The sequence below is a fragment of the Stenella coeruleoalba genome (assembly GCF_951394435.1).
Source record: "Stenella coeruleoalba genome assembly, chromosome: 3".
In the NCBI taxonomy this organism is placed as follows: Eukaryota; Metazoa; Chordata; class Mammalia; order Artiodactyla; family Delphinidae; genus Stenella; species Stenella coeruleoalba.
Window position 1 is genome coordinate 171,052,695 of NC_137148.1, and position 64,181 is coordinate 171,116,875.

Genomic DNA, 64,181 nt, shown 5'->3' on the forward strand with positions numbered 1-64,181 from the left:
TGCCCTGGGACCTGCACGTTGGAAGGAAGAGGGCTTATATCCCAGGCAGGGTCGTTAGAACAAAGTCCCTGGGCTCCGCCCTCACGCTAGACGCATGCGGCCCCTCCCTCAGTCCCTTTCCACCTACCCCGGGGCTGGTTTCAGGCTGCAAGTCCTGGGGCTGTCGCTTCCCTTCTGGGGGCCTCCCGGGTTTCCCCTTGAAGCCCAATTATTATTACAAAAGCCAATTCAACCCATTTGGGCGTTTAAAGGCACTTTTAATACGTGTGTGAAGAGGCAGTAAAGTGCAGGAGGTTGGGGTGGGGGGAGGAAAGCTTTGAAGTCGGAGAAGGACAAACGGGGTGCATTTCACCCACGGCAGTGGAAGTTTCCTGCCTGTAAGGTAATGGTGGTAAAAATGATAATAACAATAAATAATGATCATGATAATGGCATTAGATGTTAGAATGAAGGTAAACAGGACCCCGGACAGAGCCAGCCACCAGAGAAGCGTTCAGTAAACGACAGCTACGAAGCAGGTGCCAGCCCTCTCCAACCAAGGGAATAAGGAAGGGGAAACTGAGGCTCAGAGCTCCCCAGGCGGCTGATCGCACCAGCCAGCCCTCTCTGGACGCCTACTGTGTGCAACGGGCAGTCGGCCGGGCCGGGTCAGGCTGTTCTCACCCCTCGTCCCCTCCTCCCCCTCCCCCGTCCCTCGCCGGACCTCTCCCACGACCGGGGAGGAAGTGGGAGAAATGGACAGGGAAAAAAAGTTGGGCTGAGCCAACGCCTCCCCACTCCCCACCTCCGCCCCTCCCGAGCCACGCAGACCCTTGCGGGAGAGGACCGCAGAACCCAGGCGTCCGGGGCCGGGACCCCGTCCCGCCCAGTGGCCCGCAGATGGGTGGGGGAACTTGGAAAGCCGGGAAAACAACAGCCCAGCCCGCCCCTCGCCAACCCCTTCCCCCGCTACGCCCCTGGCGCAGCGGGCGGAGGCGACTCCTTTATATAATCTCGGGCGGGCAGGTTGGCTGTTTCATTGAGGGACCCGGGAGCCCAGCGGACCCAAGCAGTCAGCTGAAAGCCTGCCCCCGGGTCCCTTCCGCGGCTGGGCAAACTGAGGCCCGGGGAGGGCCGGCGCCAGGCCCGAGGTCTCCACCCCCTCGCGCCCCCCCTACCCCCAGCAGCCCGGGCAGCCGCGACCCACGCCCGCGTCTCTCCTCGCAGTGCGCACAGCCCTCCCCGCCCCCGCTGCCATCCTGCCACGCCCCAGGCGTCGGGGGCAAAGCCCGCGCCCCCCCGCACCCGCCTCTGCGCAGAGGCTGGGGGCCTGTTTATCTGGAGGCCCCCACCCCCTCCACCCCGGGGGGCCCGCTCCCCCCGCGCCCCGGGGAGCTCTGGGGCCAGATAAGCTGGCAGGCTGGCACGGCGCCGCGCAGCGGGGCGGAGAGGTCAGAGGAGGGGGGGGCGCGCCGGGGGCGGGCTGGACCCCCCCACCAACTTGACAAAACCTAATAACAGCCCGGTCTCCCCAGCGCAGCGGGCGAAGCCCCACGGGAGGGCAGAGACGTGGCAAGAGGGGACCTGCCGAGCCTGTTCTGGCCTCTGAGGCCGGGGTGGGGGGGGGGCGGGCTGGGCGTGGGGGGGCCGGCGGCTGCGGCACCTTTAAGACAAGGGAGGACCCCTCTTGCCCTCGGAGAAACCAGGAAGGGAGTCGCGAGCATCATACGGGGCTTTGGCTGTACTGTACAGTTACTGTAGGGGCAGTGACGCCGCCGCCGGAGCGAGGGAGCGACGAGGGGAGAGCCAGCGAGGGGAGAGCGAGACGCGGACCCCAGAGGCGAGCGGCCGAGGAGACCAGTCCCAACTCCGGGCCCCGGCCCCGCGCGCCCCGGCCCGGCCCGGCCCCGGCCCGGCCCCGCGAGGTAAGTCAGCGCCCGGCGTAGCCCCCAGCGCGGGGTGCAGGGCGGGGACGGGCCGGGGGCGCTGCGCCCACCCCTGCCCTCTCGGGAAGGGGCGATCCCGGGAGCCGGGGACGTCCCGCAAGTTTCAGAGGAGGGGGTGGTTGGCAGCTGCCCGGAGGCGGGAGGCGCCCTGGATCCCGAGGACGGGGAGGGGGCGCCGCCCGGGAGTGGGTATTGGGGGCGAAGTGCATGGGCTTGTGCGCCAGCCCCCCCCCTCCGTGCATGGTTTTTCGGGGCTCCCAGGCGCGCGGGGAGAGGGGGAGGGGAAGCGGGGCTGCATTGAGGGTGGGGGGAGCCGGCGTGGGGAGATAGGGGGGCGCGTCGCGTGCTAAGTTTGCAGCTGGGTACTGGGGGCGCTCTCGCCCCCCGGGGGCCTATTCGGTGCTGCGTGCATACGTTGGAGTTGGCCAGGATTGAGCTCCATGGGGGAGGGGGGGGAGGGGGCTGAAAAAACAGGGAGGGGGGCTTTGCAAAGGAGGGGGAAGGGGTGGGGTGTCCGGGTGGGCGGGCGCGGCCGCTCGGGCCTCTGGGTATCGTAGTTCCCCCGCGCTCGCGGCTGGCAGGTGGCAGGCGGATAGGACTACAAGTCCCAGGGTGCCCTGCGCTGGCGGTCCGCCGCGGCCCGCGGGTAGGGGCGGTGCGGAGGAGGGGCGGTGAGCGGCGGGCTGGAGAGCCAATGGGCGCGGGCCGATCGCGCGGCGCGGCTCGAGGGCGGGCCCTGCCGGCCAGAGGGCGGGGCCTGGAGCCGGGCTCCCCTTGCCGGGGGCCGGTGGCGGTCCCCGGCTTCCGGCTGCGCGGCCCGCGGGCCGGCCCCCTCCCCGCCCCGGGGCCCCTCCCCGCCTGGTTGTGTAACCGTCCCCAGCCCCCCTCCCGTCAGCCCCCCGCCCCGGGGGGGGGGGTCACCCACCCGGCGCTCCCCGGGGAGGGCGGCGGCCCGGGCGGCCGCGCGGCGCAGGCGAGCCCGGGGATGCGCGGCCTAGTGCAGGCTGGGCCCGGGCGTGGGGGAGGCGGGCGGGCGGACCCAGATCCGGGGTAATTTGCATCGCCCTCCCCCCAGCCCGGGTGGGGATTGGCCGCCGGCGGCGGGGGGTGGCGCGGGGCCAGGCTCACTGCCGCCTCCCGGCCCCTCGGAGGGAGCCAGCCCAGCCGCAGCCGCCGCCACCGCCGCCGCCGGGGCCGGGCCCCCTCGCCGCTGCCCCGGGAAGGAGGTAGGAGCCCCCCGCGCGGGCGGCGCGGTGGGGGCCCGCGGGCCGGGGCGGGGGCCGCGCACTGCGGCCGGGGCGGGGGAGGGGGCCGCTTCCTGCCCCCGCCCGGGCCTGACTCAGCCCTGGGCGGGGGGACCGGCCTGGCCCCTCGCCCTGCCCGCGCGGCCGTCCGGCCCCGGCCCCGGGGTAGGGAGCAGAGAGCACCCCTCTGCCCCGCCCGCGCCCCCAAAGCGCGTGACCCCGTCTCCTCTGGCCCGGACACCCCTCCTTCCCCTTGACGCCACCACCACGTGCGAACCCTGAGCCCGGGCAGAGGAGGGGGTGAACTGGTGGGATCCGGCCCCCTCCCTCGCTCTGCCTCCCTCCCCGGCCTAGGAACCGGCCCCCTCCCCCAGCCCCGGGCCTGGGAACCAGGCAGGGGCCTGAGCTGGGGCCGGTGCACCCCCCGGGGCCCAGGCCTTTGCGGGTCCTGGGAGGCACTGTCCGCGCTGGCTGGCCGGCGGTGAGGGAGTCCGGTGGACCGCGGCAAGAGACTGCTGTCCAACCAGGCCCGGGCACCCTGTGGGCACCCACTAAATGTTTGGGGAATGTAGCCAGCAGTTGGCGGGGTGGCAGGGGGAGGTAGGCAACTCCTCTCTCCCCCTAGCCAGGCGGCGGAAGTGAGAGAGGTGTTGGTGCCCCTCCACCGGGTGTGCCCACCTGGCTCACCCATGGGTGGCGGGCTTGCTTGGCTTCCCCCACCCCCCCTCCCTGCCAGCTGCCTCCCGGACCAGGGCCGGAGCAGGCCCGGCCGGAGAGGGCGTCCAGGATTCCATGTCAGCCCCCCACCCCCACCCCAACAGGGCCAGGGCGTAACCCTGAGTGTGCCGCTCCCACACTGGGGGGCCCTCCCCAGGACCAGCCGATCACTTCCTACTGGCAGAGCTGGTCTTGGGAGAGGTCCGGGGAGTCCAGGCTAGGCCCTGCTGCTGCCCAGGCCCCGGAGGCTCCAGGTAGGGGGGCATTCTCCCCCGAGGGCCACCCCGGGTGGGGCCTGGCACTTATCGGTTGGGCTCGGGGCTCTGTTTACCGCCAGCCATCGCTGTGGAGACGGGAGCCTAGGGGAGAAGGGGGGGCAGGAGCCAGTGGCTGGAAGAGCGAAGCCCTGGGATCCGCATGCCTAATGAAGGAAAGAGGAGCCAACGGGGACACTGAAATTTTAATTCGTGGGTCACTTTGGGGGGGTATTTATTATTCAGTTCTGATTGGCTGACTGGCTGCGTGGTGGCCAGTCAGCACCCTGGCCCGGGCGGGGAGCCACGCAACTCTCAGCAGAGGCCCTCGGCAGCGGGTGGCTGCGGGGAGCCCATGCACCCTTTTCTCTGTGTGAGAGACTGAGGCCCGGCAGTGCTCAGCCTTCGTCCACTGGGGAAGGTTCTCGAGGCAATAGCTATACCTTGTGCTGGCGTTTTTCCTTCCCTTCTTTTCCTTGGAACCCTCTGACCCATAAGCTGGTTGGGCTGGTGGAGGTCCCCGATGCCGTGCGAGGAAACTGAGACCAGGAGGGGAGGCCAGACGCTAGCGTGGGACCTCAGGGGCTTAGAGCAAGGCTCAGAGTGGTGCCCTATGGGGCAGGGAAGACTGAGGCCCTGGGGGAAGCAGAGAGCAGCCCAAGGTCACCCAGCCAGAGCTGGGTCTGACCCTTGTGGTCCTGCCTCCTAGTTTAGGACGCGTCCAAAGTCCTTTGTGTGTCACAGCCGAGGGGCGCCGGCCCACCTATCTTCCAGAGGGCTTGGAGGTTCACAGCAGGCACCTGTCTGCCAAATGGAGCCTTTGCCCCAAGAGGACAGTGAGGCTCAGAGAGGGGCAGCAAGGTGTCCAAGGTCACACAGCAGGGGCCTTAGCCTCCCTGCCTCCCAGTCTTCTGAGGCAGGCCCTTCCCACCCCATCTGAGCTGCAGCCCCGCCCCTTGGCACCTTGGCCCCTGGAGACTGGCAGGGCTCTGTGTTTTTACAACCCATTATTTCCGAGGAGACCCAGGTCACCTCCCAGAGCCAAGAGTCAGGGCCAACCCCTCTGAAGCAGAGCTGGCCCGAGGAGGGGGTCCACAGGGGTTTCAAATGCTGGCCCACTTGCTCTGTGACCTTGGACAAGCCCCATGGCCTTTTGGAGCCTGAGCATCCTTCTCTGTAAAATGAGGTGGTTGTGGGTTCCCCCCAGGTACTGCCTGCAGATCCACCTGTGTTCCCTTTCCTTGCTTCCCTCATGGAGGAAGCACCTGGGTCAGCTCAGGACACAGCAGGGATTCTGCTGGAGGGTGTGTGTGTGTGTGTGTGTGTGTGTGTCTGAGACACCCCCCCACCTGTCATCTTGTGCTCCAGGCACCTGATAGACCATAAACCACCCTGCAACAGCCCTGGGCAGTGGAGACCAGAGGAACAGGCTTGGGTGGGGGCCACCGTGGTCCAATCTCAGCCCAGCCCTCCGCTCCACCTGAGGTCCGCCTAGGGAGGTCACCTCCCTTCTGCCAACCTCGGTTTTGCCATCGATACAATGGGGAGATTACCTTTAGGCCAAAAGTGAGGATTTACTCAGTGATTCCCCAGGAATGTTTGTTGAGTGACTGCTGTGTGGTGTCAGGGCCTGGGGGAGCCCCTCCTGCATCTCTTTTCTGATGCCCTGAGTTCACAGGTGTCAGCTGGACTCCAGCCCTGCCCCAGGCTCCCTGTGTGACCTCAGGCAAACCTCTCCCTTTTCTGGGCTGTCACAGGGCAGCTCTGAGGGGGCGTGAGAATAAGCTGTCCTCCCCCCACCGAGGCCCCCAGGGTGGGGGGATTTAGTCCCCTGCTGGTACCTGGGGGCAGTGTGTGTGGTGGGAGAGGAGGGTAGAGCCCTGGCAGGACTAGTTAGTTTGGCCAGATGGAGCCAGACAGGTGACCCGTGTTCAAATCCAGCTCTGCTGTGTGACCCTGGGCAAGTTGCCTCAGTTTCCTGGCCTGTGAAGTGGGGCAGTGGTTACAGACCCTTCCTCCCAGAGCTATGAGCATTGCTGCTGAGGTGACCCAGACCAGGCTCCCGTCAAGCCCCGTTGAGGAACAGCCCCTGCCCTTGCGGCCTGAGTCCCGAGTCTTTGGAGCACCAAAGCGCGGAAGGCGCCCTGTGGAGAATCTGGCCAAAGGACCAGCCCCTCCATCTGTCCCCCCAGCAGGCTGTGGACGGCCACTTGGTGGAAGTGTCCTCACCCACGCCTTTCGGGTTTGACTGGAAAACAAGGCTCGGTCCCACCTCCCATCAGGATGTGTTTGATAGGAGGGAACTGGCTGAATTTGTAGGCATAGGACACTGGGGCCCCAGTGGGCCAAGCACCCCTTTGGGGTTTCCAGGCCGAGCAGTCCACCTGCTCAGGCTGTGGGTGAGGTTGGGGGTGGCACAGGCACCTCCAGGTGACAAGCTGGCCTCAGGGGAGGGAGGGAGCAGTCTGGATGGAAGTCACCCAGGCCTCTCCTGGGCATCTTGGATAAGCAGGTGCAGCCTGAGTTGAGGGCAGTGTAGGCACGGATGGGATTCTGTGAAGCCTGGCTTTGGTTACTCCCGGTGACAGGAAGCTTATTCCTTCCACTTCCACTGAAAATGGCTCTTTCTTCACAGGGCTTCCTCTTGGAAGCTGGTCTTGGTGTCGGGGCTGTACTTCCTGGCCCACGACAGCACTCAGAGCGTGGGAACAGGGTGGGCCTCAGCCCCACCCATGAGTTGGGGCTCAGATGGGATCCCCATGACCTCCTAGTCCCCACCCCCACCAGCCTCCACACACACACTTCCCACTGGGCCTGCAACCTTCCTGCCTCTGGCCCTTTAAGGCCCCGGGCAGGAAGCCCCTCCCCATTTAGGGCAATAAATGGACACATAAAATGGCCGAGGGCCTGTCTGCTGGTGTCTGGCCTGGAGGGAGGCCTGCGAGGACAGGCGGGCAGGGGGCAGGCTGACAGCTGGCAGCCAGCAGTCACCCTGAGCCGTTGGTGCCCCCCACCTCCTGATCAGGACGTTGCATTCCTGTCCCATTAAACCCCGGCCTCGGTACTGGGCCAGGCGGGGATTGGCACCAGGTCGGGGCGGGGTAACCCGTCAGGACCAACCTTGCAACACAGGCTGCCAGGCTGGGAGGGGGCGGGGGCGGCTGGGCACTGGCCTGGCAGCCGCACCTGGGCGCCAGACTTACTGTGTGACCTTGGGGCGGCCGCCCACCCTCTCTGGGCCTGGTTTCCCCCCCACACACATGATGGCTCAGCTTCCTCCTGGGGCTCACCACACACTTCCTTGGTACACAGTAGTTGGGGAGGGGGCTGGATTCCTGGAATGACGTTCAGAGGTGAAGTTCAAAGCCCCCAATCCACAAGGGAGGGGGTAAACAGCCTCATTGGGCCTTTGGGGACTGTCCCTGGCACACAGTAGGTCCTAGGCCAAAGTTTGCTAAGAGGATGAGAGTGGAACCCTTTGCCACTGTCACAACCCCCAAGGAAAATGAGGCACAGAGAGGTGCTTTTCTTGGCCCAGGTTCACCCAGCTTGGAAATGGAGGAGCCAGGATATGGACGCGGGCTGCTGTGGCAGGTAGTAGGTGTTAGAGGTCCCTTATATAGTTTCCTTTCATTCTCTCCCTGAGTTGTAGGGAGGGAGGCCTTAACCCCCTGTTAAGCTGCCCGCATCCCTGGACACTCCTCCAGGAAGGCGTCAGGTGGCAATTACCTACCTATCCACTGCTGGCCACCCCCTGAGGAGTGTGGGGGGGAGGAGGAGGCCCGGCCCCAACCCTCACCTTGCACCTGACCTTGGGGACTCTCTAGCCTCCTTCCCCTGCCCCTCTCCCAGGTGCCCACCGCTGAGCCTTTGTCCCTGCTGTTTCCCATGCTTAGGACACCTTTCCCACAATCCTAGGGTCCTTCCTGGGTGACACCTGCTGTTCCTGGGACCAAGTCAGGACGCTCCTGACCTCTCCCTGCATCCCCAGTGGTTGAGAGGTGTCAGCTCAGGCCGGCTCAAGTCAGAGCATCTGAGTCCCAGCCTGGCTGCCGGTCTGTTGTGTGACCTTGCCCTGGCCTTATCACCTCCCTGAGCCTCTCCTCATCTCTAAAGCCCAGGGTCCAGTTAGTTCTTGAAGGTTCCAGGGCACAGAGGAGGCCCCCTGGGAGGGCAAAAAGCAGGCCCGGGTCCTTGCTGCCTGCTGCAGCAAGTGACCCTAGGTTAGATTGGAGGTGGGACTGGCACGGTCCCCTGGTACTGGGTGTGCCTGCCAGCCAGGTGGGCGGGGCTGGGTGTGGGCTCTCCAGCACATAGCTCTTTGGTCTTTGGTTCCTCCTGTCGTTTGCTGCGCCCCTACCGCACACTGCCCAGGGGAGGCCGGGGGCGGGGGGTGGAGGGTGGCTTGGGAGCAGCCCAGAGGGAGGAGGGCGCCCCACCTCCAGCCCAGGAAGAGCCTGCTGAGACCTGCCCCTCGGCCAGCCGCCGAGTCAGCATCGAACGGCCCCGGAAATCCCATGGGGGCGAGTGTTGGGGTGGAGCTGTGATGAAACACGGGGCCCTGGGTGGGTGCGGGCCTGGGCTCAGGGGACCCTGGTCGTTGAGGGGGTGAGGCTTCCTGGAGGAGAGAATTTTCGTTGGCTCATTATTACCGAGGAAACTGCCACGTGTCGGGGCACCTACTAGGTGTCAGGTGCCAGCAGGGCCTCTTAGAGCCAGGAAGGGAGCCACAGGGGTCACCTGGTGAGCCGGTGCTGTGGCGCACAGTGGGTGCTCAGTAATAGGTGCTTTTTGCTGCCTGGACCCCACGTGACTTCCTTCTCCCACCTGGCAGGGTCTTCCTCTGCTTTCTTAGAGGGAGGGCCCTGAGAGGCCCCGGGTAGGGGGAGGGCAGTGGCCCCGGGCGTGGCAGGCAGGTGGCGTATGTTCCTGGAGAGAGGGCTGGGTCAGCTTAGTTTCCAGGGCCAGGGAAGGGGCTGTGGCTGGCTGGGAGGTGTCGGGGAGGGAGGGTTGGGGGACCCCCAGCCTCTCGCCTCTGTCAGCTCCTGGATCAGCCTTGCTGGGTGCCCTTGGCCTGGATTCTAGCTGTCTCTGGGCCTTGGTGTTCTCATCTGTAAATGGGGGTCATGCTACTTCCCTGGGGCTTTCCTTGGCTGGTATTGCCCCAGGCCCTGCCCTTTGGGGGAGGGTCTCAGATGATTATGTGCGGGAAATAGAGGCCCCAGCTGGGAAAGGACAGGGGGGCGGACCCTCAGACCCAGCCCAGACCCAAGGGCTGCCCCACACAACAGGCTCTTAGCATGTGGCCCGGCTCCTCCAGCTGGTGGAGATCCAGGCCCAGGGCTGGGTACATTGCCCCAGCCCAGGTTCAAGGCCGGAGCTTGCTCCTTCCCAGCCGGGTGGCTTCCAGCAAGTGGGAGCCTGGGCAGCCTCACGCTTGAAGTAAGGATGTGCCAGCGCCTGGCCCGGTGGGCTTGGTGCCGTTGGGAAGGCGGGGGTGGAGGGGCCGTGGCGAGGGGTGAGTCACCTGGACCAATTCAGGTCTCGACCTAGAGGCCCCAGGAGGACCCCTGAGGGGACACTGGCAAGCAGGGCCAGGGTGGCCATCTTGGCGCGTTGGTGGCCCGGATCAGAGGAGGGGCGAGGAGGGGCCGAGGCCGGTCTGATCCGGAGTCCCATCTGCCCACTCGCTCCCGGGGGCCCGGGGCCAGACGGCAGATGGTGGCAGGGGGTGGAAGCCGCCACAGGGGGCTCTGCCGAGGCTTCCCGTGGCCGAGCCTGGGGGGGGGTCGCGCCCCCATCCCCTTCCTCCTGCTCCCAGCAGCCACATCTGAGCCTGCCCCGCCACCCACCGCGGGCTGGCGGAACAGAGGCGGGAGCTAAGCAGCTGGTGCGGTCGGCGGGAAAGAGGGCGGGCGGCGGAGAGAGGCGTCCCGGGAAGTGCACTGGCCGCCTGCACGCCACACAAAGGCTTCTGTGTCGGCCCCAAGGCCTGGACCCCATTCGCAGGGCGGCCCTGGGTCGGGACAGGCCTACCCTGGCCTTAGGACTGACCAGACCAAGCCCAGCTCCCTTGCCGGGCCAGCCGCCTGTATCCCACTAGAGGCACAGTGGGAGGGATCTGTGTTAGAGCTGAGCTGGGTCACCCAGCTGGGGGTCCTGGGGTCTTTAGAGGCTGAGGAAGGCCCTGTTCAGGCCCTCTCCCCAGAGACATGCAGAGGCTCTGGCCTGAAAGCAGGCTGGCTGGGCCTGGAGGAATGTGGGTTTTGTTGGGTGGCTTGGGGCAGCCGGGGGCTCCCCGGAGAGGGTGGAGGGGTGGGGACAGAGCCAGAGGGTTGCACAAGCGCCCAAGTGGGTGGATGAGTCACAGCCCAGGGGAAGGCGGAAAATAGGAGGCAGGGGAGAGGGGCGGGACAGAGTCCCCCCCATGGCCCTGCTTTTCCAAAGGCTTCTGCCCATTTGACAGATGGGGAGACTGAGGCCCGGAGAGTGGCAGGGCCTCGTCCCGGGCTGAACAGTGCAAACAGGGTGGCCAGAAGGAGAGGGGCTGGCCAGGCAGGAGGTGGGCAGGAGGCCCCCTGGCCCCCCACTCCTCCTTGACAGGGTCAGCTTGAGTGGGCAGGGAGGAGCATCAGGCAGTGGCCTGGTTTCCCCCAGTTACTCACTGCGAGGGTTGAGCCACGTCCTAGGGGTTCCACAGGGCAGGAAGGGGTCTGTCCTGCAGAGTCACCGCCCCACCCCACCAGGGCACGCCCACGGCCCTGATGGCCCTGGCCAGGTCCCTGGGTCTTGGCCTTACCCCTTCCTGACTCAGAGCCCCCCAAGAGAACTGGGCCCGACCAGGAGGCAGGAGAGAAGGTTAGGGAGGCCGAGGGGCTAGGCAGGGATGGACGGCCATGCTGGTTGGATATTGGCTCTTGGGTCAGTTGCCCTGGGTTTGAGTTGAGGTGCAGCCATGGGCCCCTGGGACTCCCTGAGCCTGAGCCTCATTTTCTCACCTCTGCGGTGGAGACGGTGCTGCCTCTGGGACTGCTGGGCGCTCAGCCAGGGCAGCGCACGGTGGGTGCCTTATGTCACCGCTGTGGCCTCCTAGAGAGGGCATGGGCAGAATCCCGTGCTCAGATTCATTAGGAAACAACTTGTGTTGGGCATTTATTGAGCACCTTCTGTGTGCTCCCACGCCACTTCAAATTGTCCTTTGGACAGGCACTCCCCTCTCTCGTAAAGCCGGGAGGGGGGCCGGTGTTCATCTCTGAAGCACCCAGTTGGGTTTCGCCAACGTCCTCTCACTTTGATGATGCAGAACCAGCCATGGACCATCCTGATGCAGAGCTGGGGAAACCGAGGCTGGTGGGGGAGGTGGGGGCACTACTTTCTGAGGGCCTCGCAGCCCAGCCAGTGGGCCCGGCCCTCCCTGTCCCTCACGACCGCCCCTTCCTCCCCGGCGCTGCAGGTCTCGGCGCGGAAGATGGCCGGCGGCGTGGACGGCCCCATCGGGATCCCGTTCCCCGACCACAGCAGCGACATTCTGAGCGGACTCAACGAGCAGCGGACGCAGGGCCTGCTGTGCGACGTGGTGATCCTGGTGGAGGGCCGTGAGTTCCCCACGCACCGCTCGGTGCTGGCTGCCTGCAGCCAATACTTCAAGAAGCTGTTCACGTCGGGTGCCGTGGTGGACCAGCAGAACGTGTACGAGATCGACTTCGTCAGCGCCGAGGCGCTCACGGCCCTCATGGATTTCGCCTACACGGCCACGCTCACCGTCAGCACAGCCAACGTGGGCGACATCCTCAGCGCCGCCCGCCTGCTCGAGATCCCCGCCGTGAGCCACGTCTGCGCCGACCTCCTCGACCGGCAGATCCTGGCGGCCGATGCGGGTGCCGATGCCGGCCAGCTGGACCTCGTAGATCAAATTGATCAGCGAAACCTCCTTCGCGCCAAGGAGTACCTCGAGTTCTTCCAGAGCAACCCCATGAACAGCCTGCCTGCCGCCGCCGCCGCCGCCTCATTCCCATGGTCTGCCTTTGGCGCATCCGACGATGACCTGGACGCCACCAAGGAGGCCGTGGCCGCTGCCGTGGCCGCCGTGGCTGCCGGCGACTGCAATGGCTTGGACTTCTACGGGCCCGGCCCCCCAGCCGAGCGACCCCCGGCCGGGGACGGGGATGAGGGAGATAGCAACCCAGGTCTGTGGCCGGAGCGTGATGACGACGCCCCTGCTGGGGGCCTCTTCCCACCCCCCGTGGCCCAGCCGTCCACCGCCACACAGAACGGCCACTACGGCCGGGGCGGGGAGGAGGAGGCAGCCTCGCTGTCAGAGGCGGCCCCGGAGCCGGGCGACTCTCCGGGCTTCCTGTCGGGCACGGCCGAGGGCGAGGACGGGGACGGGGCCGACACGGACGGGCTGGCGGCCAGCACGCTGCTGCAGCAGATGATGTCGTCGGTGGGCCGGGCGGGAGCGGCGACGGCGGGGGACAGCGACGAGGAGTCACGGGCGGATGACAAGGGCGTCGTGGACTACTACCTGAAGTACTTCAGCGGCGCCCACGACGGCGACGTCTACCCGGCCTGGTCGCAGAAGGTGGAGAAGAAGATCCGGGCTAAGGCCTTCCAGAAGTGCCCCATCTGCGAGAAGGTCATCCAGGGCGCCGGCAAGCTGCCGCGGCACATCCGGACCCACACGGGCGAGAAGCCCTACGAGTGTAACATCTGCAAGGTCCGATTCACCAGGTGAGCCGGCGCCACCGCGGCGGGGGGCGTGGGGGAGGGGGGTGCTTCCTGGGGGCCCTTTGCCCCAAAAGCAGCCACACGGGGACCCCCTGCCCCGCCTGCGCGAGCACACTCACACCCTGCCTCCGCGTGCGAAAACAACACCGCGCCCTGCCCTGCAAGGGTGCCTTGTCCATCGGGGCACCCCCGACCCCCATGCGCCTGTCGAGAGAGCCTGGGTGGGTGGTGCCGCGCAGGCCCTAAACAAGGTGACCACTAGAACATAAAGCGTGCCAGGCGGTGCCGACCTGCGTGAGGCTGGAAGGAAGGGCCCAAGGAGTTGCTTTTCTTCCTTTTCCCTGGGTGGTTCTTCTCATCCCGACTGGAGCATTTGGGCCTTGGGAGAGGGTGACAGCCCCACTGGGAGCAGGGAGTTCTGGTCGTTAGGTAACTTTGAAGTCTTCCGTGAGCCCGGGGGACTTGCTTCATTCAGCCAACATTTATGGAGTGCCTGCTGGGTGCCAGGCCCTGTTCTAAAAGTGGAGGGACAAGCCAAAATCCCCGTGGGGGCGACGGAGCATGTGCGAGATAAAACCGCAGAACTGATAACACTAGTTGGTGGAAAGTGCCAGGGAGGAAAAGAGCAGAGAACAGGGTCGGGGTGTGGTTGTAGGTGCTGCCTTAAACAGGGAGGCTTCCCCGAGGACTGAGAGCTGAAGGAGGAGAAGGAGGGAGCCGTGGGGAGCGGGAAAGGGAGAGGCAGAGGGAAGAGCCAGTGCAAAGGCCCTGAGGCCAGTTCAGCTTAGGGACTCGCCACAACCAGTGGAGGGAAAAGGGCACGGGAGCCGTTGGGCTTGGTCCCTGGACAGGAGGAGTTTGAGGCCAGGCTGGGGGGATTTTGCGATCTGGTCTTAAGAGTCCAGAGGTGGCAGGCTGGGTCTTGTGGGCCAGCCCAGTGGGAGCGGGGGGCTGGTGTGTGGGGGCCTAGCCAGGCTGGGTGACTCAGCATCACCCCCTACCCTCACCAGCCCCGGGGTTCCCCAAGCCACACCCACCCAGGCCGAAGAAAGAGGCCATTGTCCCAGCTTCCCGGCCCTGCCCTGTGGGGACAGGATCTGGGAGCTGACCCCCGGACCAGCACCTGGGCCCCCTCCCCAGCAAGCCAGGAGAGGAGGGTGTGGCTGGGACTCCAGGGCCCAGGAGTGCCAGGCAGGGGTAAAGGGCACTGGCCGGGAGGCAGGCAGCCTGGTGGGTGGCCTGGCTCCCCCCCTTTGGTGAGATTGGGGTGCCGCTGGTCTTAGGGGCCTCCCTCTTGCTCCAGATGTGGAGATGGTGGACTGGGCTGGCTGTGGGTCCTGCCCTCAGGGGTCTTAGAGCCTGGGAGGAGCAGCCTGGTAGAGGCCCAGCAAGCCAGAGCCTGGAGAGGTGACACCTTCCCCCACGCCCCCACCCTCAGCCAGGCTCAGTTTCACCTTCTGGCCTGGAGCTCTCTTGGCCACCCCGCCCTCAACCCAGGGCTGATCCTGTTTGCCGTTCTAGGAAACTGAGGCATAGAGAGGGCCACCAGGCCAGGCCTCTTCCTCCCAGGTGCCCACCTGGCTCCTCTCTGCCCCCCAGGGCCCCAGCCCCCGCCCCTCCCTCCAGGCTGGGGAGCCCAGGGGCCCCTCTGAGTCACACTAGAGAGTTGAGTAAGCAGGGCCTGTGGCGGCCGGGGCTATAATTACCCAGGCCGGGGCTTGAAGTGATGAAACTGGGGCTTCCTCCACCCCCACCCCACATTGGGACAGCCCCCAACCCTCTGTGCAACTCAGGGCAAGTCACTTCCCCTCTCTGAGCCTCCAAGCCTCAGCTAGGGACATCTCTGTACAGTGCTAGAACAATCCGAGTCCCTCCTGTTCCCTCCGTGACCTGGCCCCAGGGTCTGAGTGGGACAACTGGGAGACCATGTTAGCCGGCTCCTAGGAGGCGGGGTAGGCGGTGGCGGGAAGCGCCTGGCCATTGCCATCCTCTTTCTGGTAACAGCTCAAGTTAATCCAGGGAGCGATGAGTTTATTGTGGCCCAGGTTCTGCTGGCTCACGTGGGGGTATAACGGGGCCAGAGAATAGGCAGGGGGTCTGGTTGCAAAGGTCCAGGTCTTGATCCTCAGAACAGTAAGAAGCCATAGAAGTTAGGCCAAGCAGGGACACCAGCTCTGTGGGAAGTGCCAGAGGGAGGGACTTGGGACTGAAAGAGCCTGGGGGGAGGAGGGTGCAGGCCTTTGTCTCGGGGTTGGGAAAGATTTCCTGGAGGAGGAGGGGCATTTCCAGTGGGGCTTTGAAGGATGAGTAGGAGTTTATTAGTCCTGGCACTGAAGAAGCTCTCAGTCTGGTGGGCATCAGAAGGGAGAGACCCTGAGTGACTCAGTGGAGCATAAGAGTCTGCAGCAAGGAGCAGGTCAGATTCTACCCAGAGCTCTGGAGACCCAGGTCCCTGCCCCTGCCTTGTGGATTCCAGGCAGGAATCCACCCACATCACTATGGACCAGCATAGTACAATAGAAATATCATGTGAGCCACCTCCGTGACTCTACATTTTCTGGCAGCCACATTTTTAAAAAGTGAAAGAAACAGGTGAAAGTAATTTTAATCATATTTTTACATAGTCCATTAGTTCTATTTCAATATGTGATCAATAAGCAAAATTATAAATGAGATATTGTACAGTACATTGAGCAAATGAAGTCTTCAGAATCTGGGGTGCCTTTTGCACTTCTTACGCATCTCACCTTGGACCAGCCACATTTCAAGGGCTCAAGGGGACAGAGCAACACCTGGGCCATAGCCTCCCCAGAGCTGATATGGTGACCAGCTTTGTGGGCCAAAGGCCCCAGGCTGAGCCAGGTCCACACAGTTCCCTGTGGGTGAGATGGGCATGGAGGGGCCCTGGAATCACACCCAGTCCCTGTTTTCAGGGCTCACAGTCCAGTCAGGGAGACAGATGAGAAACAAAGGCGGTGGCATGAGGGACCGGGGTTGAGGGAGTCTGGGAGGGCCTCTCTGAGGAGATCACGTTTGGGCTGAAATTCAACTGTGAAGATCTGGGAGGGAAAAAAGTGCTCCAGGTAGCCAGAACAGCATGTTTAAAGGCCCTGAGGCAGGCTCCTTGTTATCAGCGTGTTGGGGTGACAGCCAGGAAGCCAGTGTGGCCAGAGCAGAGGGAGGCAGAGGTGAGGGGAGATCTGGCAGGAACTGGGGGTAGGGGGTGGGGTCCCTGGGGTGGGGACTTGGTTACTACTGTGACCAGCTGCTCTGGATTTTCAGTGACTGAGGGGTTTCCCAGGACACAGAACTTTCAGTGCTAAAGCCAGGACAGCTTAACCCTCTCTGTTACCAAATACTCCGGCATTCCTCCTTGTTCCTTGTAGCATTTTCAGCACCTGGAACGGGGTCTGCTATGCAGCAGGTGCTCAGTAAATGCCTGTAGTGTGAAGCCATGCACCTGCCACTGGGCAGAGCCCCAGGTGGGAGGGAGGCCTGTTATCTTCCTCCTCCTATGCATAAGAAAAGGGTTTCAGTGGGACTTCCCTGGTGGTCCAGTGGTTAAGACTCTGCGCTTCCACTGCAGGGGGCATGGATTTGATTCCCTGGTGGGGGAACTAAGATCCCGCAGTGCGGCCAAAAGAAAAACTGGGTTTCAGAGAGGTTCAGCCATTTCCCCGTGGCCACACAGCGAGCGGGGTCCAAGACCCTTTTCACACCTTAGTGGGTTCCTTGGTGCTGTTCTCAGAATGGGGACCCGCACCCCCTTTCCCCGCAAAACGGGGGCGCCCCTGCCGCAGCCCACCTTTCCGCAAGGGTCCCGGTTTCCCCGCGCCGAGGCTGGCGGGGACGGGGGGCTTCCATCCTGGGCATGGGCCCGGCCGGGCGCCAGCTGACCCTCGGCCCGTCCACAGGCAGGACAAGCTCAAGGTGCACATGAGGAAGCACACGGGCGAGAAGCCGTACCTGTGCCAGCAGTGCGGGGCGGCGTTCGCGCACAACTACGACCTGAAGAACCACATGCGCGTCCACACTGGCCTGCGCCCCTACCAGTGCGACAGCTGCTGCAAGACGTTCGTGCGCTCCGACCACCTGCACAGACACCTCAAGAAGGACGGCTGCAACGGCGTGCCCTCACGCCGCGGCCGCAAGCCCCGGGTGCGGGGTGGCGGGCTTGGGGGGCCCGACCCCGCCCCCGCCCCGGGGGCCCCTGTGCCGCCCGGCGCCCCTGCCCCGCCCGGGTCGCCGGATGCGCGGCGCAATGGCCAGGAGAAGCACTTTAAGGACGAGGACGAGGATGAGGACGAGGCCAGCCCTGACGGCCTGGGCAGGTTGAATGTAGCGGGCGCCGCTGGGGGAGGCGACGGGGGCGCCGGGGCCACCGCCGATGGCAGCTTCGCGGCCGGACTCGCTTGAAAACCAAAAAAAGAGAAAACAGAAACCCGAGAAAGAGAGAGAGAGAGAGCAAATCACCCACCACCCCCAAAAAACACAAAAAAAGAAATCTATCTATATACAGATATCTATATCTATATATATATATATATACAGATATATATATATGAAGCGTCACAGAATCTAGGGTAGTGCTTTTCTCAGATTTTTCTCCTTCATGATGTTCTCTCCCTCCACGGGGACCCTCGCCCCCCCCACCCCCAGCCCCGCTTGCCCCCCACCCCGTTGATGGCTTTCGGGGCTCAGCTTGGGGTTTTTGTGGGATACGAGGGTTCTGAGCTCCCCGGGCGCCCCGCGGTTCGGGGTCTGGGGTCCCATCGGAGGCCCGATCAGGGCCCCAGGTCCCAGCAGGGGTGAGGGTGGTCACGGGGGCGTGGGCCGGGGATGGCGGGGGAGGGGGGGGCTTTTCTTTTCCTTGCCCTGCCCCGCCCCCGCTGATTTCTAGAGTCTTTTGAGATAAGACCTTAAAAATGATTTGTGTCCGCTGTGAGCGGACGTTAAAACGGCCCCATCCGCACCCCCACCCTCCTTCCTCAGGGCACTTCCGAAGTGGGGGTCTCCCCCTCCGTCTCCCCACCTGCCTCCCTGCCTCCCGTCCCTGCCTGTGGTCCCCCGGATCTCCTGGCCACCGCGACACAAATCTATTTATTTCCAGGCGTGGAGAAAGGGGAGAAGACGGGGAAGGGGGGGGAGGGCACCAGGGTGACTCCCCAAGGGCCCCCGCCGCCTTCCTTCACGGCACTTACAACCCGGCGGGACCTGCGGGCCGCCACTCGGTGCCCCTGCCACCCCCGTCTTGGTCCTCCGACCCAGGCCCACCCCAGACCCCATGAGACGTTTGGAGATTCGAAACTTTTTGTCTTCACCCTCTCCCCTTCCCCTAGCCCTGTCCCGATTTTTAAAAGCACTTTTTAGATTTTTTTTTCTCTTTTCCTCCTTAAAAACAAAATTTATATATAGATATATATATATATAAAATATACTTTTCCTCAGAGGAGCAGGCGACTGTGGGGTGAGAGAGCCAAGAGCAGAGGGAACGCAGGGTCTCACGGTGGCAGGGATGTGGGGAGCGAGAGTGTCCAGAAGTTCCAATGTCACAAAAGCAATAAAAACAAGATTTTACAAAAATGAAAGGAAAAAAAAAAAAAAAACAACAAGACAACCAACCACAAATAGAAGTCTTGGCACTTTGTAACAGAACGGGTACTACACTTTATCTTAATTCTTAATTTAAAAACATGTTTACAAGTTGCAACCAACTTCTATGAAAAGTCAAAAAGACAAAAAAAAAAATAAGAGCGAGAGAGCGAGCGAGAGAGAGAGAGCGAGAGAGAGCAAACAGAAATTCCTAAAAGTCGATTTATTTTTGTACAAAATAATAAAAAAAGAAACCCACCACAGACGTAGAATCCACTTCTGTTCCCCGAGGTGAGAAGGGGGTCAGGAAGTCACGGGTGAGGGCGAAGCCTTCTGAGGTATTTGTGCTTTACCATGGGGGCTCGCCTTGCAGGCAGGACTGCGGGGTTTTTGTGTTTCTGCCGTGTCCCCCCCACCCCGCCCAGCACCTCCCCGCCCCATTCTGTCCCTTTTTGGGTTCTGATTTGGAGACGTCTCCTCACCTGCTAGCCATACAGTGGCCACCCGTGTCCGCGGGGACCCTCCTTACCGACTCCCCAGCTCAGGGATGGGCCCGAGAGAGGGCTGGCCTTCCAACCAGCCGGAGCAATCCCGTCTCCCTGCCCTTGTCCCCCGACCCTTGCTGTCCCCCCACCCTCCAACATGGCCGCCCTTCCTTGTGGCCACCGAGGAGCTGCCATCTTGGATACACCATCCCCACCGAGGTGGGTGACAGGGGGCCTCACCTCCAGGGCCTTACTCCACCCCCCACTGCACCCCTCTTTTTACTCAAAGGCACTGACTGTAACCTGGGGGCTGGCACCCGCCTCCCCCCAGCCTCTGGCTCCCCAAAGGCCCGGCATTGACCGAGCCACAGGCCACGGACTGGGGCCAGGGCTGGGGAGGCCGTGTCGCCAGAGGCCGGGGCACCCTCCTCCCCCCCACCCATCCCCCGTCGCATATGCAACCCTAGCGTGGGGCCCTGTAAATAGACGCTCTGCTGAGCGGAGACCCTTCCTCGTCAAAAGCCGGAGGTGCGGGGGGTGTCCCCGCTCCCCGCCTCTAGCTGCTGGCCCGTCACCCCGTGCCCCTTGGTTCTGTGACAGACCCCATCTCTTTCTTGTTTTTAAAGGGAAGCTTTTAAAGAAGGCAACTTTCATCATTGTTTCTACAGGACAGTTTTTTTGTTTCCTCCTGCTCCCCCCACCCCTGAGCCTGTCAGCCCCCCAGATGTCTCAGGACCCCCCCTCCTGAGGGGGGTGGCAGGGGAGCCCAGGGCCGGGTGGCCCCGCCCACACCCCAGCATCGTGGGGCGAGCTCTCTCAGAGAACAACCCGTGCAAGCTGAACAGGGAGCTCGAGTGCCCAGGCTAGGGGGACCTGCACCCCTACCCCATCCCAGAGAGGTTCCCTGAAGGGACAGCCCTCTCCCCCACTACCCACACACCCCCTCGCAATAAAACCAACTGAAAAATCACAGCTGTCGTCCTGGCCGGGTGGGGGGAGACCAGGCTTGGGGGATTAAGGCCTCTGGGACTACAGCGGGGGCAAGGGCTGAACCCCCGCCGAGCACACTTTAACACAAACCTCCTCGGGAATTGCACTAAACCCCTACCCCTAGCTCTGCGCTCAGCTTCTGCCAGCCTTGCCCACCCACTCCGCCTTAACCCCTCTCCTGCTGCCCACCAGCCCATCCCCGGGGGCCGCAGCATCTGCATGGGCCCAGAGCCGGGACCCCCGCCCTCCCAGCCCAGGCCCTGCCCCCCAACTCCGCGCAATCACATACTGTATATAGACGTGGATCAATTTTATTTTTATTCTTTAAATTAAGGTCGTGATAAAGTGTTGCCAAAGATACTGCTGAATTCTCGCGTTTCAGGAAACAAACAAAAAAAAAATTTTGAGGGGGAACGTGCTGACTGGTCAGAAAGGACAGAGCAAAAAGTTTTTTTGTTTGGTTGTTTGGGTTTTTTTTTTGTGGTTTCTTTTTTTGGGGTGTTTTTTTTTTTTAACTGCCTGGTACAAAAAAAAAAAAGAAAAAAAGAAAAACAGCGAAATTGTTATTTCCATCATCTTGGTGAAGCTGCGTGAATGTGTGTGTGCGCTTGTGTATGAGTGAGGTCCAGGCGGGGGGAACTCCAGGAGGGGGCTCCGGCAGGGGTGGGGGGGAGGGCGTCCTGGGACGACGGCGGTGGGCCAGCAGGATGGTGGGGGCCGGAGCCCTCACCTGGAGCGGTCGCCAGCCTGCAGGACCCGGGAGAGAGAGATTAGCACCCTTGCTGCTGCCCCCTGGCTAGCCCCCTCACCTTGATCCCCACCCCGCCTTTTGAGATTAGGAGAAAAAAAAAAAGGCAAAAAAATACAAACCTTAAAAACCAGTGAATGTAAAGTGCCGGACCAGGCCCAGCCTGACAAGAGTTTGAGTCTGGACCTGTGCCCAGCTGGGCTCCCCTGGGCCATACCAAAGTCTGCCCCCCGTGGGCGGCTCGCCCAGGAGACCCCTCATGGCTATCCTGTCTTGTCACCCTGTTTGTACGTGGCTGTCCCTTTGCTTCCTTCCAAGGGGGAGGGGGTCTTAGGTAGGGGGGAGGGGTCCCCCAGCCCCTTCAAGAGTGTTCTGGGGAGTCTTTGCACTACTGAGACCCATTGTCCGTGGAGGGAACGGCCTCGTGGCATGTGATGGGACAGAAGAGGCAGGGGCTCCTCCAGGACCAAGGCAGTCCAGGCAGCCAGGATTGTAGGCGGCAAGAAACGAGAGTGAAAGGAAAAGCAGGAGAAAAAAAGTAAAAAATCAATAAAAAAAAAAAAGCAAAAATCCTATTTTTTGAGAAAGAAAGATATTTATATTTGCAGTTTTATTTTAAAAAAGTTATTTAAGCTGAGGAAGCAGCCTTCCTGGAGTGGGGATGTTGGCTGGCGCAGGACGGGTCAGGGCCTGGGGCTCGGGCACCCCAGGAGCCATAACCTCAGAGTAAGACTAGCTCGCACTAAATATATAGATTTACACGGGGGGTGGGGGGGCAGGGCAGGAGATGGAGGGGGCTGGGGAGACCTCCATCGCCTGGCTGGGGCTGCCTGAAGGCTGTGGCCAGGGGTCCCAATGCCCAGGGTCCCCCCTGCCCCACCCGGGCCCAGACATGAGGTGCCTTGGACTTTGGGGGGCCAGGCCTGGTGGAGGGGGGCAGGGGTGGCGCCCACCGGGGGCACAGAGCACAGAGCAGACATTCCATAGACTGTATTTGAGAGTCTTTATAAAGTGTGGGAGATTTAAAAAAAAAATTGATAAAAATGCACTTTTGGGGGGTGGGGAGGGAGAAGCTTTAAAAGTAATAAAAGAAACAAAAAAACAAAAACAAAAAGACAAAAGATGATGAAAAACCAGACAAAAAAAAAATCATTTTTCTTGTACATAAAAAAACCACTAAACGCAGCCTGTTACGACCGCTGCTGCCTCATTTGCCTGATTTTGATGTTCTTTGTGTTTTGTTGGGGCGGGGTGGGGGAGGCTGGGAGCGGGGATGGAGGGTTTGGGGGGCCCCTTCCCTGTGGGCTGGGCCCCTTGTCAACACCACTCCGGGCCCCCCTACTTGGGTTCCAGGGAGAGGACTTCAAACTCAGTCTGACCCTTCCTACCAGGCCTGGGAGGCAGGGGCGTGGATGCAGTGACCCTGCCTCTGGGCTTCCAGGGTGGTGTGGGTGTCGCCAGTAGTACCAGGCCTGGGGCCCCTACAGAGGAGGTGACCCACACCCCGGGGCATGGGCGGGTGGCACCAGGAAGGGGCCTGAGGGCCGGTGAGGGCGAGGATGGGGGTGGGCAGGGAGAGCCGGCTGGGCAGCCTCCTCGGTCACCTCCGACTGCAGGGTTTCTGGAGGCCCTGGGTTGGGGTGGCCTCAGCCCGGGAACATCAAGTCTGCCAGAGGGCCCCAAGGTGCCAGCCCACGCTGGGCCCCACTGACATGACCCAGGATCCAAGCTGGCTGCTTCCACCCACGCTTCCCGGGGGAAGTCAGGCCGGGGTCCCCTCACTGGGGACAGGGGTCTTAGGCTGCAGCCCCTCCTCTGGTTTGGGGTCATCATACACAGCCACTTTGAGGGCCCTGGAAGAGCCCTCCTCCCGTCTGTCTCCGTCAGACTGGGGCCAGCGGGTTGGGGTGGGGGTGGGGTGATGGAGGGGCCCCGAGGGGACACAATGGCCATGCCGCGGCCTGGGAGAGGAGGGCCAGCCAGCCTTTGCCAGGAGCTTGGGGAGGATGCAGAGTGGCGGCTCCGGGGGTCCTCCATCAGCAGCAAGGTCACTTGCCTGTCTGTGCTTAACATGGACCCAGGTCTCCAACTCGGGCCAGGGTGGGTAGGGGACCAGGGCTTCCACAGACAGACCCCGAGGGGACCTGAGCCAGCCAAGAGGGAGACTGGAGGCCTCGGATGATGGTGAAGGATGGTTCTGCAGCCACTCGGCCCAGGAGGGCATCTTCGGTTAGGCTCCCGTGCCTCCCCCGCTAAGAGAATTCTTGCATATTCGGAGAATTGTGCAACCATCACCTCCATCTAGTTCTAGAACACCCTCATCACCCCACAAAGAAACCCCTTCCCCACTAGCAGTCACTCCATATCCCCCTCTCCTAGCCCCTGGTGACCTCTAACCCCTGTCTCTGTGGATTGGCCTGTTCCGGACATGTCATATAAACGGAATCACATACTATGTGGTCTTCTGTCTGGTTTCTCTCACTGACCATCATGTCCTCGAGGTTCATCCACACTGTAGCGAGCGTCAGTGCTCCGCTCCTTTTTAAGGCTGAATCGTATTCCACTGGGTGGATGGAACACGTGGTGTGTCCATTCACCTGTCAGTGGACATCTGGATTTTTCCCAGATGAAAGGGTTATTGTTTCACAACAACCCTTTCGCTGTTGTGAATCATGCTGCTGTGAACAGGTGTGTACGAGTGTTTACGTGAGCCTGTTTTCGTTGACCTTGGGGTAGACACCTAAGAGCGGAGTTGCTGGGTCAGATGACAACTCCAGCCCAGGACTCTCCCACCACAGCTGCCCCATCTTACATTCCCGCCGGCGAGCTCGAGGTCCTCACTTAATCCCTGTCCTCGCCATCTAGCCGTCCTAGTGGGGGTGAGGGGTGAGGTGGCAGTTGTGACGTGCCTTTCCCTGTTGACTGATGATGTCGAGCATCTTTCTAAGGAGCTTATTGGCCATTTGTGTATCTTCTTGGCCACCCAGGGGGGCAGGGGCCATCCTGGGATTCAGTGGCTCAGTCTGAATTCCTTGCCCGGTCCAGGAGACACACACTGGACCTCGCAGTTCAAGGTGGAATCTTTCTCATTTGACCAAATGCTGTGACTTCTGAATCCGGAAGGCCATGCAGCACAAGGCCAGGAGAAGCGTGGATAGGGCACAGGTTTTGTCCTTTGCTCCCAGCCATGGCCCCGACGCACAGAGAAGTGGACGCTGCGGTAGCTTCACCTTGACTTTTTTATTTGCGTTTTTAAAAAACAATTAAATTAGAATACAAATATTAGAAAACAGCGGCCCTCGGCTGCCAGTGCAGACGGAGGGAGGGCTGAACTGCACAACCGAGTTTATACAGTAAAACTGAATTTGCCCTCGACCAGATTCATGTCCCTTTCTTCTTTAGACCTGAAATGATATTGCTTCCTGACTAGGAGAGTTCTGTTTATACAAAGAAAAAATATTCCGGGTCTTGGGGGTGAGGGGTGCGGCGGGGAAGAAAAGAAAAAGCAGAAAGAATGGCGGGCACAGGAGATCTGGAGAACCAGGTGTGGCCTCCGGGGGACAAGGGTGCTGGGCGGGGGGCCGGGCACCCAGCTGCGGGTCCCTGGAGGCGTCTGGGGCCACTCTGGGCCCCCGTGGTCGCTGGATTGCCCCCCCCCCCCCCACCGGCCAGGAGCCACCTGGGTCTGGGCAGGGAGCTGAGGCCCAGTCCTGTTGGAAGACAAGAGTGAGGCTCCCGGGGGAGCGGGTGCCGGGCAGGCCTCGTACCCGTCGGAAAACCCAAGAGCAAGGAGAGGGGGAAGGAACCGCCCAGAATGGAGAGGCCAAGGCAGGTCCTTGCCGACCCCTCGGAAGTGGCCGCGCCCCCCTGCCCCGCTGAGGAGGGGGCTGGCGACGGCGGCGTCGGCGTCCGTGGACACCTGCGCTGTTCCGTAGGGAAGTTAACCTGAATTGGAGTTACCGAGGTAGCTGGCTAGAAAACAGACCCCCCCCACGCCACACGGTGCCGCGCTCTGGGGCCCCCGCCTTCCGCCGGGGGTCCTGGCCACACGCCGGGTCTTCAAAATACCAAGTTATTGCACTTTCAAAAAATACAACACATCTGTGGCTAAACCCTCCCTGGCCCCCCCCGCCCCGCCCCCCACTGCCCGGCCCCGCCCCCAGCCCCCCCCCCACTCCATGGCTTCTTGGCTAAAAAAAAAAAAACGCTCCCTGCTCCCGGCTCTCAGGAGAGGACACGCTTGCAGAGGGAGAGAAAGCAAAGGAACAGACGAACGTCAGAGTCGGGGTCTGCTGCCGGGGGAGAGGCTGTCCTCCCCGCATCCCCACCGCCCGGTCCCTCGCACCAGCTGGAATGGTCGTCCGGGGGGCGCGGCGACCTGGGCCCACCCGCCCTTCCCAGGGTTGGCTCTGACTTCGGGCTCCAACTCCGGCCAGGGAAGTGGCTGTGTGGGTGGCTTGTCTTGTTTTTAAGTTTGATTTTTGTTTGTTTTTCTTTTTTTTTTTGACTTTTTTTTTGTCGTTTTACTTTTTTTTTTTTTTTTAATCCTCCGATAGGAGAGTCCAGAGGTACAGGTGCCAGGAGCCAGGGAAAGGGGTGGAAAAACAAAATGAACAACAATAAAAAGAAAAAAAAAAACAAAAATCACTCCTCCCGCTGTGCCCGAGGCCCGCCTGCGCCCCTCTGCGTGGTGAGCACCAGGAAAGTCGAGTGTCCGGCTGGTCGCGGCGGTGGCCAGCGGTCAGCAGGCCGACACCAGGCCCTTCTGGAAGGGGCAGCGACGCTTGGGCCGGGGGCCATCCTCGTCCTCGTCCTCGTCCTCCTCGTCCTCGTCCTCGTCCTCCTCCGAGGACGACGAGCTGTCCAGCGTGAGGTCCACCACATCAGCTCCTGGCTTCCCGTTCTCCACACCTCCCGCCGCGCCGCCCCCGCCGCCCGCGCCCCCGAGCGCGCTGCCACCCCCGCCGTTGACGTTGGGGGTGGTTGGGAGCCCATTAGCATCCGAGGTGCCTGCGGAAGAGAGACAGGGACAGATGCTCAGGATGGTAGGTGACCCGCAGAGAAAGGAAATCAAGGCCGGCGAGGGGCGGGGACAGCCTTGTGCAGCAGCACACCTCGGAGGACGGAGCGAGGTGGCCTCAGGCCACCGGCTCCCCCGTGCTCTGGATGAGGCCCGGCACACAGCAGGTGCTCACTAACCACCTCAGACGCCCCGCTCCAGGGGGATCAACTCCACCGGGACGGTCGCGTTTCAGATAAAAAGGCCACGCAGTGGGATAGAGTCAAACTCAGCAATCGGCAAACTCTGGGAACAGAAACTCGGGCAAAGCCCGGCTGAGGCCTCACCAAGCACAAGGATGGGGCACTGGGGGCTGCAGCTGCGCTCCTTCTCGGCACGGATTGGGCACCACGAGCCGTCCACCAGGTACTCGATCTCGTCGGCATCCTCGCACTCGCTCAGGATCTTGGAGAGGAGCCTGGGGGCAGGAGGAGGGCCTGCTGACTCCTGGGCCCCACCCTGCTCCCCTGGCTGGGGGTGGGATGCTCACTGAGCCACTTCCTGCTCTCCAAAAGTGGCTTCAGGACAGCACTGGCCGCACCTGCTGACCTGAGGTTCGGGGCGGGGGCCCATGCCAGACCGGGAGCAGGGACACACCAGAGCCCCCAGCGTTCGTTCAGCATCAACACTGCACCTGCCTCCAGGTGACTCTGACCACCTGTCATGATCACACAGGAGGGAGGCCTTCTCCAGGACACCCTCTGTGGCAGACGGGGCCCCTCCCAGCCCCATCACCATAGTATGAATACAGCTCTGCCATAGTACGGCAGAGGGTCACCACAGTATGACTACAGCTCTGCCTGAAACGTACTTTGCACCTGGAAAACTCCTACTCACCCTCCAAAGCCCTACTCTACTGCTCCTCTTCTCCAAACAGAGCACAAGCAACAGGAATGTCTGTCTCTGGCTCGGTCCTCCCATCCCACACGTCCAGCTGGGAGTTCCCTGAAGGCAGGGTCTGGGATGGAGTCCTTTTGACCCCGAAGCCACCCAGCTAAGGGCCAGAAACCAAGTGGCAGGGCCTTGTGGAATAAATGCACGACCCAAGGACCCTTCCCCCAGGAAGCCTCCCTGGCTATACCCAGGCCGCATGGGCTGATGGAATGGCAGTCCGTGTGGGGCACAGTCACACTACCCAGCCCCAGCCCCATCTGTCCCTAGAGCTGTCAGTAACCACCACCCGGGCCTGAGTGACCTGCTCTAGGCCTGTGGCGGGGAAGGCGGGCCCTGGGCTGCACAGCTGCCAGGCTGGGAACAGAGCTGCCATTCAGGCCCAGCCCTTGTGCCCGGCCCCAGGGGCCTCCTCACTCCACCCCAAGGCTGGACAGCGTTGGGGTGGCTGCTCGGCTCCTCCAGGGAGGGGACCCAGGCTCAGAGCTGGTCAGGCTGGGTTTGAAGTCCTTGCCTGGCTACCTGTGAGCTGGGGGCCTGGGCTGGTGGCCACCCCTTCTGAATCTGTCTCCTCGTCTGTAAGGAGAGGAAGATCAAGGTCCACCTCCCTGGACGGCTGGGAGGGAGGGCTTCTGAGACCTCGAGTGCAGTGACCAGAGGGAGACGAGTGCCCGATCGTGGGGACAGTTCACACGCGGCCACTGCAGGTCAGGGCTACCCCCTTCCCCGTGGCACACACCCCAGCCGCGCCTCAGCCATTGTGTGCGGGCGGGGGCCATGCAGCCAGCGGTCTAGGGCTGCCCCATGGTCCGCTCCTGCCTGGGCCACCAGGTTCCCTACCCCAGCCCCGGCTCTGGGGACAGAAGTGGGTGTGGCTGGCGCCTGGCAGGAGCCAGTCAGTCAGGTGCTGGGCTCAGTTTCTGGAAACTTAAGACCAGAGCAAAGTTTCCCTTTTAGGGAGAATGGCCTTTTTCCCCTTGTCCCCCCTGCGGCATGGGGAGGGCCTGCTGCTTAGGCTCAGGGGACAGCCTGGCCGCACGCTGGTGTCACCTAGGAAAGGGCCCAACAGAAGGTGGTCAGAGTTTTGGGAAGACGTGCGTCCCCTTCACCTTCCTATGTGGAGGATGTGATCAAGCCTTTGCTGAACGCCATTTGAGAAGCAGCTCCCCGAATTGTGCAATAGGGTGGAAGCTAGGGGTTCTCGGGTCCCTGTTTTACATGGGGGAGGAACAGACTCACAAAACGCAAGGTGACGTGGGGAGCAACAGTGGACCTCGTGGATCTGGAGCCCCACTTCTGAAGTCTAAGCTACGCCATTGCCACCCAAACAGCAAAGGCCCTGACAAGTCCCACAGGGCTGACACCCACCTCTCTCTGTAGCCCAGGGCTTGCAGAGCTGCCACAGGGTGCTGCTGGGTAGCCCGGATGCCCCAGGAAGCCTCAGAAGCTGCATGGCCCCTCTCCTCCTTCCAGAGGCCCAGACAGGCAAGGGGCCAAGCCCAGCACAGCCTGGCAGGCGGTGGGGCCCCCGTGCGCCCCAGCTACTCACCCATCGATGATGAGCTGGTCGTAGGGGGCTGGCTTGTCACACACCGGGCACATCCAGGTGGGCTTCTTCTCATTCATCTGGAGGTAGAAGACGGCGTCGAAGCACTGCAGGTGTGCGCAGGTCTCCGCGCGGCAGGGCACCGACAGCCGCATCTTCACCAGCTGTGGGGGTGGGAGGTGATGGGTGTGAGCAGCTGCGCAGCAAGCACTGTCCACCCAGCCGCACCCACAAACCCGCGCGCCCCGACTCACCGGGCAGATGAGGGAGACCCGCACGCCAGTGGTGGCAATCTCACTGTCGGGGTCCAGGCGCAGCTTCTCTTTGACTGTGGGGAAGGGGCGGCTGGTGTCAGCGGGGCCGAGGGGCAGGTTTTCCCAGCAGCCAGAGATGCTCGGGAGGGCAGCAGTGAACACCCTCAGCACCCCTTGCCTCAGCTAGACACGGTGAGCACCCCATATTCACCTCCCAGGACCATGAGGCACATGCTTTAGCTCCAGGGCCCAGGACTACGAGGAGAATCTATGTTAAAAAAAAGCCCTGGGCAGGGACTTCCCCTGGTGGCGCACTGGTTAAGAATCCGCCTGCCAGTGCAGGGGACACGGGTTCGAGCCCTGGTCCGGGAAGATCCCACGTACCGCGGAGCAATTAAGCCCACGCACCACAACTACTGAGCCTGCGCTCTAGAGCCCGCGAGCCATAACTACTGAGCCGTGTGCCACAACTACTGAAGCCCGTGTGCCTAGAGTCCATGCTCTGCAACAAGAGAAGCCACCGCAATGAGAAGCCCGTGCACCGCAACGAAGAGTAGCCCCCGCTCGCCGCAACTAGAGAAAGCCTGCGCGCAGCAACGAAGACCCAATGCAGACAAAAAAAGAAAAAAAGCCCTCGGCAGCAGACATTTATTTTTGACAATAACCTGGGTGCACAACGAGGGGGGCCAGCCCCCCAACAAGACTGCCCTTTTCTGGAAAGATCCAGGCAACAAAGAGCTGCCGTCGGCCACCTGCTGTGACTGTTCGCTCTGATGAAAACCGGCCAGGACCTCCCGCACCACTCCAAGGGCTGGGACGCCCCAAGGCCAGGAGAGCCCCACCAGGGACCCTCAGAGGGCGGGTGAGCCCACGAGCACAGCTCCCTTGCACTGTCCGAGTCTGCTTCTCTAACAGATCAGAAGACAGCGGGCACCCACCATAAAGCCACGGCACGCTGAGCCCACGAGGTGGAGGAAAAAAGCCTGGAAGGAAACTGGCCCACTGCAGCCCTGGGGATGGGCCTGCAGGGGGCGCAGGGAGGCTGGCCAACCAACCTGAGAGGGGCAGCGGTTCAGCTCCATCCCCAGATGGCTCAGGACTATGCCCGGGCCCTGCAGAGTGGAGGGCACTCGTCTTGGACGATGGGACTGCCCTTCCCTCCTTGATACAACGCCTGCGTCCCCTCCTCCAGAGAGCCTTCCTCCGCCTCCCACACGGGGTCGAGGGTGACCTGCCAGCTTGTCCTCCCACCCCCTCAATGCCCCTACTGTCCTCAGTCACCCTGTGGCTCCCATCTCTGGCTAACAGGTGCAGATAAATGGTAGACCCAGAGACCCTGGCCCCTCAAAAAGACCCTGGGCAGCTGAGGACGGGTGCAGTGCATATCATGCTTCAAAGCAGGGCCTCAGTCCTCCTCTACCTAATAGAGGGAGGGCACGTGCAGCAGGAAGGGTTCAAGTGAGACAGAGAACAGGACTTCCCAGCTGCCAGCAGACAGCAACCCAGCAGGCACGATGCCCAGCCTGAGCTGGCTGTGGGAAGGAAGCTGGGGGCTTGCTTCAGAGGGGAGGCCCTGCCCACCCCAGCAGGGGCCCGGGCTTCCCATGAGCTGCGACATATGCTGCCGCGGCCCCTGCACTGCCCCAGGCCTTGGCTCCAGGCCGGTCACGGAGGAGTTAAGCCAGGCCTCCCCATGCCCGTCCCCACCCTGGGGCCCACGGGTGCCTGGATGAGCCCTGCCCAGTCCTGCGCCAATGCCTGAACCTGCCAAGCGGGCAGGTGGTGGGGGGGGATCGAAGAAAGGGCCATTTGAGGAAACAGGCAGGCGGCAGGGCAGGGTGCCTAGGCTGAGGTCCTGGGGTCACAGAGCCCTAACTCTGCCACACTGGCCTCAGTGTCCCCACTGGTCAGACTGGGACGTGGCCAGGCCCCACTGCTTGGATCCATCCGCAGTGAGGATGGAGTCAGAAGGCACCCCACAAGGGCCTCCAGGCGACCAGAGAGGGAACTCCTGAGCCCCCGCTGTGTGGTAGGCAGCCCCCGGGGCAGGACACAGGAAGGTTCTATCTGCCCGTCTGAGTGGCTCTTCTGGGGTTTTTTAATGCTCTGCGTATCCCCACCCCCTTTTTTCTGGTTCTTAAAAGTACAAAAAAGAAAAAAAACCAATGATCTCAGCATTCCGGTGCAGACCCTCATCATCACGTGTGCCTCCACTGGGAATCCATCCTCCGCTCCCGCTGAGAGCTGGCCCCCGCCCCCTCCCGGTCCCGCACAGCCGCCAGAAGCACCCGCCTGGAAAGCTGATCACCTGGGGTCTTCTCCCCCCCCCCCCCCCCGCAAGCCCTCCAAGCCTCCTCGCCCACCAACCCCGGCTCTCCTCGCCCCATTCACGGAGCTCACTGGGGGGCTTTCGGCACACCCAGCCCATCCCTGCCTCAGGGCCTTTGCACTGATGGTTCGCTGCCTGGCTCCCCCTCCTCCTTCTGTATCCTCCAGAGACCTCCCAGAGCTCCCCAACCGCCAGGGTGATGGCCAGACCCGGGGAGGTCCAGGTCCCCCACAGGCAACAAGCTCCTGAGGACCAGGCCTGTGCCTTGTGCCCAGCAAATTGGGTCAGCAGTGATGGAGCCATGGCCACCCCCAGGGACCGTGGGGAGCCCCACCCAGCAGTGCAAGAAAGCCCCGGGGCTCACCCAGTGCCTTGCACAGCTCCGGGTGCTTGACCCCGATGGTCTTCAACCTCTGCAGCAGCTCCGAGGAGGTCAGTTGCCGCACCAAGTACAAGGCCACGGAGTAACTCTGGCGGTGGGGGAGGGGAGCGGAGTCAGGGCTGCGCCAATGGAGGTGGGGTGGGCAGGGGAGGGAGGGCAGAGGGAGGGAGTTCCAGGGCCTGCTCACCTTGCCGTAGTTCCCCCAGGTGACGGTGATGCGGTTGGTGGCCGAGGACAGGTACATGAGGTGGGTGAGGTTAATGGGGCGGCACGGCCTCTTGGGCTCCACTCCTGGCTTGTTCGAGGGGTAGTAGCCCTGGAAGCAGACACCATGGCTGCGCCCATCACAAGGTGTTCCATGTGTCCCACCCGCCCCACTCTGCACTCTCTGCCTCGCCCCCACAGCAGATCTGGGGGGCCCACTCACCGGGACCGAGCAATAGCTGTGGTTGACCTTCACGGCGATGTTGGGTGGGTACTGGTCTTCCTGAGGGCTGCTGGTGTCTGAGTAGCAGATTCTGCAAGGACACCGGGGACCATAGGGCCACGGGCACCTCGGGCAGGGGAGGGCACGCTGGGAGGGGCGGGGAGGACAGATGGGGGGCGAGGGTGGACCCGTATCTAGAGTGGGGCTGCGTGCTGGTGTACCCACGGACAAGGCCAGATAGCAGAGGTAGGTGTGTGTGTGTGTGTGTGTGTGTGTGTGTGTGTGTGTGTGTGTGTGTGTGTGTGTGTGTGTGTGTGTGTGTGTGTGTGTGTGTCTCTCTCTCTCTCTCTCTCTCTCTCTCTCCCCCCCCCCCCCCCTCTCTCTCTCTCTCTTACAGGAAGGGAAGGTGGGCAAGGGTCGTGTCCCCACCCACCCCCGGGCCTGGGCCACACCTGGGCTTACCTTAGGACGACCTGCACGGCCTTGACCCCAGGCTGCAGTTCTCTGTGCGGGGGGGAGGAGGGGAGGGTCAATAGCAGGACAGCGCCCAGCAGCCACCTCTGACCCTTCACTGGGGGGACCAGCCAGACGGACTAACCCACTACTTCCTTCCCATGGCGACCGAAGGCCAAGGGTACTGCCTAGAGCGTTCTCTCCTGACATTTACTCACGGGTGATTTGGGCAAATGACCGCCTCTATCTGGAAAATGGGGGGCTGGTACAGATAGTAAGAGGGTTGGTGGGTGTGGGCCTTGTGCCCGAGGAATGGCAACCCTAATGGTGACTTCTATCTCAGCTGGAGATTGAAGGCCTCAGAGAGCAGAGTCAGAGCCCTGGAACCAGCCTGCATCCCTCATCTGCTCACCGGGGGCAGCTCTGCCCCCAGGGGACACTGGGGATGTCTGGGGACATCTGTGGTGGCCACGACTGGGGTGCTCCTGGCGTCAAGGGGGTGCGGGCAGGGATGCTGCTCCACACCCCACAGAGAACGTGCCCTGACCCTGATGTCCGGAGCAGTGAGGAGGGGACCCTGTTAAAGGGGGACGATTGGCCCACCTTGGGGCTGTGGGTCAAAGGTGGTGAGAATGCGCGGGCCATGAGCACGGGGTGGGGGCCACCCTTCCCCGCCACGCTGAGCCCAGGGTCTGCTGCGGGCCTGGCGAAGGCTGCCCTGGGCTGCCACAGAGGCGGGCAGGGGGTGGGCACAGCGCACCTGGAGTTCCGGATCAGCTCCACCTGTCTGGGCGTCAAGGCAAAGATGCACGGGCTCTCCTGAAGCTTCTCGTTATTCTGTGGAACTGGAGACAAATTTGGGGTCAGGGTCACGTCTGTTCCCTGGCGAGGGCACCGACCACAGTCATTCCTACAGGCCTGGCCCTCTTCAGACTGGGAAGTAGGAAATGGGAAGCTGAGCCCCACCCAGGTGGGATGTATTTGGGGGATCCTGCCCCTTCCTGGGTAAGGAGAACCAAAGCCCATGGTTCAGGGAGCAGTCATGCCCCCCCATGTCCCCCACTGAGGGCCACTCGGGGAGCAGCAGCCTCTTCAGCCCTCTGGGGCTCAGGCATCTACTCAAGAGGACCGAGAACTGCTCGGCGGGGGCAGAAGAGCTTTGCTGGGCCAGCAGGATGCAGCACACCAGGCCGCGTGCCCTCGGGCCAGCCACCTTCTCCAGGTCTGTGAGACGCCAGTAACAACTCTGTCCCCAACTCCCAGGGCTGTTCCGGGCATCTGGTGAGCCATGTACCCAACCATGCAGCACTCGGCCCAGGCCCCGCACGTAATGAGTTCTCAGCACGGCACTGCCAGAGGGAATGGGGACAAGTTGAACAAGGTCCTGCCTCTGGCACTCACGGGTTGTCCAAGGAGATATGGAAGTGAACTGGCAGTGAACCTCCAAGTGCACAAAATAAGAGTCACAGAGCAGCCTGGCCTGGCTCACAGCGGGAGGTGTGAGGAGGGCAGCAGGGACAGCACACACAGAGCCCTGCTCGCCATCATGGAGCACTGGGTGCAGAAGTCGGGAGAGAGTCTGCCGGGGATGGAGACCTTGGCAGTGAAGGGGATGGAGTCTGCCGGGGATGGAGACCTTGGCTCTTCACTCTCAGTCATAACTGTACTGAGAAGCCCAGGCGAGATCAGAAAGCACTCTGAACTGAACGAGAAAATACAATACTCCAAAACTTGTGAGAGGCAGCTAAAGCAGTTGTGAGAGGGAAAGCTATAGCTTTAAATGCTTCTATTAAAAAAGAATGAAAAGTGTTTGAAATGAATGATGTATGCTTCCTCCACAAGAAGCTAGAAAAAGAAGCCCAAACTAAAAGCCAAAGCCATTAGAAGGGAGAAAATTAAAGATAAAGATGGAAGTCAATGAACCAAAAAGCCAACAACAGAGAAAACCAACAAAGCCAAAGTTCTCTGATACATACCTAGCTAGACTGAATGATAAGATCGTGAGAACACAAACTATCATGAATGAAAGGTGGACATCAGTACAGATTCTATAGCCTTCAATAGGGGGCTGTAACTTCATGCCAATGAATTTGACAATTTAGATGAAATGAACAAACTCTTCCAAAGATGCCAACTATGAAAACTGGCACCAAAACATATAGGAAGTTTGAAAAGCTTTTTATCGGTTAAAAAAACTGAACTCATAATTAAAAACCTTTCCACAAAGGAAACTGCAGGTCCAGCTTGGTGGATTCAATCAGATGTTTAAGGAAGAAACCATATAAACTTTATATAAACTCTTCCAGGGAGTCCCCTGGTGGCCTAGTGGTTAGGATTCTGGGCTTTCACTGCCGGGGCCCAGGTTCAATCCCCAGTCAGGGAACTGAGATCTTGCAAGATGTGCGGCATGGCCAAAAACAAATAAATAAATAAACTCTTCCAGAAACTAGAGGAGGAAGGACACGTCTCAACTCATTTCCCCCCCTCCCCCGGTACGCGGGCCTCTCACTGTTGTGGCCTCTCCCGTTGCGGAGCACAGGCTCCGGACGCGCAGGCTCAGCGGCCATGGCTCACGGGCCAGCCGCTCCACGGCATGTGGGATCTTCCCGGACTGGGGCACGAACCCGTGTCCCCTGCATTGGCAGGTGGACTCTCAACCGCTGCGACACCAGGGAAGCCCCTCAACTCATTTTAATGAGGCCAGCATAACCCTGGTTCCAAAACCTGACAAAAATGCATCAAGAAAGGAAAAACACAGCTGAATATCCCTCATGAACGTGGATGTAAAAAATCCTTAACAAAATTTTAGCAAACAGCCAGGGCCCCTGGGATCTGGCCCTGGAGTGCAAGATTGGTTGAAAACCTCCACACGTCCACTTAAAGTGGCTAAAATGACAAGACCAACAATTCTAAGTGTTGACAAGGACCTGGAGCAACCAGGACTCTCTGCTGGGGGTAGGGGTGGTTGTAACATGGTACAGACACTTTGGAAAACTGTTGGGCAATGACTAGTAAAGTTAAACATACACTTACCCTGTAACCAGCAATCTGCTGTTAGCTATTTCCCAATTAAATGGGAGTATGTCTACAAAAAGACCTGTGCAAGAACGCCTGGCTAATTTATTCCTGGCAGCTCTAAACTGGAAACAACCCAAGTGCCCCACAACGGAAGAACAAATGGACAAGCTGTGGTACATTCATACAGTAAAGCTTGTAGTCCATGCATCGACACGGACGAATCTGAAGCCCCAAAGCTGAGCCAAAGAAGGCAGACACAGAGAAGTACATGCTGCGTGTGCATTATACCACCTTCCTGAACAGGCAAAACTAATCTATGGTGATAGAACTCAGAAGAGAGGCGGCCTCTGGGGGTCGGGGGAAGGCAAGGACTGCCTGGGAGGGGGGCCCCTCGGGAACTTAACGGTGATGGAAATGTTCTGTATTTGGTGGCATTGGGGTTACTCGGTCACATGCATTCTCTAAAACTCAAGTTACGCACTAAATATCTGTGGATTTCGTTGTATGTAAACTATACCTCAATGTTTAAAATTTTAAAACTACACTGAGAAGTGATGATCATTCTGTAACGAATAAAAATATCAAGTCACTGTGTTGTACCCGGAATTAATATTGGATTGTAAGCAATCATACTTCAATTTAAAAATAAATTTGATGAAGCCAAAAAAAAAACCAAAACCAAAAAAAAAACCCCACCAAAACTAAACAAGGGACTTCCCTGGCAGTCCACTGGTTAAGCCTCCGTGCTCCCAATGCAGGGGGTCCGGGTTCGATCCCTGGTCAGGGAACTAGACCCCGGATGCCGCAACTAAGAGTCCACATGACGCAACAAAGATCCTGTGTGCTGCAACTAAGACCCGGCGCAGCCAAAAAAGGAAGATCGGCTCCAGGCCCTATGTGGAGGAATACTATGCTCCCGCGAACACAGGGAGTCACGAATTAAGCAGCTCTTTGTGCTCCGACAGAGACTAATCCCCAAGATGGTTTTAAGTGGAAAGAGCAGGTGCAGAGCAGTGTGTACCTCAGGCTGCTATTTGTGTAACCAAAACCAAGGAGGGGGTCTGTGCAAGAGCCGCCTCTGGGGAAGGTGGGTGCCAGAAGTGGCCACTACCGCAGCCCTGGAGCCGGGGGAGGTAAGGCGTCTGCTCTTCTTATACTGCAAACCCTTTAGGACAGTGGTGGGCAAACTGTCCCTACAAAGGGCTGGAGTGTAAATATTTTCAGCTCGGCAAGCCACACTGTTTCTGCTTCTACGTCCCCACTCTGCCTTGTACCATGAAAGCTGCCGGTGAGGGCGAGCCCGCACCCGCCTGGCGCGGCCTGGGTGGGGGGCGGACAATAGGGAGCCCTGGGGCTGGGCCCAGGCCTGGTCGGCCCACCCCTGCTTCAGAACCTTCTGAATTCCAAAGCGCAGCCTCGGGTAGGCTACTTAAAAAGGAAACACAATTTGAATTTAAAAGCAGCTCGGGCTCAGAAGCCAGAGCTCCCGGGCCGGGGTTCGTACCCCAGCTCTGCTCAGCCACGCCCCCATCCCCACCCAAGCCTGTGCGCCCTCCACGCAAGGGACCAGTTTCTCGGGGTTCACAGTGCCGGGGCCGGAGCTGGCGCTCAGGAAGAGGTGGCTGCTGAAACCGCCACACTGCTGCCGCCAGTTCCTGCTCGTTGTGGAGGGAGGGCTGGTCCCTCCGGAGACCCGGTTGGGGCCCCTGAGAAGGGCTGGCTAACTGGAGGGCTGGGGTGAACGTAGGCTACCTGCAGATGCGCCCAGACCCGCCCGAAGAGCCCCGGGCAATTATTTATGGGGGGAGGGGGTCTCACAACATCTGAGCTGGGCCGCCAAGCCTGGGGGGGGCGTGTCAAAAATACTCCCCCCGCCAAAAAAAATACTCCCCCACACCACAGAGTCCCCTGGGAGGCAGGGGAGGGGACGGTGCACCGGCCAGCCAAGGAGCTCTTCCTGCAGAAACCGCGAGAGGGGTTGCCGAAGAACTGGCTGCGCAGTCCCTTTCCCGGAAGGACTCCTATTTCTAGGTGAGCCTGCTGCAGAGGCAGGGGATGCATTCCGAATCCCGATTTTCTGCTGTGCCATCAGCCTGGGGTGGCCGACTGTTCCCCCAGGAAGCCAAGTGGCCAGTGGGAGGCCAGCTGCCAGCTCAGCTGGGACACAGCGGGCAGGGGTCCCCCAAACCCGGACCTGGGCCATCCACCACCAGTGGCAGCCCCACCCTTCCAGCTTTCAGGGCTGAAATTCAGGCGGAGTCCGTGACCCTCACCCTCACCCCCACTATCAGCTCCCTTGGCCAATCCCGTTGTTGAGGATTTCCGAACGCGCCCAGGGAGGTCCCTTCCCCCGCAGTGCTCATCTGATCAGTATGAAGACCCCTTGCCGGTCTCCTGGCTCCCCCCAGCTCTGGGCTTCGGGGGAAGCTCTGTCCCCAGCCCTGGTAGCCTTGATTCCACCGCAGCCACCCTGGGCGCCTCCTTGTGCTCCCCACCTGCCAAGAACATACCTCGGGGCCTTTGCACTCGCCATCCCCTCTTCCAGAACATTCCTCCCCCAACCATCTACACAGCCCTGGTGTGTTTTAAGCCTGTGCAAATGCCACTGGAATGAAGCCTTCCCCGAGTACTTGTATCTAAAAACTGCACCCTCCACCCCAACCCATCAGCGACACTGGCACTCCCAACCTCCTTCCAGGCTCCATTTTTCTCCCAAACCCTCACCTCCTAAGAATTAACACAATTTTCCCGTGTCTTTGGTTCGTCGTGGACACAGAACCAAAACTACCTCTCCTGTCACCCATGCTGCACAGCAGGGTGGCCATGGGGGTCCCCTGCCAGGCGGCTTGGGGGCTGGGATGAGGTACATGCCCTCCCAGCCCCAAGCACACCCAAAGGCCTCAGCCTCAATGCCTCTCCGGGACTAAAGGGAGAACCCCTGCCCCAAGGTCCTCAGGGAGCTGGAATCCCAGGAGGAGCCAGTGGACCAGGGACTCAGCCCCCAGGCTCAATCAGAGACCCCGAAAGAGGGCCTGGCACACGCAGGCGGCTGCCAGGCAGCCTTGCAAACTGTCACCAGGGACGAGTATTTAATGACCTCAGCAGGTGCTCACCACATACTGGGGTCGGGGGGCGGGGTGTTCTGACAAACCAGCAGTCAAGACACACCACACATCCGAGGTTGCACACGCAGACAGAAGGCAGCAGCGACAAGAACAAGCGCGTGACTTCATCGCTGTTAACCAGTGTGTTCTATGATGAACACATATTTTTACAAAAGTTTAAATAGAAACAAAAGAACATTTTAAGAATTCGATCGGGGGACTTCTGGTGGCGCGGTGGTTAAGATTCTGTGTTCCCAATGCAGGGGGCCTGGGTTCGATCCCTGGTCAGGGAACTATATCCCACATACACGCTGCAACTAAGAGTATGCATGCCGCAACTCAGGAGCCCCTGCCTGCCGCAACTGAGACCCGGCGCAACCAAATCAATAAATAAATAATAATTTTTTTTTAATTTAAAAAAATAAGAGAATTTGATCAGCAGGGACTTCCTCTCATTGGCCTGAAGCCCTTCGGCAGGCAGCCCCTGCCCCTGGGCCCCCGAGGCCCCCTCCTCCAGGCTGAGGCCTGGCCCCAGTGGTGATGGCGGGGGGCGTCCTGGAGGAGGCAGGAAAACAGGTGCCCCAGGCTGGGCGCAGGGGCCTCACAACAGGAGGGGGCGGACGGGTACAAGCCCCAACTAAGGGCTCTGGGTTCGAATCCCAGCTCCTCCACTCACGGGGCGAGGAACCCAGACTTCCTGCTCTTGAGGTTACGGGAGGAACAAGCACTGAAGGAATGACTCAATGTCTTTCTCACTGCAGCCTTCAGGCTGCTCCTCATCTCCAAGCCTTTGCTCACCTACCTCCACCTCACTCTGTCCTCTGGATGCAGTGGGGAACAAGCCAGTCCCAGGCGATCAACAATGCCAGGGTTGGGAGCAAGGCCCCAGAGGAGGAGAGAGTGGTAAGGAGGTGAAGGAGATGAGCTGTAGATCAGGCGATGATGGGGCAGGGAGGGCCATGTGGGTGTCCTGGGAAGAGTGTGACAGACAGAAGGAACAGCACATGCAAAGGCCCTGGGGCAGGACCAAGCCCGGAGTGCTGGAGAAGGCTGGAGCAGAGTAAGCGAGGGTTAGGGTTAGGGTTAGGCCAGGCGAGAGAGAGGAGGTGAGGGGAGGGAGGAGGAACGTGACCAGCTGCTATTCTAAAAGCTTCCTCTGGGGACTTCCCTGGTGGTCCAGTGGCTAAGACTCCACGCTTGCAATGCAGGGGGCCCGAGTTTGATCCCTGTTCAGGGAACTAGATCCCACATGCCACAACTAAGAGCCCGCGTGCCGTAACTAAGACCCAGCGCAGCCAAATAAAAAATTAAATACTGAAAAAAAAAGTAATCATCTTAAAAAAATAATAAAAAATTTAAAAATTAAGAAAAATAAAAGCTTCCTCTGGCTGCTGGGGGTAAAGTGTGTGGGGAAGACACCAGGAAGGAGGTTGGGCAGATTAAAGCCAGGGGCGGGCACAAAGTCGGGGGATCACAGCAGGCGGAGGTGAGCCACCTCTGGCAGGACTTGGGGTGGGCTGGAGGCCTCGCCTGGGACAACCTACACGCCCACCTGAGGGCCCCCTCACAGGTAATGCTGGGTGCTCCCCAAGGCACCCACCTGCTGCAGAGCTGATGGAGCCCCTCCCACCACCATGGGCAGGGGAGGCCCAGCCAGCCCAGTGGGTCAGGCCACCTGCCCCTGGATGCCACAGACAGCCCATGGGCCTGGTGGGTACCACGCTGGGCTGTGGGGCGGCAGGCAGGCCTGCCGCAGGGGTATTATCCACCTCAGAAAGGACGCGAAAGAACAAGACCTGGGAAGCCCTCAGGACAGCCCAGTCGGCCACCACCGTTCCCCGTGCCCCACCGATCTTGGTTTTTCTGGCCTCTGCCACCCACGTCCAGGCTACTCTCCCTTCCCCAGCCTGCGGCACACCACACTCTGGTCACAATGGCCTCCATTCATGAGCTCTCTCACCACCGGGCCTCTGCCTGGAACACACTCACCCACCCACCCCCTTTGTCCGGCTTGATTGCTACTTATCCCTTGGGTCTCAATAGGATTGTGACCTCCTCCAGGAAGGTTTCCTGACTGCCACCTCCCCACAAATGCACAATAAGGGGGCTCCTGGTACTGACAGCGCCCTGCCCCCCCCCCCCGCCCCCGGGGAACCCTGCACTCCCTGACCGGAGCATTCCTCGCCCGTCACCGTTTAATCACCTCTAGGGCACCTTCCTGGCAAAACTCGCCAGGTCAGGGACCCCACTACCTTGCTTGGGCAATACCAGCCAAAGGGCTCGGAGCCTGAATGAGGGACGTATTGATACACTGGCCCTGCCCAGTGGGGACAGGGCTAGACCAGTGGCTCTCCACCAGAGTCAGCGCCGACCACGTCCTGGAGCATAAGGAGAACTGGGGGGCAGCTTGCTCACCCTGCTGGGCCACGGGAGTGGTCCCAGCCCACAAGGCGCTGGCCACAGGACACCGGGAGCCTCGGGGAGCAGCGGTGGGACAGGTCGCGTTTCCTTCCTTCTGCCCGTGGTGAGTCTCATGATGGTACCTCGTCTCTCCCACGCTCCCTGGCCCTGAGGTCTGGGCCTCCCAGAGCGGACACTCAGCCTCTGCCTGCTGACACCCCAAGTGGCCAGGCTTAGGGGACCCTCCGGCCATAAGAGGGTTGAGCCCCAAGCAGCAGTGTTGGACCCGAGACTGCATCCCCGGTCCCGCTGAGTTCTGCTGTGGGTGAGCAGCAAGCGCCTCTGCCCCCGGGGGTGCCTGGCCCAGATGGCTGGGCTCCCTGTTCTGAGAAGAGGCCTGAGGTCCAGAACCTTCGTGTGGTTCAGTACCAGGGCTTCCCCACAGGGAAGCAAGGTGCCAATGGCGCAGAGAGGGGGTCAGAGGAGGGAAGATGGCTGAGCACGCGGCCTCGGAGTCCCTTCCCTCAGGATGCCGTGTGACCTTGGGCTAGTCTCCTGACCTTTCTGGGTGCCAACCCCCAGCCCCCGCTGGAGTGGATCATCTTTCTCCTAAGGTCCTTCCAGCTCCCTGTCTGTGGCTCTATTATTCCCCTCCCCTCCCCCAACCAGAACATTCCCCTCCACGTGATTTATGTCTCCTGTCTGCCTGGCGCGGTCTCCATCCCGGAGCCTGCCTGCGGCTCTTCCGGGGAAATAGGACCAGACTGTTTGGGCCTCGTTTTGGTCGGCAGGGCATGACCAGGGGTGAGGGGGAGGGGAAGCTGGCTAGAGCCTCCTGAGGTGGCTCCTGGCAATGCCAGTGCTGCAGAACTCCCTGTGGGGAGGCGCCCAGGGTGAGGGGTGGGCGGACAGAACTGCCGGTGCTGGAACAGCAGGGACCAGATGGCTTCAGGGCCACCATCAGCGCTCGATGAGGCCTCCCCCAGGAACCTGGGCAGCCCCCAGGGAGTCCCTGAGGAGATGGGAGTCTCGGGAAAAGGGTACATCCTGGGAGAGGGGCAGGGGAGTGGGTGGGAGCAAAGGCAGGGTGGGGTTGGCCTCTTTGTTCTGAGCCAAGAGCAGAGTGATTCCTGGTGTAGACAGGGGAGCAGACTCTCCCGGAGATCAGGTGACTGGGGTCCCTGGGGGCTCAGGGCAAAGTGATGCATTGTGGGGCGGGAATGGTTGCATGTTTGCGGGCAGGAAGGAAGGCCATGGTCCGGGCAGGGGAGGGAGGCTGCCGGCCCTGAGTTCAAAGTCACCTCCAGTCCCAGGCCCCCGCCCAGCGCCAAGCCCACCTTGCAGTCTCCCAAGCCCACCTTGCAGCCTCCCTGTAAAAACACAGCCTCCCTGATATAAAGATCGTGCTTGAGTCCTTAGGAAGGAGTCTGAATCTTCAGCTCGACCTCCAGAACCAGCCAGCCAGCCAGGCCTGAGACTCCAAAGCCTGCAGGGGGAGTGGGAGGTCTGGGGAGGTTGGGAGGGGGCAGGGGGATGGGTCCTGGCATCTAGAGAGAGATTGCGGGAGCAGAGACAGGGAAGGTCATCCTGGAGAAACTCAGGAAGGGGCCCTGGGTCCCCAGTGCTGCCACGTCACCCCCACGATAGGTGCTGGTGAGCCAACCTGCCCCCCACCTGGGGGCTGGCGAGAAACCCCTCCTGGTGTCAGAGAGAAGGCGGGGGAGGGCGGAGCCCCCGGGCCAGAGTGTGGGGCCTCAGACCCCAGGGCCAGGAGCACCTGAAGCACTTTCCTCCACCTCTTACAGCCTCACCTGGAGCCACAGGACCTCGGAGAGAGCCGTCATCCCTCCCCCACCCCCCACCCAGGGCAGGACGGAGGGGGCCGGTAGGCGCGCCCGGGGCTGGAGCTAAAGCCTGTGTGCAGACAAGGGCCCCCTGGACGATCAAGGCAGGCTGCTGGGTCAGCACGGTTGGGAGGGACTGAGCCGCGGGGCCAAGGGCACGGTGGGTGGGGGCATGGAGGGACCGTGACCTCGGCCACAGCACACAGGGACCGACTCACGACCAGGGCCTACTGTGACGGGCAGCAGGACCCACAGCGTGGGTAGGCTAGGGGCACCCCGAGGTTCTGAACAAGGGGTGCTAGAAGTGAACCTCCACAAGGGTGGGGGGCTCTGTCTGCTCCCTGCTGCACCCCCTGATGGGTGCCCACCCAGCAGGTGCTCAGGTATATGCTGTGTGACTGGGTGGGTGATGAGTCGCAGGAGGGGTCTCCAGGAACATTCAGGCACCTGGTAAAACCTCAGGGGTGACAGGAGCCCCATCGCATTCCACTTGCTCTCTGGAGCCCTGGAGGCCCAGGAAGCTGTGGCTGGTTGGTGTCCTGGCCCCAGAGCTCAGGGCAGCATCTGAGGCTGAGTCCAGGCTGACACCCACTCCCAGCCCTGTCATCAGGGTGGGAGGGGGCTGCTACAGGCCTGATACACAGCAGGCCTGTCCCTCAGTCAACGTAAGGGACAGAGAAACGAGGACAAGGTTCCCCGGCATCATCTCCTCTATTCGCGCTGCACCCCGCCTCTCAGAGGCACACCTGGCCATGTGCTGACGGGCCGGCCCATGTTGACAGGCCTAAACCCGCTGACCGAGGTCACTCCCGCAGGCTACCTACTAGGAAACAGCCTTCCGCAGGGGGCGGGAGGGAAGGTCGAACCTCCAGCCCCTTCGCCACCAGGGGTAAGACCACAGAAGCCAGCCTTGCAGGTGGCCCCCAGTGCCCCCGCCTCCTGGTGGTCCAGCATGGTGGAGCCCTCGCCCACGTTGCACCAGAGTTGGTTCCTCTGACCAGTGGAATGTGGCAGAAGCGAAGATATGCCACTTCCAAGCTGAGGCTGCGAGAGAGCCCTCAGCTTCCAGTGGGGTCATGCACTCACACAGGTGCACATGCTTTCTCTCTCCCTCTTTCCACCGCAGCCCCCCTGCCCCGATCATGGTTCCGAGGGAAGCAAGCCACCACATCATGCTGGGAGGACACTCAGTCAGCCCCCAGAGGCCCAGGCGGCAAGAACTGGGGTTTCCAGCCAGCAGCTGGCAACCACGTGAGTAAGCGCCCCGCCCCCAGCCCCAGTCAAGCCTACTGATTAGGCAGCCCCCCAGCCGACAGGTGGACTGTGACCCCCCTGAGCGACCCCAAGCCAGAACCACCCAGCCAGGCCGCTCCCGAGTTCTGACCTTCAGAAACTGAGGTGTCGGCTGTTTCGAGCCACTGGGATTTGGGGTAACTTGTTACATGGCAACAGGTTACTAATTCAAGGACCCCAAGGTGGCCCCTGTGCTTCCTGGGAGGGACAAGCCCCCCTCAGCCCCTCAGCCCTTGCTGCTCCCCAGAAAATGCTCTGGGTTGGCTGCTTGGCTGGCCTTGGGCGCTGGGAGAACTCAGAAGGTGGGGCCGCCCACAGGGGCGGCGGGGACTCACCCAGCTCGGTGGGCTTCAGCAATTCATCCAACATGTTAAAGAAGGGCAACTTCACCAGGCGCACTTCTGGCTTGAGGGTCTTGGCAGGCAACCGTCCGAGTCCGTTTAAGTACTTCCCGTAGAGCACGGGGTAGTCAATGTTGGGGCCCGTGAGGGGAGTCCTGGGCACCGAGCTGGCCCGGTCGTAGGTGGAGTGCATGGTCAGGGGGTCCAAGGGCCGGTGGGGCTGCGGCACGGGCTCCGAGCTCTTCTTGGCGTAGCGTGTCTCGTAGAGTTCCTTGATCTTCTTGAACAGCTCGGGACTACAGTCAAACTGGACCAGCTGGAGAGCCCGGGTGACAAGTTCGTGTTTAAGTCCGCTCTTACTCCGGCCGACAAAACCCAGGAGCATCTGAAGATCAGAGACTCGGAAACTCATCACCATGTTCTGGGGAAGAGCAACCACAAACACACAGGTTCAGAGGGATACGCTGCCAGGGTGAGGGACTGCCTGGGCCAGCTGGGGGGACAGTGAAGTGAGACCCTGCTAGCAGCTGGCCGGCCTGGGGCCCCCAGGAGGAGGCGGCGGCAGCTTCTGCCCCAGTCCCACCGGCGGGCTTGGTCCCACCTCCATGCCTGTGCTCAGGCTGCCGCCTTGCCCTCCCCTGAGGGGCCCCCTCCCCGCTCAGCCCTGCTCCCGTCCTCCCCCTCCAACCTTCCTCAGCATCACCAACGCAGCAAAAGCTCGTCTGACTGACCCCCCCACCCCCAGCTGCTTCTATTTTAGGTCCTCTTTTCCCATCTTCAAGCCTGAAAGCATCCCCAGGGCAGGAACTGGGAATCTTGCTTCTCCATAAACAGCCTCAGTCGCGCTCCAGCTGAGAACACTGATGGCCTCTCTGACCTAGGCCTCTTCGTCAGGGAGGATGGCAGGTCCACCTCATCGGGATGTGGGAAGGACCAGATGAAGCGATGCACGTAAAGCAGAGTGAGCGCTCGACCAAGGTCGGCCACAAACACATTTTCCCTTTGGTCTGGAGCATGGTAGCCACCGCTTGCTTAGTACTGACTCACCTGCCGGGGACTGAGCTGGGCGTGTGATTATGCACTTAACTCTGATCCTTCAAACACCCCTACCAGGTTGGGGTGAGCTCCAGTTACAGACAAGATCCAAACCATACTCTGAAGCCGGGGTGGCTCCTCTCTACCAGGCTGCCCCAGCACCGACTGATTTCAGCTGAGCGCTGCCGAGGCCGTCAAAGCGTCTGCTGGTCCCCCCCACAGGCGTCCTCCCCTTGGTGCTGTGGACACTGGGGCCATCCCGGGCATGGTGGGGTGTGGAGCAGCATCCCTAGCCCCGCGCACTCGATGCCAGAGCTCCCCCAAACCCCAGTCGTGACGACCACAAACGTCCCACAGACATCACCAAATGTCCCCTGGGGGGCAGGATCAGCCCCAACAGAGGAGCGCGGGGATCCAGCAGCCACAGAGGCTATGAACTGACCCGTGGCAAAGTGATGACTGGCCACTATTACCTGGCAGGGCCCCTCCAACGAAATCAGACCAAATACAAGAGAGCAGTGGAGCCCAGTGTTTTCTGTGGGACTGGCCGGCAGTGGCCTGCCCTCCGTGACCCTCTGGGCTCCCCGATAAGCTACATAAGCAAAGTATCCCGGAGGGATGGGCCAGCGGGGTATGGGGGCCACCCGTGCCAAACCCTGAAGCTGACCTGTGATGAGTGAAATGTGGTGGGAAAAAGACACTTCCGGGGTGGGGGATGGAGAAAGAGAAAGTACAAGCGATGACAGTGGACATGGAAAGCTGGCGAGCCTGGGGCAGGACAGCACCCAAAGAAACCAATAAATCACTTAAACTCAACTAGAAAAAGTCTGATGGTCAGAGGTGGGCGGGACCCCCTGCCAGGCTGGTTACGTGCCACAAGGCGCTGCTGTTTCCGGGCTGTCAAAGAGTGAGCTGTGGAATCTGATCGTGGCTCCAGGAGTCAGGAGCCCTAGGTTCAAGCCCAGACCCTGCCCTAGGTTCCCAGATGACCCCGGGTCTGCTGTCAGGCTTCTCCGCACTTTGGACAAGATGGGAACTCTAACGTTCTTTCCAGCTGTACGGCGCCAGGCTCCTGCTGATGGCAGAGGGGTCTGACGGGCCCAACATGACACAGACAAAGGTGCGGGGAGGCCCCATCCTGCCTGCAAAGCTTAGAGGGGGAGGCTTTTCCTGCTGCAGGGTCTTTCTCCTACTCCTGCACTGCAGACGGAGAGCGCCCACCAATGCCAAGCACAAGGGCCTTCATGGTCACTAATCTCACAAGGACTGGTGCCCATTACACAGGTGAGAAAACTGAGGCTCTGAGAGGTAAGCAGCTGGCCCAAGGCCTCCCCGTGCATCCGCAGCAGGGCTAGCAGTATTTGGACTCGGGGCCATCGGGCTCCTGAGGCTGCTTACTTCCACTCACACCCAGCTGCCTGGGAGCCCCTCACTCCCCAGTACACCCGCTGCTTGGGGGCCTAGCAGTCTGCTGGCCCTCCAAGAGTCTGAACACTTTTGAAAACAAAGAGGCTTCGCCTCCCTCGGCCTGACTTCCTACCTTGAACAGAGAAGAAAGACTTGCAGACAAGATGTTTCTTCTGGAAGAGCCCCAAGGCGCTCCAGGGGAGAGGCAATGTCATATGGAAGCTGACCGCCCACCATGGAGCCAAAGGCAGGTGGGCCTGGCCTTTCAGAGTCTGACCACAGCACATCTTCCTGCCCCTGGGAGCCCCTGCCCCTACCTACCCCTTCCACCAGGTTGGGGCCATCCGGAGCCGCCTCATGCACGCGCATCCCGGGGCACACCCCTCGAGCTGCCATATGTTCATGACTCGGATTTCTCAGCAGCTGCCACCACCGAGGAGCCTGCCCTTGACACTGGAAGGGAGGGGGGGCCGCGCAAGCAGGGTGCAAACGTTCAGGAAGAAGCCCCAAGTGCTGCGCAGACCACTTCCTGCCGCGGCTTCATCCTGACCTGCCTGCCCCTCAGATCTGTGTTTATAAACAGCGCCAGGCCCCAACGGCTTCCAGAGCGTCAACTCTGGGCTTCTTCGGAGCCGTGTGGAGAAACAGCAGCTGCGCTGAAACAGGGGCGCCTCTCCAGGAACTAAGAGCTCCGTGCAGAATGCTACACACCCTCTCAGGGAGTTCCCAGACCACTCCCCACCCCCACCCCCAAGCCCCTCCCAGGGGCCTCAGGTTGAGTGTCTCAGATTTCTAAGCTTATCAACAAGCCCCTCGCTCTCCCCTCGGATCAGCCCATTCTGGACCCCAAAAGACAAAGTCTCCGGCTCTCGCTACAAAAGGCTGGGAAAGCACCTAAAAGAGGGGGACATTTCAATGACAGGTAGGCACTCCACAGTGACAGCAAGGGACTGAAGGAGAAAGAAGGCTCCCTAGGATGGGAGCAGGCTGGGCTCATGAGGCTTGTGTTTTAGAGCACTTGAAAAAGGGTCAACTTGATCTAATTGGGGAGGGGGGCCCCAGCCACTGGAAGGTGAAGTAGAGTTCATCAGATCATATTTCAAGGCCCTGGATGATATAAGAGTTCAGATCCTACTCTCTGGCTGGAGTGGGGGTGGGCGCCCAGAGCCACAGCCCCACAGCGGCCTGAGGAGGTTAAATTTCAGGGCTCCAGGGGACTTCAGGCCGCAGGTTGTTGCCTTGGGCTGGCAGAGTTCAGACCTCTGCATCTCTAGGGCAAGTCTCAATTTCTCAAAACTCCGGAGAGGGGCAGCCATGTGTGTGATGCAGGTATATGGAGAGGGCACTCAGGGGTGAATGGGGCTAATACCCTATAATCACAGAACCCTGAGGGCCGCATTTCAGATCCCAGTGGGAAGGGAAGGGAGATGTAAGGAGAGGGAGGAGCAAGAGAAAGAAAACATTTACAGGTCAGGACCCTGGGGAGGGGAGAACAGCAGGGGGAGGGGGCGGTGTCTTGGTCCTGCAAGGTCTGGTCCCCCACCTCCCTGGGATCAACGGCCTTGAGTAAACTTCTCCGGGAAGAACCCTAGCCTAGTCAGGGGCAAGGGTTCTGGAGCCTCACCTCGGGGAGGCATCTGGGAGAAGATACAACCCCGGGAGAGGGATGCTCCCAGCTTAGTCCCAAGAGGATTAAAAGGGGCCCCAAGCTTGAAGAGGTGGCATCTATGGGATGTGGAATGTGGACCCCAAACAGGAATACGGGGGAGAAAGACTAGAAACTAACCACCAGCGTCCCCCAGCGCCGGGAGCCCCCAGCTGTCCCGTCACGTGATCGCCCTCCTAAATACCCTACCCTGCAACCAGCCAGGGACTCTCCAAGGACCGACGTAAGAGACCGACAAAAAGAGAAGGGTGCCTCAGATGCCAGAGCTGGGGTGCATAAACAGATCTAAAGCAGGGGTTCTGGGGGCTGTGTGGGAAGGGAGTGTGATCTGAGCAGTAGACTCACGATGGGGTAGAGTATAAGGGAAGCAGACAAGGTTTGGAAATGGGAGTCTGATCCTGCGAGTGTGGGGTCCAGAGACCCCAGGAACAGTCCAAAGCAGCACAGATGCTGTCCTGAGGGTAGAGGGAGGAGGAAGGCAGAGCCCAAGACCCAAGGCTGAGAGGAGAGTTATTAGGAAGGCGCCGACACAGGGGCCAGGGCTCAGTCCCATCGGGGAGGGCAAGCTGTTATCGCCGCGCGCACTCCGGGGTGAAGAGGGTGTCGGGAGGGGGGCGGGGCTCTGGGACCAGAGCGGGAGCTGAATATTGGCTCCAAACCCTAGCCTGGGGTAGAGACCCCAAGAGACACACTGTGTTTGGGGGCAGTTCAGGACCCCAGCTCATCACCCCGGATGGTGGAAACGGTGGCAGAAAAGTCAGGGGACCTTTCTGGGCAGGAGTCGCCAACCCCAGCCTGGTCAGCTAGGCGAGGAGGCTGAGACCCAGATGTACCAGCCCACTGTACCATGGGGGGCTGGGAGGCGCAGACACTCCCCCAGGCCAAAGAGCGCCGAACTCGAGGAGTGGACGAGCAGTCCAGTCAGTCATGCTGTCCGGGGGGACTGTACCTCAAGCTGGGAGGCGCGGCCCTGTGCCCGTTCTTAGGAAGGTCCAGACCCCAACCGCTTGAGTTGGAGGTAGGAGAACCCAACCTCCTACCTGGGGGCTGAACCCCTGGCGCGAAAACTGGGGTGAGGTTTGGGGGGCCCCGCCCCCGGCCTCCCCGCGCCCCGCCCGCAACCGGAGCCCCGGGGCCAGGGGCTGGCGAGGGAGCCGGGCGCCGAGCCGCGGGCGGGCCGCACTATGGGGCCCCGAGCGGAAGGCGCAGACCTCGGCCGGCCGCCCGGCCCCCGCCCCCCCGCCCGCCCTGGCCGGCGCTGCCGCCGCTCACTCACTTTGGCCTCCACCAGCTCCGCCGCCATCTTGGCCACCAGCGTCCCCCGCGCCGGGAGCCCCCAGCCGTCTCGTCACGTGATCACCCTCCACTCGCGGGCGGGGCCGCCACCGCGGCCAATTAGCACCCGCGCGCCCTCCTCCCCGGGGCGCGCGCGACCGCGCACTGCGCAGGCGCGCGCGGCCACCGCCCGGGCCTCGGGCCAATCAGGGCGGCCCGACACCGCCCCCCCTTCGCTCGCGGCGACCACGCCCACCCCTGGCCGCGTCTGGCTTCTTAAAGGGGCACGAGCCCGGCATAGGTGGGGGTGGGTGCTGAGTCCTGTCTGGGGAGGGAGTAGACAGCGGAGGCGACAACAATGCAGCCAGGTGCCGCGGCCCCCGGCGCGAGGCGGCCTCCAGGTGCGTGACTGGGCGCCCGGCGACGTGGGGGGAGGAGACGGTTGGCCCGCGCAGCGGCCGCCAGTGCGTGCAGTGAGCCGCCTTGGAGCGCAGCGCGGGACAGCCTCGGCTGGCCGGGCGACCCGCGCACTGTACATCCGGGTCCCAGCGCGGCCGAAGGAGCGCGGGCGCTACACCTCCTTGGTTGGCCCCTGGAGGAGAAATGCCGGACCCCCTGCCCAATTCCCGGGATGCCGGCGAACCGCCCCTCCCCACCCCGCCCCCCTAGTTCCGCCTCCCCACCCACGGTAAACCTTTGGAATCTGCACTAACCGGAAACTCCCCTGCTCAAGAGCTCTCCGTGGCTCCCCAGTGCCCACGGGCCGCTGTACTCAAACTTTCGTGTGTCAAAACCTGGAAGCAAGAGGACAGAAACGTGTATTTCAGGGCCCATCCCTTGAGATGATCAATCTCAGGGCAAGAATTAGGCAAAATTAAGACAGCGCCCCAAATGACTCAGTTATCAAGGTAAGTATGTTTGTGCGGTATTTTTAAAAATAAAATTAATGCAAAAAAAATCCATGATGAAGAAAATACTAAAATTTAAGTAAAGAGGGAATCCAACTCCGCAATTGTACAGGTGACCTCCCTCACCTCACACAAACTCTGACTCTTCAGGGTTTTGTTTTACTTTTCCTACACTTTTTTTATTTTGAAAAGGGTGCAGAACTAGCACCCTTCACACTTATGTACCCTTCACCCAGCTTCCCCCAATGATGATATCTCACATTCCTACAGTGTGTTGTCAAAACCAGGAAATTGATGTTGGTACCATACAATCAACTCAGGTACAGATATTTGGATTTCACCGGTTTTGGGGGGTTTTTTTTTGAATTTTTATTTTATTTATTTACTTTTGGCTGTGTTGGGCCTTCGTTGCTGCACGCGAGCTTTCTCTAGTTGCTGCGAGCAGGGGCTGCTCTTCGTTGCGGTGCGCGGGCTTCTCATTGAGGTGGCTCTTCTTGTTGCGGAGCACAGGCTCTAGGTGTGCGGGCTTCAGTAGTTGTGGCTTGCGGGCTCTAGAGCGTAGGCTCAGTAGTTGTGGTGCACGGGCTTAGTTGCTCCGCGGCATGTGGGATCGTACCGGACCAGGGCTCGAACCTGTGTCCCCTGCATTGGCAGGCAGATTCTTAACCACTGCGCCACCAGGGAAGCCCGATTTCACCGGTTTTTACATGCATGTTTTCGTTGCTGGTGGTGGTGGTCATGTATAGTTTTATGAACTTTGATCACTTATAGATTCTTGCAACCATCACGGTTGGAACAGCTGAAAGTGTGATAATGGTGCTACGGCTATGTTATGGAAAGAGCATTTGTCAGATGAATGGATAAAGAAGATGTGGTTTATACATACAATGGAGTATTACTCAGCTATAAAAAAAGAATGAAATAATGCCATTTGCAGCAACATGGATGGATCTAGAGGTTATCACACTAAGTGAAGTAAGTCACAAAGAGAAAGGGAAATACCTATGATATCACTTATATGTGGAATCTAAAATATGATACAAATGAACTTATTTGCAAAACAAATAGATTCACAGACATAGAAAACAAATTTATGGTTACCAAAGGGGAAAGGCACTGGTTGGGAGGGTGGGGAGGATAAATTAGGAGTTTGGGATGAACGGATACACACTACCATATGTAAAATAGATACAGAACAAGGTCCTGCTGTATAACACAGGGAACTATATTCAATATCCTGTAATAAACCGTAATGGAAAAGAATCTGAAAAAGAATATATGTATGTATATATGTGTAACTGAGTCACTTTGCTGTACACCAGAAATTAACACAACACTGTAAATCAACTATACTTCAGTACAAAATTAAATAAATAAATAAAATACAAGAGAAAAAAATAAAAAGAGTCTTTGTGAAGAATACATGAGGGCAGGGCTTCCCTGGTGGCGCAGTGGTTGAGCGTCCGCCTGACGATGCAGGGGACGCGGGTTCGTGCCCCAGTCCGGGAAGATCCCACATGCCGCGGAGTGGCTGGGCCCGTGAGCCATGGCCGCTGAGCCTGCGCGTCCGGAGCCTGTGCTCCGCAGCGGGAGAGGCCACAACAGTGAGAGGCCCGCATACTGCAAAAAAAAAATAAAAATAAAAAAATAAAAAATAAAGAATACATGAGGGCATATGTACAGAAGAAATGATATAGGATTTGCTTTAAACTAAGGAGGAGGGAATTCCCTGGCAGTCCAGTAGTTAGGACTCTGCTTTCACTGCTGAGGGTCCGGGTCGGGGAACTAAGATCCCACAAGCCACAGGCTGTGTGGCCTGGCCAGGAAAAAAAAAAAAAAGAAAGAAAGAAAAAAAGAATGAGGAGGGCATGGGGAAAGGTGGATGAAACAAAATGGACTGTAAGTTGTTTATCGTTGAGGCCAGGGTTATGGACTCATGAGGGAGTCATGATATTCAGTAGCTAAGGCTGCTGAGCTCTCACAGAACTACCAGATCAAGCTCTTTCCGTGTGATCAGCATTCTTGTTGACCCCTGTTTTTTGATGATGAAACCCAGGCTCAGACATGGGAAGCAACCTGCCCAGACATAGGCAGAGCCAGAATCTTTTTATTTTTTTAAGATTTAATTAATTAATTTATTTATTTATTTTTGGCTGCATCGGGTCTTAGATGCCGCATGGGGGATCTTTTGTTGAGGCATGCAGGATCTTTCGTTGTGGCACACAGACTCTTCGTTGTGGCGTGAGGGTTTTCTCTTCTCTAGTTGCGGTGCGCAGGCTCCAGGGTGCGTGGGCTCTGTAGATTGCAGGACTTGGGCTCTAGTTGAGGCGTACCAGCTTAGTTGCCCCGGGGCATGTGGGATCTTAGTTCCTTAACCAGGGATCAAACTCGTGTCCCCTGCATTGTAAGGCAGATTCTTTACCCCTGGACCACCAGGGAAGTCCCCCAGAGCCAGAATCTTAATCCAGGCCTGACCCTCTCCGAAGAGCAGAGTCAAGTGGTAAACTGCATCAGATTCTTCCATCAGATATTCAGTAATAATTTCTCCAAATACCAAACACTTACTACATGCTAGACACTGTTTTTTTTGTTTTTTTGTTTTTTTTTTTATTTATTTATTTTGTGGTACGCGGGCCTCTCACTGCTGTGGCCTCTCCTGTTGCAGAGCACAGGCTCCGGACGCGCAGGCTCAGCGGCCATAGCTCACAGGCCTAGCCGCTCCGCGGCATGTGGGATCTTCCCAGACCGGAGCACGAACCTGTGTCCCCCGCATCGGCAGGCGGACTCTCAACCACTGCACCACCAGGGAAGCCCTAGACACTGTTTTGATTTAGAGATGGGAAAACATTTTCTGTGAAGGTCCAGATAATAAATATTTTCAGCTTTGTGGGCTACAGCATCTGTAGCAACGACTTAACTCAATGGGCATGGCTGTGTGCCAGTAAAACTTCATTTCTAAACATTGAATTTGAGTTTTATATAATTTTTACATATTATGAAATATTATTCTTTGCTTCAAACAGTGAAAAGAGAAAAAGAAACATTTTTAGCTCAAAGGCTGTACAGAAACAGTTGTCAGGCTAGATTTGGCCCTTCCTTCCTTCCTCCCTCCCTTTCCTCTTTCCTTCCAACCTGCTTTTTTTTTTTTTTTTTTTTTTTTTTTTTGGCTGTACACGGGCCTCTCACTGTTGTGGCCTCTGCTGTTGTGGAGCACAGGCTCCGGACGCGCAGGCTCAGTGGCCATGGCTCACGGGCCTAGCTGCTCTGCGGCATGTGGGATCTTCCCTGACCGGGGCACGAACCCATGTCCCATCGGCAGGCAGACTCTCAACCACTGAGCCACCAGGGAAGCCCCCAAATTGATATTTTTGATTGCTTTACCTGAGGCCTTTCTACAAGGTGATTAGTATTTTATTTTTCAAAATATGAGGAGGAAGAGAAGCTGAGAATATTTAAAACAGCCAGTGTGGAAAATGGCTGGGTTGACTGCCTTTCAGAAAAAGGAGGTCAATTAACCTTTGACCCACCAATTCCACTTTCCACAGAAATCACTGTAATCTGCTGATGGTAACAATACCAGTTAATACTTGCTGTCAAGCCTCGTGTTTTTTGTTGTTGTTGTGTTTTCTTGGCCGCGCCAGTGGTTAAGGCTCCATGCTTCCACCGCAGGGGGCACAGGTTAAATCCGTGGTTGGGGAACTAAGATCCCGCATGCCATGCAGCACGGCCAAAAAAAAAAAATTAAAATTAACCAAATTAAAATTAATTAACCCAGGGTAAGATATGATTTGTATTTACAAAGATCCCCCTGGCAGCTGTGGGAAATGGCTGGTGGGGAATCATAACAGAGGCAGGAGGCCAGGGAGGAGGCTGGTGCAGTCACCCAGGCAACTGATGATGGGGTCCTGGACCAGGGTGGGGGCCAGGGTGGATGGGGTGAAATGGACAGAGTCAACAGTTTTGTTTTATTTTATTTATTTTAATAAACAAATTTTATTTATTTATTTCATAAATTTATTTATTTATTTTTTGGTTGCGTTGGGTCTTCATTGCTGCCCGGGCTTTCTCTAGTTGTGGCGAGTGAGGGCTACTCTTCTTTGCGGTACGCAGACTTCTCATTGCGGTGGTTTCTCTTGTTGCCGAGCACGGGCTCTAGGGCGCATGGGCTTCAGTAGTTGTGGCGCACAGGCTCAGTAGTTATGGTGCACAGGCTTAGTTCCTCTGCAGCATGTGGGATCTTCCTGGACCAGGGCTCGAACACGTGTCCCCTGCATTGGCAGGCGGATTCTTAACTACTGCGCCACCAGGGAAGTCCACCGGGTTTGTTTTAAATGTAGAATTTAATGAGTTTTAATATCACTGTGCTCTAATTGTAAAGCATTTCTATCACCCCCAAAAGAAACCCCGTCCCCATTAGCAGTCACTCCCCTGTCCCCTAGGCCCTGACAACCACTAACCCACTTTCTGTCTCTGTGGATTGGCCTGTTCTGGACATTTCATATAAATGGAGTCACACACTACGTGGCTCTTTGTGTCTGGCTTCTCTCGGGTCATCCACATTGTAGCGTGTGTCAGTGCTTCACTCCTTTTTATGGCTTAATAATATCCCACTGTGTGAATGGACCACATTTTATTTTTCCATTCCTCAGCCCCCACCATCTTTTTTTTATTTTATTTATTTTAACATCTTTATTGGGGTATAATTGCTTTACAATGGTGTGTTAGTTTCTTTTTATAACAAAGTGAATTAGTTATACATATACACATGTTCCCATATCTCTTCCCTCTTGGGTCTCCCTCCCTCCCACCCCCACCATCTTTTTTTTGGCTGTGTTGGTCTTCCTTTCTGTGCGAGCGGGGGCCACTCTTCATCGCAGGCTCAGTAGTTGTGGCTCATGGGCCCAGTTGCTCTGCTGCATGTGGGGGTCTTCCCAGACCAGGGCTCGAACCCGTGTCCCCTGCATTGGCAGGCAGATTCTCAACCACTGCGCCACCAGGGAAGCCCGCCCCCACCATCTTTCTCCTGGAGCAGCACAATCCCCAAGGCCATGCCTCCCCCCTGCAGCCCCTCCCCCACCATGGTCTGTCCTCCCCACAGAAGCCACTAGAGGGCGCCCCCAAGTACCTGAGTCAGGTCCTGCCCCTCCTCTGCCCACAGCCCTCCAGCCTTTCTGGGATCCTACTTCCCTCAGGGTAAAAGCCTAAATCTTCCCTGTGAACCACAAGGCCCTGCCTACCCCCCATCTTCACCTCTCTCCTCTCTCTCTCCCCTTCACTCACTCTGCTTCAGTCAACTCCTAGCTGTTCCTTCAATATGCCAAGCATGGTGCTGCCCCAGGGCCTTTGCGCAAGCTGTTTCTCCCACCTGGAATGCCCTTCCCCCAGACACCCACAATTGCCCCCTCCCTGATCTTCTTCAGGGCTCTGCTCTGATATCTCCTTATGCATGTAAAGTGTTTGCTACCATCCGCCCCCAGTACAGCGTTCCCTAATGCTATTTCACTTCTCTCCATGGCACTTCTCACCATCTGACATATCACATACTTATTTACTGTCCTCCATGCCATCTCTCACTAAACTATAAGCCCCCCAGGACAGGGATGCTTGTTCTGTGTCCCCAGAACCTCACTCAATGTCGGGAAGACAGGAGGTGCTAAGTATGTGTTGGATGAATGAATACTATCTGCACTTGAAAAATTTAGACCATGTTGTAAATAATCACATATAGGGTTTTTCTCAACCTTGGCACTGTGGACATTGTGGCCAGATCATTGTCTGGGGGGCCGTCCTGGGCACTGTGTGGTATGGAGCAGCCTCCCTGGCCCCCACCCACTTGATGCCAGGAGCTCCCCCCCCAAGCTGTGATAATTACCAAGGTCCCCAGACATGGCCCAGCGTACCCTGAAGGCAAAATCACTCCTGGGTGTGACCCTGTGCTGGAGGGTGAGGATTACCCGTTCCATTTTACAAATGAGGCTTACATCAGGCACAGGAGGTATCAGAGTTCTGCTCATTGCGGTTCTTCACTCATATGCTCCCCTATACCCTGGGGGACCACACATCCCAGGGGCCTGGGATAAGCCTGGTTTACAACCATCATTCTGGTGTAAATCAATTAGTGTCCCTTTTGCTTTCAAACCCGTCCTGATTTGCAGTTTGGTGAATGCCTACATCCACTCAAGCTGGAATCAGGCACAGTGTATGACTCAGCATTCCCACTCCTATGTATGTACCCAACAGAAATGCTGCCAGGACACGTGCTAGAATGTTCCATAGCCGCATTAGTCATAACAGACCCAAGCTGGAAACAACCCAAATGCGCACCAACAGTGAAACGGATAAGTAAATTGTGCCAGGGTCTCAGAAAGAGAATGGAGCAGTGAGAACAGGTGAAGTTCAGTCATCCCCAACATGGGTAAACCTTCGTATGAATGTTGACTGCAAGAAGCTGGATTGAAAAGAGACCATGCTGCTGTGACTTCCCTGGTGGTCCAGTGGTTAAGAATCCATCTTGCAATGCAGGGGACACGGGTTCAATCCCTGGTCAGGGAACTAAGATCCCACATGCCGCAGAGCAACTAAGCCCCGTGTGCAGTAACTACTGAGCCCACACACCACAACTAGAGAGAAGCCCACATGCTGCAATGAAAGATCCCGCATGCCGCAACTAAGACCCAACACAGCCAAAAAAATAAGGAATAAGAGTTAAAAACAAGAAAAGGCCATGCTGCATGATTCAAGGTGTATGAAATTCAAAAATAGCCCCCCCCTCCCCAGTTTGTGTTGTTGGAAGACAGGATGCTGGGTATCTTTGGGTAGTGACTGGAAGAGACACGGGATTTCTGGGGTTTCTGAGGGCTGGTCGTTCTGTATCTTGATTTTCATATTGGCTACTGGCATGTGTTTACTTTGTGAAAGGCATCAGATTTTATACGTTTGATTTATGCCGTTTCTGTATTTTGGTTAAACTTCAATCACAGCTTCAGACTGAGAAAACAAATTTATGGTTACCAAAGGGGAAAGGGGGAGGGGAGGGATAAATTAGGAGTTTGAGATTAACAGTTACACAGTACTATATACGAAAGAGATGAACAATAAGGACCTATTGTAGAGCACAGGGAATTATATGCAATATCTTATAATAACCTGTAGTGGAAAAGAATCTGAAAAAGAATACATACATATATACATATGTATATATATATATAAAAAATTCAATCGCAACTTTGCAAATGTAAAGTGTTCTTATTTAGATGATAAATTATAGGGCCACCCTTCTCCTAGAGCTGGACAGGGTGGTGGGGTGGTCTGAAACTAAGGCCCAGGGGCCGTATCCCCCTCTACTGCCTGTTTGTGTGCCCAAGTGAGCTAAGAATGGTTTTTACATTTTCAAAAAAATTATTTATTTGTTATTTGTTATTTATTTATTTTTTTGGCTGCGTTGGGTCTTCATTGCTGCGCGCAGGCTTTCTCTAGTTGCGGCAAGCAGGGGTTACTCTGTTGCGGTGCGCGGGCTTCTCATTGCGGTGGCTTCTCTTGCTGTGGAGCACAGGCTCTAGGCGTGCGGGCTTCAGTAGTTGTGGCACACGGGCTCAGTAGTTGTGGCACGCGGGCTCTAGAGTGCAGGCTCAGTAGTTGCGGCGCACAGGCTTAGTTGCTCCGCGGCATGTGGGATCTTCCCGGAGCAGGGATCGAACCCCTGTCCCCTGCATTGGCAGGCGGATTCTTAACCACTGCACCACCAGGGAAGTCCCAGAGGGGAATCAAAAGAAGAATCATAGTTCATGTCATGTGAAAATTGTATGAAATTCCAATTTTAGAGCCCATAAATAAAGTTTTATTGGAGCACAGCCATGTCCATTTGAGTATGTGTCATCTCTGGCTGCTTACGTGCAGAATTGTGTAGCTGTGATCGAAACCGTGTGGCCGGAAAAGCCAAAATGTTTTCTACTTGGCCCTTTTAGAAAAAATAAGCCAACATTTGTCTCAGAGTCATGCCTTGACTGGTCCATCTAAAGCTGCCCGCTCTGCTTTTTTTTTTTTTTTTTTTTTCCTGATGGTGCTGCACGGCAAGCCAGATCTTAGTTCCCTGATCAGGGATCTAACCCGCACCCCCTGTAGTGGAAGCACAGACTCTTAACCACTGGACCATCAGGGAAGTACCCCTTCTGCTCTTTTTACACTCAGAGTCACACTGTTTCTTCACTGTGCCTCCCACCTCAGGGTCTTTGTATCTGCTGCTCCCTCTCCCTGGAATGCCATCTCCACTTTGGTCATCTTTCAGGTAACAGTTAAGGAATCACCTCCTCCAGGCAGCCCTCTGGGATCCCCCAGGCTAGATCATAGCCCTCCCTAGTCTATTCTCTCCTTTGCCTCTTCTCTTTCTCCTTCCTGGCACAATTTGAAAGCTTCCATTTGTGCAGATATTTGATTGACTATTTCCTTCACCAGAGGGTCAGCTCCTCGAGGGCAGGGATTCGTTTTTTCCTCTGACAGGCTCCCAGGAAAACATTTGCTAGACGAATGAGTGCCGAGACTGGAGGGATGTGAGGAATTCCAAGCAAAAAGGTTGAGCTGGACTGCAAAACTGATGGGTGTGTTTGCAGGCGGGGAAGGGCGGGGCGGGTGGAAAGTCCCTCAGCCTGAGGTCCCAGGGGCAGATTTGCAAAGAAATGCAAAACAGTTTGCCTAGGGCTCTCAGTGAGTCCCTGTGGACCTGCTGGGAGCCCTCACAGGAGGCGGAGTGGGGAACAGATCCACCTTCACTTACCCTCTAAGAGTCTCAGTTTTAGCCTCTGTAAACTGGATCTGAACAGTGAGAACCTTCTGAAAGGGCCAGCAAATCCGTCTCCTCCGTGAGACCTCTGCACAGTTCAGTGATCTTAGGAACCAACACTGGCCCACCCATTCCCACCATGCAGCCCCACCAGACCTCCCTAAACTCAGCTGTTCAACCATCCAGAGAAGCAGTACACCCCTTCCTAAGGCTATTCCAGAACATTCCATGCTACAGAACATCCCTAGAGCATGTAGTGGGACTACCTAACCCTGAGCTGTGTGCAGTTATCCTGGACCCTGAGAGAAAAGGAGAAATCAATAATACTGGTCCTATCTTTCTTTTTTAAAATTAATTAATTATTTTAATTAATTAATTATTTTAATAATTATTAATTATTTTTGGGGTCCTTGTAGCTGCGTGGGCTTTCTCTAGTTGCCGCGAACGTGGTGCGTGGGCTTCTCATTGCGGTGGCTTCTCTTGTTGCGGTGCATGGGCTCTAGGCACACAGATTTAGTTGCTCCATGGCATGTGATATCTTCCCAGACCAGGACTCGAACCCGTGTCCCCTGTATTGGCAGGCGGATTCTTAACCACTGTGCCACCAGGGAAGTCCCTGGTCCTATCTTTCTTTAAAATTTGGATGCTTTGCTCATCATGGACTTTTTTTGCATTTATTTGAAGTTTAAAAAGTGATGCTAAAATATAATCATCGGGGACTTCCCTGTCAGTCCAGTGGTTAAGACTCTGCACTTCCACTACCGGGAGCACACGTTCTATCCTGGTTGGGGAACTAAGACCCCACATACCTCGTGGTGCAGTCAAAAAAAAAAAAAACAAAAACCATCAGGACTGAGTTTTTTGGAGCTCCCCCCCCCTTAAATTTTGTGCCCGAGGAGAGTACCTCGCTCTCCTCAATGCAGCAGGTAGTAAGGGCTAATAAATGCTCCTAGAAGGAATGGTTGCAGTGTATAAAATCTGGTGTTTCTATCTCACAATGGGGGCTGTTTTAATTTGCTGGGGAGGCCACAACAAAATGCCACAGAATGGGTAAATAAACATCAAATTTATTGTCTCACAGTTCTGGAGGTCAGAAGCCCCAGATCCAGGTGTCGGCAGGCTTGATTTCTGCTGAGGCCTCTCTCCTTGGCCTGCAGATGGCTGCCTTCTTCCTGTGTCCCTGTGTGGTCTCCCCTCTGGGCCTGTCTTTTCCCAATCTCACCAATATGACTGGTGTCATATTAAATTAGGGCCCACCCTAAAGACCTCACTTTAACTTAATTGCTTCTTTCAAACCCTGTCTCTAGGGCTTCCCTGGTGGCGCAGTGGATGAGAGTGCGCCCGCCGATGCAGGGGACGCGGGTTCGTGCCCCGGTGCGGAAAGATTTCACATGCTGAGGAGTGGTGGGGCCTGTGAGCCATGGCCGCTGAGCCTGCGCGTCCGGATCCTGTGCTCTGCAACGGGAGAGGCCACAGCAGTGAGAGGCCTGCGTACTGCCAAAAAAACCCCCCAAACAAACATAAAAACTCTGTCTCTAAATAAAGTTACATTCTGAGGTACTGGGGGGTTAAGACTTTAATATATATGTTTGAGGGAGGGGCACAATTTAGCCCATAACAGGAGCAAACTCTTCAACGGGGCTTAATGTATGCCGGGCACTGTGCTAGGTACTTTATATTAACTTCTTTAAGTCTCGCAAGAGTCCCATAATAGAATAGGTTCTGTTATTATTCAACATTTTACATGAAGGATCCTGAGGCTCAGAGAGATTATGTAACTTGCCCAAGTTCACACAGGCAGCGAGGGCAGAATCTAAACTCATGATTTTTGGTTTCAGATCAACCAAATCTGGAATCCATCTAGGAAGTAGTAGTGGAGCAGAGTTGCTCCTTGACTAAACCATGCATTTTTTTCTTTTAAATTGTGGTAAAATATACATAACATAAAATTGACCTTTTAAATCATTTTTGAGTGTACAGTTTAGTGTATTAAGTACACTCACATTGTTGTGCAGCCATCCCCACCATCTGTCTCCAGGACTTTTCCATTTTTCCAAACGGAAACTCTGTCCCCATGAAACACTGACTCCCCCTCCCCCTGACCCTGGCCTCCACCACTTTACTTTCTGTCCCTTTTGACTCCTGTAGGGACCTTATATAGGTAGAATTATACAATATTTGTCCTTTTTTTTTTTGGCTACACCATGCAGCTTGTGGGATCTTAGTTCCCTGACCAAGGATGAAACCTGGGCCCTCAGTGGTGAAAGCACAGAGTCCTAACCACTGGACCGCAAGGGAATTCCCCAATATTTGTGCTTCTGTGTCCAGCTTATTTCACTGAGCATACCATTTTATCCATGTTGTAGCCTGTGTCAGAATTTCCTTCCTTTTTGGAACGAAATTAGGTTATTTGTAGAGACGTGGATGGATCTAGAGACTGTCATACAGAGTGAACTAAGTCAGAAAGAGAAAAACAAATACCGTATATTAACGCATATATGTGGAACCTAGAAAAATGGTACAGATGAACTGGTTTGCAGGGCAGAAATAAAGACACAGATGTAGAGAACGAACATATGGACACCAACGGGGGAAAGTGGTGGGGGTGGGGGTGGGGGTGGGATGAATTGGGAGATTGGGGTTGACATGTATACACTAATATGTATAAAATGGATAACTAATAAGAACCTGTTGTATAAAAAAATAAATACAATAAAATTCAAAAAATAATAATAAAAGTGCCAAAAAAAGAGAGAAGAATTTCCTTCCTTTTTAAGGCTGAGTAATATTCCAGCGTATGGGTGGACCACTAAACCATGCCTTTTTAAGTCACTTGGTTCTGCCCTTATTAGCTGTGTGACCTTGGGGAAATCACTTAACTTCTCTGAGCCTCAATTTGCTCCTGCATAAATGAGCCCACACAAAGCCCAGGGTGTGGGGAGGATTACGTGAATTAATTGGTTTATTATTATTATATTTTGATATTTAGGCTGCACTGGGTCTTAGTTGCGGCCCATGGGATCGTCATTGCAGCATGCAGGATCTTTAGTTGCAGCATGTGGACTCTTAGTTGTGGCGTGCATGCGGGATCCAGCTCCGTGACCAGGGGTCGAACCCGGCTCCCCTGCATTGGGAGCACGGAGTCCAACCCACTGGGCCACCGGGGAAGTCCCGTGAATTAATTGATTTAAAGGGTAGTGATGGGTATCCAATACACGCTCAACAGCATCAAAAGGCAGATGCAAGGGGCGTGCAGTGGCGGCCTCTGGTCAGCAGGAGCCGCTGCCGGTACCTCCGTGTCCGCCCCGCGCCGCAGCGAGCGCACGCGCAGCAGAGCTTTCCTGCAGCGGTTGCTTTTCTTCGTGCTTCTTCCCCGCCCTTTACCCTCAGCTGTATTTATTACTGCAGACCCTGAGCCTGGCTGTCTGCTTTTGCTGTGCTGAAGCCCTGCTCCTCCCCAGGCTTCTGGGTCTGGGGATGGCGGTGGGGAGTTGTCCCCTGCCAACATCTGGCCCCATCTCTGCAGCTGGGGGTGGAACACCTCTGCATGGAGGGTTACAGAGGGGAGGGAATGTCTTAAATTTCCCCATTCCCCTTAAACTCTCCCCGGCCTCTTTAATTTACATTAAGTTAAAATTTCTCAATAAGCAATCTATTCACTTGGGAGCAAATTCAACCCTCTTAACGAGAAAACTTTTGCTTTTAATCTCTGAAATGTTCCAATTTGCAAGGAAGTGCTGTGAAGTGCCTAAGACGGAGCCCAGCACACAGTTAGTGCTGAGTGCACTTAAACATTTTAAAAAAATTAAGATAGGGGCTTCCCTGGTGGCGCAGTGGTTGAGAGTCCGCCTGCCGATGCAGGGGACGCGAGTTCGTGCCCCGGTCCGGGAAGATCCCACATGCCGCGGAGCGGCTGGGCCCGTGAGCCATGGCCGCTGAGCCTGCGCGTCCGGAGCCTGTGCTCCGCAACGGGAGAGGCCACAACAGTGAGAGGCCCGCGTACCGCAAAAAAAAAAAAATTAAGATAAATCATTTATTAAGAATGGGAAACTGGATACCCATCTGCTGAAATCGCGTCCCCCCAACGGCGCATGCGCTTGCCATGTAAAATTAACATAACGTGTCAGGAACACAGGCGCAGGTGTTAAAGATACGGGATTGAGCTCGGGCATTGACGTCTGCTGCCTGCCACTCTGCGGCTCCGATCCTCAGTCGTTCGGTAGATATTTCTGGAGCAGCTCCTTCCTGCCTCAGTTTCTCCCTGGGTTAAACGCGGGATAGTGACGGCAGTCTTCGATTAAACGAAATCAGGGCTGTGATAGCGCTTTACAAAGCAAAACGCGCAAAGCCTTTGCGGAGAGAGGAGTGCATAGGCTTAGAGTCCAGATCCGAACTTGCATGGCTTTTTACAGACGCACATCTCCTCTTCTCCTAGCGCAGGGAAAGCACTGCAGTCCCCCTCTTTTTGATAGAGTGAATTTAGGGGAAGATTTACTGAAAGGGGTTTATTTACGCTAATGAGAATATCATTAATTGGTGCAAGAAATACTTATGAGTGCCTACTGTGTACCAGGCATTGAGCTGGGCTCTTTACCAAGAATAAAAATACTGAATTGAATGCCAATTCGTTCTCTTGAGCCAGAGATCTGAAATACAGCTGTTTCTTAGGGTCATATTAGGACACAAATGCAAAATAGTCTTCCTGCGCCTCCCCCTGGAGAGAAAATGAAGTAGAAAATGAGATTGCGCATGTAGAAAAGCGCTTAGCCCCGTGCTTGCGACAGGGCAAACCAGTACCTGAAATGTGTTTTATTAATAGTAATGATAGCTAATTAAAAATAGCTGACGTGTATTGAGAACTGTGTCAGGCACGGCGCTAATCCCTGTACATATACTTAGTGAATTTTACTCTCCCCCTGTGAGGTCGTACTGATGACCCCATTGTGCAGGTAAGGAAACTGAAGAATAGAAAAATACGAGTATCTACTGTAAGAACACTTAAAGTGGTGGAGCTAATAAGGTGTTTTGTTCACTGCTATATCCACAACACCTATAGCAGTGCCTGGTATAGTAGACGCTCGATCTGTCTTT

At 58.2% G+C, this 64,181-nt stretch overlaps 2 protein-coding genes across 5 annotated transcripts; one reads left to right on the top strand and one right to left on the bottom strand.

Annotated features, from left to right (window-relative positions):
- Positions 1–1,252: 1,252 nt before the first annotated feature.
- On the top strand, positions 1,253–20,597 carry ZBTB7A (zinc finger and BTB domain containing 7A). 3 transcript variants are annotated; one of them, XM_079915880.1, is made up of 4 exons: positions 1,253–1,430; positions 1,732–1,904; positions 11,594–12,870; positions 16,782–20,597. In XM_079915880.1, the coding sequence occupies exons 3-4, from the start codon at positions 11,609–11,611 to the stop codon at positions 17,281–17,283; spliced, it is 1,764 nt and encodes a 587-aa protein (XP_079772006.1). In that variant the 5' UTR covers positions 1,253–1,430; positions 1,732–1,904; positions 11,594–11,608; the 3' UTR covers positions 17,284–20,597. The 3 variants fall into 3 exon arrangements, with proteins under 3 accessions (XP_079772006.1, XP_079772008.1, XP_079772007.1); XM_079915882.1 differs by lacking the exon at positions 1,253–1,430 and having other exon boundaries at positions 1,585–1,904; XM_079915881.1 differs by lacking the exons at positions 1,253–1,430; positions 1,732–1,904 and adding an exon at positions 2,880–3,151.
- Positions 20,598–25,160: 4,563 nt separating this feature from the next.
- On the bottom strand, positions 25,161–49,549 carry PIAS4 (protein inhibitor of activated STAT 4). Of its 2 annotated transcripts, none has more exons than XM_079917517.1 (11): positions 49,408–49,549; positions 44,018–44,444; positions 32,784–32,868; positions 32,033–32,074; positions 31,571–31,661; positions 31,331–31,459; positions 31,126–31,231; positions 28,433–28,506; positions 28,182–28,342; positions 26,029–26,159; positions 25,161–25,692 (listed from the first exon to the last, which is right to left on the bottom strand). In XM_079917517.1, exons 1-11 carry the CDS (start codon positions 49,432–49,434, stop codon positions 25,424–25,426), a joined length of 1,542 nt encoding a protein of 513 aa, XP_079773643.1. In that variant the 5' UTR covers positions 49,435–49,549; the 3' UTR covers positions 25,161–25,423. The 2 variants fall into 2 exon arrangements, with proteins under 2 accessions (XP_079773643.1, XP_079773644.1); XM_079917518.1 differs by having other exon boundaries at positions 44,018–44,408; positions 49,408–49,544.
- Positions 49,550–64,181: the final 14,632 nt, after the last annotated feature.

What these genes read in the sequence shown, in the direction of transcription:
- PIAS4 (XM_079917517.1), bottom strand. Translation starts at nt 49,434, where the DNA reads ATGGCGGCGGAGCTGGTGGAGGCCAAA. An exon ending in GAGCTGATCCGGAACTCCAG is followed by an intron (nt 32,075 to 32,783) that starts GTGCGCTGTGCC and finishes CCCCCCGCACAG; the next exon opens with AGAACTGCAGCCTGGGGTCA. An exon ending in GCCGTGCAGGTCGTCCTAAG is followed by an intron (nt 31,662 to 32,032) that starts GTAAGCCCAGGT and finishes GTGTCCTTGCAG; the next exon opens with AATCTGCTACTCAGACACCA.
- ZBTB7A (XM_079915880.1), top strand. Translation starts at nt 11,609, where the DNA reads ATGGCCGGCGGCGTGGACGGCCCCATCGGGATCCCGTTCCCCGACCAC. An exon ending in TGCAAGGTCCGATTCACCAG is followed by an intron (nt 12,871 to 16,781) that starts GTGAGCCGGCGC and finishes GCCCGTCCACAG; the next exon opens with GCAGGACAAGCTCAAGGTGC.